At 43.3% G+C, this 67318-nt stretch overlaps 2 protein-coding genes across 3 annotated transcripts; both read right to left on the bottom strand.

Moving 5' to 3' along the window:
• Positions 1 to 37735: 37735 nt before the first annotated feature.
• Positions 37736 to 49343, bottom strand: LOC118386582 (zinc finger protein 501-like). The gene is made up of 2 exons (XM_035774274.2): positions 48802 to 49343; positions 37736 to 39392 (listed from the first exon to the last, which is right to left on the bottom strand). The coding sequence occupies exons 1-2, from the start codon at positions 49094 to 49096 to the stop codon at positions 38269 to 38271; spliced, it is 1419 nt and encodes a 472-aa protein (XP_035630167.2). The 5' UTR covers positions 49097 to 49343; the 3' UTR covers positions 37736 to 38268.
• Positions 49344 to 55969: 6626 nt separating this feature from the next.
• On the bottom strand, positions 55970 to 66813 carry LOC118386729 (zinc finger protein 568-like). Of its 2 annotated transcripts, XM_052523402.1 has the most exons (3): positions 66218 to 66813; positions 62756 to 62817; positions 55970 to 57237 (listed from the first exon to the last, which is right to left on the bottom strand). In XM_052523402.1, the coding sequence occupies exons 1-3, from the start codon at positions 66579 to 66581 to the stop codon at positions 57139 to 57141; spliced, it is 525 nt and encodes a 174-aa protein (XP_052379362.1). In that variant the 5' UTR covers positions 66582 to 66813; the 3' UTR covers positions 55970 to 57138. The 2 variants fall into 2 exon arrangements, with proteins under 2 accessions (XP_052379362.1, XP_035630386.1); XM_035774493.2 differs by lacking the exon at positions 55970 to 57237 and having other exon boundaries at positions 60510 to 62817.
• Positions 66814 to 67318: the final 505 nt, after the last annotated feature.

The following is a 67318-nucleotide window of genomic DNA, read 5'->3' as shown; positions in this document are numbered from 1 at the left end:
AAGAGGAAGATGGAGCGGTCTTGTGGTCAGACTGTAGAGGTGCGCACATCACCCACCGCTTCTGAGTATATTACTCGCTGACATCCAGTCCCGAGATAAGAAGGTTGACGAAATTAGGGCAAGGGTTGCTTTCCAGAGAGACATCAGGGATTGTAACATACTCTGTTTCACGGAAATATGTCTCTCTCAGAATACGCTATCAGAGTCGATAAAGCCACCTTGATTCTCGGTGCTGATCGTGGACTTCAGGAGACAGAAGAGGGAGCACGCCCCCTTTCACATTGATGGGGCCGCAGTGGGGACTGTGGATAGCTTCAAGTTCCTCGACGTACACATCACTGACAATCTAAAATGGTCCACCCACAGAGTTAGTGTGGTGAAGAATGCGTGACAGTGCCTGTTCAAACTCAGGAGACTGAATAAATTTGTCTTGGCCCCTAAGACCCTCACAAACTTTTACAGATGCACCATCCTGTCAGGCTGTATCACCGCCTGGTAACGCCACTGCGCCATCCGCAACTGCAGGGCTCTCCAGAGGGTGGTGCAGTCAGCCAAACGCATCACCAGGAGCACACTGCCTGCCCTTCAGGACATCTACAGCACACGGTGTCAAAGGAAAGCCAAGAAGTTCATCAAGGATCTTCGTCACCCGAGGCACGGGCTGTTAACCCCGCTCTCATCCAAAAGACAAGGTCAGTGATTCAAAGCTGAGACTGAGACAAGATGGCGCCGAAGAACATGGCTGATCTTTTACATTCTCCCAACCAATTGAGCTATTTTGTTAGTTTTATTGCAACTTATTTTTTTACTTATTGTGTACATAATGTTGCTGCTACCATCTCTTATGACCAAAAATTACTTCTGGACATCAGAACAGTGATTACTCACAGTGGACAGGAAGAAACATTTTCCTTTAACGAGTCCGATGAGAACGATATCCTGCTTTCACTGGAACAGGACCAGATCCACGCCTTTTGCGTGAAGAAAAGACACAGGAAATTGGGCTGACGATCGGGCAGCCTTCTGGGAATCTGTAGGCGAGCGCGTACACTCCCACTGCCATCCATTTTGCTTGCTAATGTGCAATCATTGGAAAATAAAACTGATGACGTACGATTAAGATTATCCTACCAACGGGACATCAAAAACTGTAACATCTTATGTTTCACCGAGACGTGGCTGAACGACGAAACGGGCAATATAGGGCTAGCGGGGTTTTTCCATGCACCGGCAGGACAAAGACGCTACCTCTTGTAAGACGAGGGGTGGGGGTGTGTGTCTATTTTGTCAATAACAGCTGGTGCGTGATGTCTAATATTAAAGAAGTCTTGAGGTATAGCTCGCCTGAGGTGGATTACCGTATGAAAAGCTGTAGACCACACTATCTACCAAGAGAGTTCTCATCTATATTATTCGTAGCTGTCTATTTACCACCACAGAACGAATCTGGCACTAAGACCACTCTCATCCAACTCTATAAGGCCATAGGCAAAGAAGAAAATGCTCACCCAGAAGCGGCGCTCCTAGTGGCCAGGGACATTAATGCAGGCAAACTTAAATCAGTTTTACCTCATTTTTACCAGCATGTCACATGTGCAACCAGAGAAAAAAATCCTAGACCACCTTTACTCCACACACAGAGATGCATACAAAGCTCTCCTCCGCCCTCCATTTGGCAAATCTGACCATAATTCTATCCTCCTGCTTACAAGCAAAATGTAAAGCAGGAAGTACCAGTGAGTCACTCAATATGGAAGTGGTCAGATGACACAGATGCTACACTACATGTCTGTTTTGCTAGGACAGACTGGAATATGTTCCGCGATTCATCCAATGGCATTGAGGAGTACACCACCTCAGTCATCGGCTTCATCAAAAAGTGCATCGACGACGTCATCTCCACAGTGATTGTTTGTACATATCCCAACCAGAAGCCATGGATTACAGGCAACATCCGCATCAAGCTAAAGGCTCGAGCTGCCGCTTTCAAGGAGCGTGAGACGAATCCAGACGCTTATAAGAAATCCCGCTATGCCCTCAGACGAACCATCAAACAAGCAAAGCATCAATACAGGACTTAATAATAAGGGCAATGAACCACATGATTGGGCTTCTATCTGAATCCACGTTGACTCTTGTCTGTTTGTGATCCATGTCAGCATGTTGCGGATTTGAGCAGGCCAGTAATACAATTGAAGGGAGGGAAGGGCAAGACCACCCTTAGATTCAGGTTTTGATAAAGTGGAAAACTTGATCCTAGGTTTTTTTTTGCCCCATATAAATTTGGTGATGCTTTGGTTAGTTGTTTTGAAAAAGGAGACTGGGAGATAGCATGGGAGCATCTGAAACAAGTAGTTCAGTCTTTTTTTATTTTTATTTTTTATTTCACCTTTATTTAACCAGGTAGGCTAGTTGAGAACAAGTTCTCATTTGCAACTGCGACCTGGCCAAGATAAAGCATAGCAGTGTGAACAGACAACACAGAGTTACACATGGAGTAAACAATTAGCAAGTCAATAACACAGTAGAAAAAAATGGGCAGTCTATATACAATGTGTGCAAAAGGCATGAGGAGGTAGGCGAATAATACAATTTTGCAGATTAACACTGGAGTGATAAATGATCAGATGGGCATGTACAGGTAGAGATATTGGTGTGCAAAAGAGCAGAAAAGTAAATAAATAAAAACAGTATAAAAACAGTATGGGAATGAGGTAGGTGAAAAAGGGTGAGCTATTTACCTATAGACTATGTACAGCTGCAGCGATCGGTTAGCTGCTCGGATAGCTGATGTTTGAAGTTGGAGAGGGAGATAAAAGTCTCCAACTTCAGCGATTTTTGCAATTGTTCCAGTCACAGGCAGCAGAGTACTGGAACGAAAGGCGGCCAAATGAGGTGTTGGCTTTAGGGATGATCAGTGAGATACACCTGCTGGAGCGCGTGCTACGGATGGGTGTTGCCATCGTGACCAGTGAACTGAGATAAGGCGGAGCTTTACCTAGCATGGACTTGTAGATGACCTGGAGCCAGTGGGTCTGGCGACGAATATGTAGTGAGGGCCAGCCGACTAGAGCATACAAGTCGCAGTGGTGGGTGGTATAAGGTGCTTTAGTGACAAAACGGATGGCACTGTGATAGACTGCATCCAGTTTGCTGAGTAGAATGTTGGAAGCCATTTTGTAGATGACATCGCCGAAGTCGAGGATCGGTAGGATAGTCAGTTTTACTAGGGTAAGCTTGGCAGCGTGAGTGAAGGAGGCTTTGTTGCGGAATAGAAAGCCGACTCTGGATTTGATTTTTGATTGGAGATGTTTGATGTGAGTCTGGAAGGAGAGTTTGCAGTCTAGCCAGACACCTAGGTACTTATAGATGTCCACATATTCAAGGTTGGAACCATCCAGGGTGGTGATGCTAGTCGGGCATGCGGGTGCAGGCAGCGATCGGTTGAAAAGCATGCATTTGGTTTTACTCGCGTTTAAGAGCAGTTGGAGGCCACGGAAGGAGTGCTGTATGGCATTGAAGCTCGTTTGGAGGTTGGATAGCACAGTGTCCAATGACGGGCCGAAAGTATATAGAATGGTGTCGTCTGCGTAGAGGTGGATCAGGGAATCGCCCGCAGCAAGAGCAACATCATTGATATATACAGAGAAAAGAGTCGGCCCGAGAAAGGGAGGACATTCATACGGATGACATTAATTCTTCCTACTAAGCTAATTGGGAGGGAGATCCAGGTTTGGAGATCATTCTTGATTCAATCCTGGAGTGGAAGATCATTTTCCTTGAAAAGGCCATTCAGATCTGGTGTTATGAAGATCCCGAGGTATTGAAACCCCTGTGTTTTCCATTGGAAAGGACATAGTGTCTTCATGGAGCTGGTGAGTGTAATATTGAGAGGGCAGACAGTGGAGTTGTTAAAATTGATCTTATAACCTGAAAACTTGCCATACTGAGCAATTGTGTCTAAAATGAGAGGGAGGGATTTCTCAGGGTTGGAAATGTAGAACAAGACATCATCCGCATAAAGCGAAATCTTGTGCTGCAGGCCGCCTGCAGAAAAACCCATAATACTTGGATTGCTCCTTATCAGCTCTGCCAGAGGCTCCGCCCCTAACAAGTAGAGCAGGGGGGACCGCGAGCACCCTTGTCTTGTGATTTGATCCATTTAATAAAATTTGGGCCCAAAAATAACTTTTCTAAGACTGAAAACAGAAAGCTCCACTCCATCGTGTCAAACGCCTTCTCAGCATCCAGTGAAGCCAGCAGGACAGGGGTCTTCTGTGCGTTTACTTGATCAATAATATCAAAAAGACAGCGAATGTTATCAGAAGAGTATCTGTCTCTAATAAGTCCAGTTTGGTCCGCTTTTATTATTTTGGGAAGAAGAGTGTTTAGTCTTTTGGCGAGCAATTTGGTAATTATTTTATAGTCGAAATCCAACAAGCTTATGGTCCGGAAGGACGAGCAGGATAGGGGGTCCTTGTCCTTTTTGAGCAACACTGTAATGCGAGCTGTGTGCATTGAGTCTGGGAGAACTCTGTTTTTGCAAAAATCCTCCATTATTGGCATGAAGATAGGGCTGAGCTGGGGCCAAAAAGCTTTGTGGAACTCTGGGGAATCCATCTGGGCCTGGGGACTTATTAGCTGGCATGGAGGTAATTGCCAGGATCTCCTCAGGAGTGAAGGGGGAGTTGAGATCTTCTTGGTCGGTCTCTGATAGTTTAGGTAGCAAGATTCCCTCTAGGAAAGAGTGGAGTTCTGCCTCTGTGTGTTTTCTCTAAGAGGTATATAGTTTGCAGTAAAAATCATGAAAAGTTCATTGATACTACCCATCGGGTCCGGGAGCGTAATCATCAACGGACACTAATTAGCATAACGCAACGGACATAAATATTACTAGAAAATATTCCTATTCATGAAATCACAAGTTAAATATATTGAAACACAGCTTAGCCTTTTGTTAATCACCCTGTCATCTCAGATTTATGCTTTATAGCCAAAGCAAGACAAGCATTTGTGTAAGTTTATGGATAGCCTAGCATAGCATTATGACTAGCTAGCAGCAGGCAACCTGGTCACGAAAATCAGAAAAGCAATCAAATTAGATCGTTTACCTTTGATGAGCTTCGGATGTTTTTACTCACGAGACTCCCAGTTAGATAGCAAATGTTCCTTTTTTCCAAAAATATTATTTTTGTAGGCGAAATAGCTCCGTTTGTTCTTCACGTTTGGCTGAGAAATCGACCGGAAATTGCACTACAACGCCGAAAAATATTCAAAATTAGCTCCATAATATCGACAGAAACATGGCAAACGTGGTTTATAATCAACCCTCAAGGTGTTTTTCAAATATCTATTCGATAATATATCAACCGGGACTGGTGGCTTCTTAGTAGGATAGAGAGAAACAATGGCCGCATTTGTCCTTTACGCACCAAACACTCTGAGAGACTTCAGCTGACCACTGACGCAATGTTCATGTTCAGGCTCATTTTTCAAAATAAAAGCCTGAAACTATGTATTGTGACACGAGACACATTAGGGAAGCCATAGAAAAAAAGGAATCTGGTTGATATCTCATTCACTGCTCAATGGGGACGCATAGGAACGCAGAGCTTTCTAAATAAGAGTCCCTTCCTGATCGTATTTTTCTCAGGCTTTCGCCTGCAATATCAGTTCTGTTATACTCACAGACAATATCCTATCCTAAGCTGTCAATTATATGCATATTCTAGCATCTTGTCCTGACAAAATAGCCGTTTACTTTGGGGACGTTATTTTTCCAAAAATGAAAATAGTGCCCCCTAGATTCAAGAGGTTAAATTGATCTTTTTGGGGTCATATGTGACCTCGTCCTCTGCTGTTCTGATAGCCAAGATTGTACGCTCTGACTGCTCCTTTTTAAATTGGTAAGCAAGCAATCTACTGGGCCTATTGCTATACTCATGGTATTTCTGTTTAGTAAAGAAAACTTTTTTTTTTATCTCCCGAGTATAGTCCAAATTCTGTTTAGCTTTGGCTGCTTTAAGGTGACTCCAGGAGGTGCTGTCTGGGGATTGTTTATGTATTTTTTCACAGCATTCCAGCTCCCGTTCAAGATCTAGCCTGTGTGCTTCAATAGCTTTTTTCTTAGAGGAAGCATATGCAATTAGATGACCTCTTAGTGTGGCTTTAGCAGCGTCCCACATTGTGGCCGGAGAAACAGAAGAATCTTTGTTTTCTTGTGTGTAGTTGTCTATCCATGTAGTTACCAATGTATGGAACGCTTCATTTGATAGCATGGAGGTGTTGAATTTCCAGCTCTTTGACCTGTTTTTGCAGAGGTCAAAGCGGAGGTGGACAAAGGCGTGATCTGAAAGTGTTATGGGTCCGATTGTACATGTGGCTGAATTTATGAAGCTCTTTGGGATAAAAATGTAATCTATACGGGAGTAGGTGTTGTGGACATTATAATAGTATGTATAGTCAATAGATGAGCTATTAGTCTCTCTCCAGATATCTATCAGTCCCATATCTTTAGTAAGAGAGTTCAACATCTTTTCAGATCTAGGATTTGTGGTGAGGACTTGAGATGATTTGTCTAGGGTTGGGTTAAGGGTGCAATTAAAATCTCCGGCCACAGCGCCAAAGGTTATCATTTTTGACATGAAGGCAGGAGTATCTGTGTTAGGGGCGTATATGTTTAAGATAGTAATTGGTTGACCATATAGTGACCCAGTTATCAAAATAAATCTCCCCTCCGGATCAATTATCAATTATGAATGGAACATTTTTATGGATAAGTATGGCTGTGCCTCTTCTGTTTGATTTGAAAGATGAGAAATACACCTGTCCCACCCAAGCTCTGCGGAGTTTGGCATGTTCAGCGTCACAGCGGTGTGTCTCTTGTAATAGCGCAATGTCTGCTTTTTCCTTTTTTAGAGCACATAGTATATTTTTCCGTTGTATTGCATGCCCTAGACCATGGCAGTTCCATGTCAATAGATTTAAGGTACTAGTCATCGTCATCGAACAGTAATCAAACTTTAGTGCAAGTCATCGCTGTGTAGAAGTGGATAGTAATTACAGCTGCGTTCACATAAAAGGAAAATAAATGGTGTACATAAAATAACCATCTCTGAACACCCCAGCCGACGTCAAACTCTCGGCGTATTCCAGCTGACTGGTCCTGGTGTAAAGTGAGTTTGGCGTTTCCCACTGTGATGGTGTTGTTTTTCACCGCCTGTAGGACTCGTTCCTTGTCGGTGAATCTCAGGAAACGTATGGTGTTTGGGCGCGGTGGTTGTCTGGTTGCTGGTGGGGGCCTCAGTGCTCGGTTCTCTCTCTCTCTCTCTCTCTCTCTCTCTCTCTCTCTCTCTCTCTCTCTCTCTCTCTCTCTCTCTCTCTCTCTCTCTCTCTCTCTCTCTCTCTCTCTGGTTCTATGGGCCTGTCGGTGGACAGGTGGAGCCACTCGGGAGGTTTGTCTTGCAGGTAGCGGATCAGTGGCATGTTTCCCTCTTCTTTTTCGCCCAGATTGAATAGAACACAATTATTCCTTCGCTCCCTGTTTTCCAGGTCCTCTGTTTTCTCTTCCAGATGCTCTATGTTCTTTTTCACATATGCTATTGTTTCCATGGCATCTGTCAATAAGTTTTCCATGGATAGGATTCGCCCCTCTGCCTCATCCAAGCATCCCGCGTTTATGGTTATCTTGTTGTTGATGTCAGGCAAAGCATTTTCCAGGATTATCACCTTTTTAATTTATTTTTACCTTTATTTTACTAGGCAAGTCAGTTAAGAACAAATTCTTATTTTCAATGACGGCCTAGGAACAGTGGGTTAACTGCCTGTTCAGGGACAGAACGACAGATTTGTACCTTGTCAGCTCAGTGATTCGAACTTGCAACCTTTCGGTTACTAGTCCAACGCTCTAACCACTAGGCTACCCTGCCGCCTATCGCACTGAGCTGAGAATTAATGGAATCTAATTTAATGTTTAGTTCTGTATGTTGGGATCTCAACTCAGAAAGGATGTCTTCGACAGAGTGCGAGGTTGGCATTCATTGGGCCTCGGGGGGGAGCGGGTCCTCTTGCTCCTGGCTAATGGCCACTAGCTTTTTCTGAAGCTAACTTCTTCTTGGAGGCTTTTTCCATCGCTAATGCTTGAGTCCGGGGAAAAATGTCACCTGCAGTGTTGCCTTTTGTAGCCGCCATGACTTTTTTTACTAAAGCTAAATGAGTTTGAACTTGGAGTGGAGGTAAGATTAGGAATTGGATTTCTGAAGAATGTTGACATCTAGTGGAAGCCATAGGAACTGCAATCTAGGAGGTATTCCTTTGAATATCCCATAAACAAGCATTTGAATGGGCTGTGACCTCAACAAAAGAAATGCTGGATGGATTCTCCTCATGTTTTCGTCTGCCATATCAGTTCTGTTATACTCATAGGCATTATCTTAACAGTTTTAGAAACTTCAGCGTGTTTTCTATTCAATGCTTCCAATTATATGCATATCCTAGCTTCTGGGCCTGAGTAACAGACAGTTTACTTTGGGCACGTCAGTCATCCGAACTTCAGAATACTGCCCCCTAGCCTTAAGAAGCCAGTTAAGGCTAAATCGTTAGCTACTTTTTGTCATCAGCTCAATTAGCTAGCTATCTGTTGAAAAACTTAGCTGGATAGCCGAGCTACATTTTCTTCCAATTTATAGAAGATGGACATTTCTTCATGAGAAAGAGAGCGAAAGATACAACTCAGAAAACACAGTGACGGTTGTTTTATTTGCAGGAGCAATTTAATAGATTTTGTATGTGTGTCTACAGTACAATTACTTAGCATCTACAGTAGCTATATAGATGGATTGGCTGACAACGTCATGAGAATAATGTGCGGGCTTCCATGGGGCAGAAGTCAGCCTGTTGTGATTCTGGATGGCCAGACTGCTAGCAAGAATGACACTGCCATGTAGGGAATCATAAGTGGCTTATTTCAGCATGTTTCATCATGTTATTGATACCATGTCTTGTTTTGAGGTGTTTTGACTGATTTCATGTCAATGCAAATATGTGACTCGTTTCAGGAATCTTAGGCATTTGTTGCTGGTCATTACTTCGTATGAGAGCCATTTAAATTGAACCTTTTAAAAAAATAAAATGCGTTTCGGGGAAGAAATGCCTTTGGGAACATGTGAACTTTCATGTGCCTTAATAACAGACTTATATGCCATCTATAAATATGAATAAAATGGTTATATTACGAGCCTTGTTGGTTTAGTCACGAAAAAAAGTGAGCAACCTTCCCGCTAGCCATGATTGCCTGAGATAATGAGTGGGCTGGACCTGCTGAGAGATGAGTTTGGATTGGTCTGCCATATAGCAGGGTTCTGTCTATTTGAGCTGGTCAGTATGTGTTGGTAATCCTGTCTAATGCAGCTTTATTTTAAATGTATCGCATAGTAGGACTGCATCAGTGTTGCTCTCCACTTTCTGGAGGACCGAGTTTTGAAATCAGTGGAATTAGAGTATGAAAGCTAAGGAGATTGAGAAAACACCTGTCTCCAGATTACATCTTCAAACTAAGGGCAACCATGGCATCCATGACAAGGAGCTCTGTGTCTCAGCTTTTATCCAATGCAAAAAAACACCATTTCAAATTTTGTTACATAAGACCGAATCAAGGAGGTCGGTCCCATACGGCAAGTATTTGCTAGCTAGCTAACCAACAACTGTAAATGTATTTGAAACAACAATTGGTCATTGTGCAAATGTATTTGTTTTCAATACACATTGGAGAAAAAATATAGCTTACATGTTGTCAACAATCTAAGCCAACCTCATCGGTTTTTCACCATGGTTGCACGCATGTCGATTTTACATTTACATTTAAGTCATTTAGCAGACGCTCTTATCCAGAGCGACTTACAAATTGGTGATTGATTTTGTTGCTAAAGTGACAGAGCGAGAGAGAACACAGGTATTGAGGTTAGTGAAGGATAAGAAAGTTGAATGTTAATCAGGTTTAAGATTGAGTGAACTGCTAATATTATTATGGAACAGAAATTATCCCAGATTTTACCTTTAGCTCAATTCAGGTAAACATGATTTGCCTGTTGTTCATATTTTCCGTGTGTGTGTGTGTGTGTGTGTGTGTGTGTGTGTGTGTGTGTGTGTGTGTGTGTGTGTGTGTGTGTGTGTGTGTGTGTGTGCGTGTGTGCGTGCGTGCGTGCGTGCGTGCGTGCGTGCGTGCGTGCGTGCGTGCGTGCGTGCGTTCGTGCGTATGTTGCTTCTGTGTGTTTGACTGTTCAGAATACTCCATATTGCTATGGTACTGATACTATGCCATCTCTGTAATAATATAGGAGATCCAGGAAAGCAGAACTTCAGACAAGGAAGAGAGGGGAGCAGACAGGACAGAGAGAGAACACAGAGAGAGGGGAGGCCCACACAAGACAAACATGTCATATTCCTCTCAAGCCAGAGAAAGTAGTTATTGCTCTCAAAAAAAGAAAGATGCCACTTCTGACACGTCCTGTGTGTATAAACTGTTAGACCCTGTAATGTTTCCATCGCTGAAGGCAATCATACAGGCCGCGCTGACCATCCCAGTTAGCAGCTGTGAGAGGTCTTTCAGTGCATTAAGACGTCTACATATCTGGTTGTGGAGCCCAATGACCCAAAATAGAATGCATCATGACAACTGACAAAGATATAGATAATAACACGCTTGGGGAAGAGTGAAGTCATAAACAGGTTTGCATCTACAGATTCATTTAGTTTTATTTCTAATCTTTACTGATGGACTAACGTCCTAGTACTGTGTAATATAACTCGCAAACGTGAATATTTAGTTGGAGAATGGATTGTCTGCTGGTATGTACATGTGTGTAAAATTGTGAAGTGTTGTTACTACAGCGGGTTGGAGGTGGTGTTTTTGTGTAATTAAATACTCTACAGTTGTAATACAAGCCTACTGCTAATGTGATTTTAAGCAGTTCCAACATAATCCAAAGGATGGTAGCCTAAATTCTCAATCCTGCTACATTGCGTGTAACTAAAACATAATTTCATGGAAAACCTTCATTTGTGGTTTAGGCTGCTACCATTTGGATTGTTTTGGAACTGCGCAGCATGACAAACTCAAATTATTTAGCAGTAATGTGACCAACATCAACACATTTTTTATTGCCAATCAAATATTGGACATGATTTATAAAAACATTGCAACAAAATGATAAATACTTTTTCCAACTATTTTTCTTCATGACAAATTACGATATATTTATGCGCTTGTACTCGTAATTTGTATTTTGCTAATAGAGTTGTATAAATATTATTAACACCATATTCCATGGTTTTACTGAACATAATCCCTTTCATTAATATTGACAAGTGTTAATATTAGGCATGAGGAGAGCACAGAGTATGGAACAAAGTAGTGAGATATGTAACATAGTGTTATGTTTCTGCTAAATGCAAGGCCAAGAGTGCGAGGCGCTTAATTTCTGTCAGGCAGGGATCAAATTTTCCCCCATTCAGAGAGTGTGAATGTGGAAATGGATCAGCAAAGTGTTGACTGGGTGAGTGTGCAGGAGTGCTGGCAGCTGGGGAATGTTCCTATCGGCCAAGCTCACTTGGTACTGAAAGAAGATATGAGTGCGTCCCAACATAGTGCACTACTTTTGACCACTATTCCCTACATAGTGCGCCAATTTTTGCTAGGGCTAAAGTTTAAAAAAGCACTATAAAGGGATTAGGGTGCCATTTGGGATGCGCAGATCAAATTTCCATGATACGTTTCCCATGACCCAATAATTTGTACAGATTGAAAGACAGGCTATGGACCGTTGCTATACAATCTTGTTGAAAAGTTTTTAATTATTTGTTTAAAAGTATTTCATTTTGAGTATATGTTTATGTAAAATAGGCCTAGGTTTCTGAATTGTGGTTGAGAGGAAAAATGCCAGCAAACACCTTGTTCTGTAGAAGTGCCAATTGCAGGGATTTGAAGTGGTGTTTGTGTTGTTGATGCTTTCAGCTTTAGAGACTTTGTATCCACTGAAAGTGGTTGCCAGACCAGCAACTCACCAGTAAACATGGTACATTTTATAAATAGAGTGGAGAGACATGACTGCTCCTCAACCTACTTACTTTATTTTGCTACTACTCAGTGGTGTGAAGTACTTAAGTAAAAATACTTTAAAGTACTGCTTAAGTAGTTTTTTTCAGTATCTGTACTTTACTTTTTCTATTTTTGTCAACTTTTACATTTACTCCACTACATTACTAAAGAAAATAATGTACTTTCCATACATTTTGCCTGACACCCAAAAGTACTCGTTACATTTTGAATGCATAGCAGGACAGGAAATGGTGTAATTCATTCACTAAAAAATAAAATCCCTGGTCATCCCTACTGCATCTGATCTGGCGGACTCATTAAACACAAATGCTTTGTTTGTAAATTATGTCTGAGTGTTGAAGTGTGCCCCTGGCTATCCTTAAATAAAAAAAAACAAGAAAATTGTGCCGTCTGGTTTGCTTAATATAAGGAATTTGAAAGTATATATATACTTTAACTTTTGATGCCTAAGTATATTTAAAAGCAAATACTTTTTTACTTTTACTCAAGTAAGATTTTACTGGGTGATTTTCACTTTTACTTGAGTGATTTTTTATTAATTCATCTTCACTTTTACTCAAGTATGAAAACTGCAGTGCTAATTCCAAAAAGTTTGGGCAGACAGTAAAGGGACACTGTAAAGTCCATGGAGAATAAGAGTACCTCCTCTCAGCTGCCCACTGCACTGACACTAGGAAACACTGTCACCACTGATAAATCTATGATAATCGAGATTTTCAATAAGCATTTCTCTATGGCTGGCCATGCTTCCACCTGGCTACCCCAAGCCCGGCCAACAGCTCTGCACCACCGCAGCAACCGGCCGCCATTGTTGCAACCGCTATGCTACTACTACTCTGTTCAACCTCTCTTTCGTATCATCTGAGATTCCTAAAGATCGGAAAGCGGCCGTGGTCAACCCCTCTTCAAAGGGGGAGACACTCTAGACCTAAACTGTTACAGACCTATGTCCATCCTGCCCTGCCTTTCTAAAGTCTTTGAAAGCCAAGTGAACTAACAGATCACCGACAATTTCGAATGCCACCATACCTTCTCCGCAATGCAATCTGGTTTCCGAGCTGGTCACGGGTGCACCTCAGCCACACTCAAGGTCATAAATGATATCATAACCGCCATCGATAAGAGACAGTACTGTGCAGCCGTCTTCATCGACCTGGCCAAGGCTTTCGACTCTGTCAATCACCTTATTCTCATCGGCAGACTCAACAGCCTTGGTTTCTCTAATGACTGCCTCGCCTGGTTCAATAACTACTTCTCAGATAGAGTTCAGTGTGTCAAATCAGAGGGCCTGTTGTCCGGACCTCTGGCAGTCTCTATGAGGGAGCCACAGGGTTCAATTCTCGGGCCGACTCTCGTCTCTGTATATATCAATGACGTCACTCTTGTTGCGGGTGATTCTTTGATCCACCTCTACGCAGATGACACCATTCTGTATACATCTGGCCCGTCTTTGGACACTGTGTTAACAAACCTTAACAAACACTCCTTCTGTGGCCTCCAACTGCTCTTAAATGCTAGTAAAACTAAATGCATGCTCTTCAATCGATCGCTGCCCGCACCCGCCCGCCCGACTAGCATCACTAACCTGGACGGTTCTAATTTAGAATATGTGGAGAACTCGCTGCACCTGTACACAGCCCATCTGTAAATAGCCCATCCAACCTACTACCTACCTCATCCCCATATTTTTTTTGTTTTTCTGCTCTTTTGCACACCAGTATTTCTACTTGGACATCCTCATCTGCACATATATCACTCCAGTGTAAATTTCTAAATTGTAATTACTTCGCCACTATCGGCCTATTTATTGCCTTACCGCCTTACTTCATTTGCACACACTGTGTACACATTTGTAGATTGTATTATTGACTACGTTTGTTTATCCCATGTGTCTGTGTTGTTGTTTTTTGTCGCACTGCTTTGCTTTATCTTGGCCAGGTCGCAGTTGTAAATGAGAACTTGTTCTCAACTGGCCTACCTGGTTAAATAAAGGTGAAATATATATATATATATATATATATATATATATATATATATATATATACAGTGCCTTGCGAAAGTATTCGGCCCCTTTGAACTTTGCGACCTTTTGCCACATTTCAGGCTTCAAACATAAAGATATAAAACTGTAATTTTTTGTGAAGAATCAACAACAAGTGGGACACAATCATGAAGTGGAACGACATTTATTGGATATTTCAAACTTTTTTTAACAAATCAAAAACTGAAAAATTATTCAGCCCCTTTACTTTGTGCAGCAAACTCTCTCCAGAAGTTCAGTGAGGATCTCTGAATGATCCAATGTTGACCTAAATGACTAATGATGATAAATACAATCCACCTGTGTGTAATCAAGTCTCTGTATAAATGCACCTGCACTGTGATAGTCTCAGAGGTCCGTTAAAAGCGCAGAGAGCATCATGAAGAACAAGGAACACACCAGGCAGGTCCGAGATACTGTTGTGAAGAAGTTTAAAGCCGGATTTGGATACAAAAAGATTTCCCAAGCTTTAAACATCCCAAGGAGCACTGTGCAAGCGATAATATTGAAATGGAAGGAGTATCAGACCACTGCAAATCTACCAAGACCTGGCCGTCCCTCTAAACTTTCAGCTCATACAAGGAGAAGACTGATCAGAGATGCAGCCAAGAGGCCCATAATCACTCTGGATGAACTGCAGAGATCTACAGCTGAGGTGGGACACTCTGTCCATAGGACAACAATCAGTTGTATATTGCACAAATCTGGCCTTTATGGAAGAGTGGCAAGAAGAAAGCCATTTCTTAAAGATATCCATAAAAAGTGTTGTTTAAAGTTTGCCACAAGCCACCTGGGAGACACACCAAACATGTGGAAGAAGGTGCTCTGGTCAGATGAAACCAAAATTGAACTTTTTGGCAACAATGCAAAACGTTATGTTTGGCGTAAAAGCAACACAGCTCATCACCCTGAACACACCATCCCCACTGTCAAACATGGTGGTGGCAGCATCATGGTTTGGGCCTGCTTTTCTTCAGCAGGGACAGGGAAGATGGTTAAAATTGATGGGAAGATGGATAGAGCCAAATACAGGACCATTCTGGAAGAAAACCTGATGGAGTCTGCAAAAGACCTGAGACTGGGACGGAGATTTGTCTTCCAACAAGACAATGATCCAAAACATAAAGCAAAATCTACAATGGAATGGTTCAAAAATAAACATATCCAGGTGTTAGAATGGCCAAGTCAAAGTCCAGACCTGAATCCAATCGAGAATCTGTGGAAAGAACTGAAAACTTCTGTTCACAAATGCTCTCCATCCAACCTCACTGAGCTCGGGCTGTTTTGCAAGGAGGATGGGGAAAAATGTCAGTCTCTCGATGTGCAAAACTGATAGAGACATAACCCAAGCGACTTACAGCTGTAATCGCAGCACATCGATGGGACAGTAGTGGAGAGGTTAGTAAGTTTTTATTTCCTCGCCGTACACATCACAGACAAACTGAATTGGTCCACCCACACAGACAGCATTGTGATGAAGGCGCAGCAGCGCCTCTTCAAATTCAGGAGGCTGAAGAAATTTGTCACCAAAAACACTCACAAACTTTTACAGATGCACAATCGAGAGCATCCTGTCTGGCTGTATCACCGCCTGGTATGGCACCTGCTCCGCCCACAACCGTACGACTCTCCAGAGGGTAGGGAGGTTTGCACAACGCATCACCGGGGGCAAACTACCTGCCCTCCAGGACACCTACACCACCCGATGTCACAAGAAGGCCAAAAGGTCATCAAGGACATTAACCACCCGAGCCACTGCCTGTTCCCCCCACTGTCATCCAGAAGGCGAGATCAGTACAGGTGCATCAAAGCTGGGACCGAGAGACTGAAAAACAGCTTCTATCTCAAGGCCATCAGACTGTTAAACAGACAGCCACCACTAACATTGAGTGCCTGCTGCCAACACACTGACTCACTGAGCCACTTTAATAATGGGAATTGATGGAAATTGATGGAAAATATATCACTAGCCACTTTAAACAATACTATTTAATATAATGTTTATATACCCTACATTATCCATCTCATATGTATATGTATATACTGTACTCTATCATCTACTGCATCTTTATGTAATACATGTATCACTAGCCACTTTAACTATGCCACTTTGTTTACATACCCTACACTACTCATCTCATATGTATATACTGTACTCGATACCATCTACTGCATCTTGCCTATGCCGCTCTGTACAATCACTCATTCATATATCTTTATGTACATATTCTTTATCCCCCTACACTTGTGTGTATAAGACAGTAGTTTTGGAATTCTTAGTTAGATTACTTGTTGGTTATTACTGCATTGTCGGAACTAGAAGCACAAGCATTTCGCTACACTCGCATTAACATCTGCTAACCATGTGTATGTGACAAATAAAATCTGATTTGATTTGATTTGTTTCTTCAAATCCGTTTCTTTCAGTCAATACATCCCGCGAAATGACCCATCAGGTTTGATTGTGTTACAAACAAACCAGTTGATTGCAGTGAAACCAAACATGACTGGAAAAGTCACATTCTGTGTAGGTTATTTACCTGGAATGTGTCGTCGAAAATGGAATGAGACGGAATTCACGACACGAGCGGTTCACAAAATGTTTCCTGTTAGGCTATAAAAACGGATTTTAAACAACCAAAAATTTCAGTCTCTCGATGTGCAAAACTGATAGAGACATACCCCAAGCGACTTACAGCTGTAATCGCAGCAAAAGGTGGCGCTACAAAGTATTAACTTAAGGGGGCTGAATAATTTTGCACGCCCAATTTTTCAGTTTTTGATTTGTTAAAAAAGTTTGAAATATCCAATAAATGTCGTTCCACTTCATGATTGTGTCCCACTTGTTGTTGATTCTTCACAAAAAAATACAGTTTTATATCTTTATGTTTGAAGCCTGAAATGTGGCAAAAGGTCGCAAAGTTCAAGGGGGCCGAATACTTTCGCAAGGCACTGTAGTTTCAGGCTTTTATTTTGAAAAATGAGCGTGAGCGACAACATTGCGTCAGTGGTCAGCTGGTGGCTCTCAGAGTGATATGTGCGTAATAGACAAATGCGGCCATTGTTTCTCTCGCTCCTACTAAGAAGCCAACTGACCCGGTTGATAAATTATCAAATAGATATTTGAAAAGCACCTTGAGGGTTGATTATAAAAAACGTTTGCCATGTTTCTGTCGATATTATGGATCTAATTTGGAGTATTTTTCAGGTTGTCGTGACAGCAATTTCCGGTCGATTTCTCAGCCAAACGTGAAGAACAAACGGAGCTATTTCGCCTACAAAAATAATCTTTATGGAAAAAAGGAACATTTGCTATCTAACTGCGAGTCTCGTGAGTGAAAACATCCGAAGCTCATCAAAGGTAAACAATTTAATTTGATTGCTTTTCTGATTTTCGTGACCAAGCTGCCTGCTGCTAGCTAGGCATAATGCTATGCTAGGCTATCGATAAACTTACACAAATGTTTGTCTTGCTTTGGCTGTAAAACCTAATTTCAAAATCTGAGATGACAGGGTGATTAACAAAAGGCTAAGCTGTGTTTCAATATATTTCACTTGTGATTTCATGAATATGAATATTTTCTAGTAATATTTTTTTGTCCGTTGCGTTATGCCAGTGTCTGTTGATGACAATTCTCCCGGATCCGGGAGCGGTAGTTCCAAGAAGTTTTAATTAATTAAGATCAAATTCACTGAAAGTAGACCTGAGAATACACACGGGAGAGAAACCTCACTGCTGCTCTGACTGTGGGAAGAGATTCACCTCTTCAGTGGACCTTAAAATACATCAGAGAATTCATACTGGAGACAAACCTTATGGCTGTGATCAATGTGGGAAAGTTTTACTCAGTCAAGCAGCCTGATAGTGCACCAGAGAACACACACAGGAGAGAAGCCATTTAGCTGTACTCAATGTGGGAAGAGTTTGATTACATCTGGCTGTCTGAAGACACACCAGAGAACACACACAGAAGAGAAACCTTATAGTTGTGATCAATGTGGGAAGAGTTTTACTCAGCCAAACAGCCTGATAGTACATCTGAGAACACACACTGGTGAGAAACCTCATAGCTGTGATCAATGTGACAAGAGATTCTCTGATAAAAGATTTCTGATCAAACATCAGAAAATACATGGAGTTGTTTTATAATGTCAATGAATTAATGTCACAATGTAGAATGTTTTAACATTGTAGTAGGAGTATTTTAATGATGTCAGAATGTAGTTTCATTACATAGTTGAATGTGCTGACAAACAAAATCACGCAAAAATGATCAATGGAAATCAAATTTTTCAACCCATGGAGGTCTGGATTTGGAGTCACACTCAAAATGAAAGTGGAAAACCACACTACAGGCTGATCCATCTTTGATGTAATGTCCTTAAAACAAGTCAAAATGAGGCTCAGTAGTGTGTGTGGCCTCCACGTGCCTGTATGACCTCCCTACAACGCCTGGGCATGCTCCTGATGAGGTGGTGGATGGTCTCCTGAGGGTTCTCCTCCCAGACCTGGACTAAAGCTTCCAACAACTCATGGACAGTCTGTGGTGCAACGTGGCGTTGGTGGATGGAGCGAGACATGATGTCCCAGATGTGCTCAATTGGATTCAGGTCTGGGGAACGGGCGGGCCAGTCCATAGCATCAATGCCTTCCTCTTGCAGGAACTGCTGACACACTCCAGCCACATGAGGTCTTGCATTAGGAGGAACCCAGGGCCAACCGCACCAGCATATTGTCTCACAAGGGGTCTGAGGATCTCATCTCGGTACCTAATGGCAGTCAGGCTACCTCTGGCGAGCACATGGAGGGCTGTGCGGCCCCCCAAAGAAATGCCACCACGCACCATGACTGACCCACCACCAAACCGGTCACGCTGGAGGATGTTGCAGACAGCAGAACATTCTCCACGGCGTCTCCAGACTCTGTCACGTCTGTCACATGTGCTCAGTGTGAACCTGCTTTCATCTGTGAAGAGCACAGGGCGCCAGTGGCGAATTTGCCAATCTTGGTGTTCTCTGGCAAATGCCAAACGGCCTGCACGGTGTTGAGCTGTAAGCACAACCCCCACCTGTGGACGTCGGGCCCTCATACCACCCTCATGGAGTCTGTTTCTGACCGTTTGAGCAGACACATGCACATTTGTGGCCTGCTGGAGGTCATTTTACAGGGCTCTGGCAGTGCTCCTCCTGCTCCTCCTTGCACAAAGGCGGAGGTAGCGGTCCTGCTGCTGGGTTGTTGCCCTCCTACGGCCTCCTCCATGTCTCCTGATGTACTGGCCTGTCTCCTGGTAGCGCCTCCATGCTCTGGACACTACGCTGACAGATACAGCAAACCTTCTTGCCACAGCTCGCATTGATGTGCCATCCTGGATGAGCTGCACTACCTGAGCCACTTGTGTGGGTTGTAGACTCGGTCTCATGCTACCACTAGAGTGAAAGCAACGCCAGCATTCAAAACTGACCAAAACATCAGCCAGGAAGCATAGGAACAGAAAAGTGGTCTGGTCACCACCTGCAGAACCATTGCTTTATTGGGGGTGTCTTGCTAAATGCCTATAATTTCCACCTGTTGTCTATTCCATTTGCACAACAGCATGTGCAATTTATTGTCAATCAGTGTTGCTTCCTAAGTGGACTGTTTGATTTCACAGAAGTGTGATTGACTTGGAGTTACATTGTGTTGTTTAAGTGTTCCCTTTATTTTTTTGAGCAGCGTATATATATCTATATCTCCTCATCAGGGGACAAATCCAGGCTTTGAAATGGATGAGTACTATTTTTGTGATTTAACAAAACGTGACTAACAAAAAAAGAGTTGTGTAACACTTACCACGTTGGTGACCCACTTGATTCAAAATGTACACTTCAAAATGTAGCTGTCTGTCTTCTTCAGGTTGTCCTCTAGCCAGTGAGGTAAAAGATATCTCCCATTTCCATGTGTTTTTTTAGTTGTGTTAGTTTCAACAGCAAGTGCAACCTGATTTTCCCCCTTAATCGATATCAGTGATTCATTGCTACTTGTCAAAACAACAGCATTTCTGGTGTTTGTGCAGTTTATAAGGAACTTCTATGATCATTGTGGATAAAATATTAGGAACACCTTAATATTGAGTTGCACCTCCTTTTGCCCTAAGAACAGCCTCAATTTGTCAGGACACGGACTCTTACAAGGTGTTGAAAGCGTTCCACAGGCAGAGAGAAAGAAAAGGACGAAGGCCAGTGGCCCGGAACCAGGCAAGGTAGTACTAGGTCCTTAATAGAACTGAAGACACTTGTTCTAACCTCCACTCTCTCTCTTCCTCTTTTTTTTGTCTCTCTCTCTCTTCCTCTCTCCCCCCTCTGCTTTGATTCTTGGAGGTCCCTTGCTCCCATATGTTTATGGTCCCTTGCTCCCATAAAATTATGATTAAATGACTGAACAAATCATTTTAAAGGGAACTGTAACTAAGTAAACTTATACTCTGTTTTATTATATCTGATTAACAATATGAGTTCATAAGAAGGGATTGTGTGACACGGACAAGGAGTAATTAAAGTTAATGAACACCATTCCAACTAGGAAGAAAGGAATGGTTTGTGGATTAAGTAAACAGATAAGGTAGTTAACCTATGGTTGAACCGACGAAACTGAGCTCTGGGGTGTTTTAGATAAGGCAGTGAGTGCATTCTGTGAGCGTACCAAGTAATTAGGCGTCACTCTAAAGCGGGAAGGTGGAATAAACGAGTCAGGAGTAGGTTTTTCTGATTGAACACGGTTCTCTATTGAGGGTATTTTGCCAACCAAAAACATTCTAACATAATCAATGAAAAATCTTCCAAGGAAAAACACACATCTTCTTCTCGAGATGAAACAAGAACACAATAGGATAATCTTTAAACTACAACAAACATAAATCACGGGTTTGTCACCATCTTCGTGGTTCTTTCAGCACAGCTTCTCTCTCTCGGTGGCCATCTTCCAGAGATAGTTTTTCCTCTCTGCTGGTTCCATTCTCTCTTTTATAGGGGAAGGAGAGTATCTCATTAGTACCGTCAGCTGTGCTTAATTGACTCTGGTTACCTTGTCTCCCATGCTTTGTTGGGCTACTATCCATGAGCCCAGCCTGCCCTCTAGTGGTCCTTCCACATACCTTCCCCCCAGGACCGAACCGGAGGATCGGGCGCCAGACGCACCGTCTTGGTCGCGTCGGGACAGCGCGTCTGCATTCCCGTTCTCGATCCGGCCCTGTGGATGACATGGAAAGAGAACGGTTGTAAAGACAAAAACCATCTGGTTATTCTGTTGTTATTGTTTCTCTTACCAGCCATCCACGTGAGGGGCGCATGGTCAGTAACTAATGCAAACCTCCGACCCAGTAGGTAGTACCGGAGATAATCGAGGGCCCACTTGATGGCTAAGGCCTCTTTCTCTACGGTCGCATACCTCTGTTCCCGATCGCTGAGTTTCCTACTAATGAAGAGAATCGGCTTCTCTGCTTCACCTTCACCCTGAGCTAGTACGGCCCGAGCCCTGTATCCGAGGCGTCGACCTGCACAATGAACTCTTGTGAGAAGTCCGGAGCCTGTAGAACGGGATCGGAACACAGGCCATCTTTTAACAATTGAAAGGCCTCTTCCGTCTCGTCTTTCCACTCTACCTGGTTTGGCAGGTTTTTCCTGATGAGGTTTGTGAGGGGTTGGCAATGGTTGCATATCCCGGGATAAAACGGCGATAATATCCTGTTATCCCTAAGAAGGCCCGAACGCCTCGCTTGGTCCGGGGTCGAGGCCAGTCACGAATTGCCCTGGTCTTCTCTGCCTGCGGGCGTATTTTCCCATTCCCCACGGTATACCCCAGGTATTCCGCTTCGGACAGGCCCAGGCAGCATTTATTTGGATTGGCTGTCAACCCTGTGGCTTCCAAACTCACGAGCACCGCCCGTAATCGCAGGAGGTGACTATCCCAGTCCTCGCTGTGGATGACCACATCGTCTATGTACGCCGCTGCATACTCTTGATGGGGCCGTAGAATGGCATCCATGAGGCGTTGGAAGGTTGCAGCAGCTCCGTGCAGTCCGAAGGGCATCCTCACATACTGGAAAAGCCCCTCTGGGGTGGCGAAGGCAGTCTTTGGGCGATCCTCCGGAGCCACCGGCACTTGCCAATATCCCTTCGTCAAATCCAGGGTAGTGATGAACTTGGCCTTTCCTAAGCGCTCCAAGAGTTCATCCACGCGGGGCATGGGGTACGCATCGAATGTAGAGATGGCATTCACGCCCCTAAAGTCATTGCAGAGTCTCATACTACCATCGGCTTTGGGGTCCAGGACTATGGGACTGGACCACTCGCTCGTCGAGGGCTCGATCACGCCCATCCTCAACATCTCCCTCACCTCTTTCTTAGCGATGACTCGGCGAGTCTCAGGAATCCTGTAAGGGCGGATATGCACTTTCTTGCCGGGTTCAGTGTGGATATGGTGGAACAGGACATCTGTTTGTCCTGGGAATGGAGAGAATATTCGACCAAAGTTCATAATCAGCTTGTCTAGCTGTCTTGACTGCTCCGGTAGGAGAGTTTGGCCACGGCGCACCTGTGGTAGAGCCTCTTTTTTTTCTTTGCCCTCCAGGGCCATCAAAGCCACCTCCTCCTCTCGTCCATGGTACGTCTTCAGCAGGTTTATGTGATAGAGTTGGACCTTCTTCCTCCTGTCAGGTTGCTTGATGAGGTAATTGACCGGTGAGACCCTTTTCATTACCTCGTAGGGCCCCCTCCACTGCGCCAGCAAGCGATGTTCGGCCGTGGGCACAAGCACCATCACTTTCTCTCCCACGGTGAACTCACGGGGGGTCGCAGATTTATCATAGGCCCGGCCTTGGGTCCTTTGGGCCTTCTCCATATGCTCCTTGACTATGGGCCACACTGCTGACAGGCGGTCTCTCATCAGGGTAACGTGTTCTATTGTAGATCGAAAGGGGCATGGTTGGGTCGAGGATTCCTCGACAGGGTCTGCCATAGAGCAATTCAAACGGAGAGAATCCAGTGGATGCCTGGGGTACTTCTCGCAGGGCAAACATTAAGTGTGGGAGAAGCATGTCCCAGTTTTTCCCATCTCGTGACACCACTCTTCTCAACATGCTTTTAATTGTTTTGTTCAAGCGTTCACACAACCCATCTGTTTGAGGGTGGAATATGCTTGTACGTATCTGTTGAACCTGATATAACCGACACAAGTCCTTCATCAACCGGGACATGAACGGGGTTCCTTGATCGGTTAAGATAGTCTTGGGAAGGCCCACACGAGAGAACATCAGGAATAACTCCTTGGCAATTCCCTTTGACGACATGTTACGTAGGGGTATGGCCTCCGGGAACTTGGTAGCATAATCTATAACCACTAGGATGTACTCGTGTCCTCTGGCGGATTTTGGGAGGGGTCCTACGAGGTCCATAGCTATGCGTTCAAAGGAGTCTCTATGATGGGGAGAGGAATCAAAGGGTTACGTAGGTGTGGCCGTGGGGCTGTACGTTGACATTGATCACACGTCTTACAATACCTGGCCACATCTCGGGTGACACGGGCCAATAGAATCTCTGCATGATTCTGTCAATCGTCTTGTCTCGTGCCAGGTGTCCTCCTAGGACGTGGGAATGGGCTAACTGTAGAACTGTATCCCTGTATGGTCTAGGCACCATTAGTAATTCCTGGTTTTCCCCTTCGTCACGACCCAGTATAAGAGACCCCGCCTGATTGCATAGTAAGGAAGAGGGGGCTCACCTGATCCGTCGACGTTCCTTCCGTCGATCACCTTCACCTTCCTCATGGCCTCCCTTAGGTCTGGGTCTCTATGCTGCGAGGTGCCGAACTGTCCCTTTAATTCCTGGGGCAGGTCAACCTCAGTAGAGGGATGTGGAGGTTGTTCCACATCCCCATCAGGGGAGACCGAGGAGAATCCCTTCCAGGTTCCCTCCTCGGATGGAGCTTCAAATATATCCCTTAGTGCCTGGTTGCTCCTTCCTTCCTGCGTTGTGTATAACCCTTCACAGGTGTCTTCATCGGTGGTTTCCTGGAATATCTGTCGTAAACGTTGGTTCGCTATTTCTTCCTCTGCTGTAGAGGACGAGGACGCGGCTACGTCTCCTTGTAGTACTACTACCTCGGGCTTGGAGATTCTCTTCTTTCCTGTCCCCCTTCTTCCCGTGCATAACGTCATCTGCCGAAGCTCCTTATATAGGGGACAGTCTCTCCCGATCAATAATGGCACCTTCAGCTGGGGCACTTTCCCTGCCCTGACTGTACACCTTCCTTTTGGAGTGAGAATAGGCAGATTCACAGTGGGGTAATAGTGGGTGTCTCCATGGATACAGGATACGGCTACTTTGTCTGGTAGCAGTGTGGCGGAGGTCACCATCCGCTCCTCTACTAACGTAACCATACTTCCCGAGTCGAGAATAGCTACCACATCTTGTCCTTCAACTCGCATCGGAATCTCTGAGGCTGGGGCTATCTCTGCTAACCAACAATGTTGATCCTGCCCCCTCAAAACGGGATGTGTGGGGGTAGGCAGTGACGACTCCGTGACCATGGGCTCATCCTTGCTAGGACATTGTGGGGCATAATGGTTGGGAGACTGACACTTATAACACCGACCCGGCTGTGTGGTGGCTGACTTCTCCCACCTCCTGGAGGGGCTTGGACGTTTCGGTGGCGGGCGCGCCGGGGTGAGTCGTGGTACGGGATTGGAAGACTCCTTCCGTTCCTCCTTGTCACTTTTTAACAACTCCCCTGTAGACCGATATGTTTCCACCGCCTGGGCTATGTCGTCGGCTGACAACGGGTTGGCTTGCCCCACAACCCTTTTTAAGTCACTGGGTAATTCTCTCAATATCTTGTCCACTACGAGAGTCTCTATCACATGTCCTACTCCCTTTCCAGGTTCTAGCCACTGTTTCGTCAGTCGTATTAAGGCGAAGATCTGGGCACGGACGGGTTGATCAGCTGTATAGGTCCATTGATGGAACTTTACAGCCCTATCTCTGGCAGTCAGCTGGTACCGGGACAGGATCTCGGTTTTTAGTCGCCCATAGTCCGCCGCTTCGCGGGAATCCAGGTCAAAATAGGCTTCCTGAGCCACCCCGGTCAAAAGAGGAGCTAATGCGCTAGCCCATTCTGTGGGCGGCCACTCTTCCAAGGTGGCCGTCCTTTCGAAGGTCATGAGAAAGGCCTCAATATCATCCTCCTTGGAGAGACGAGGTAAGATGGCGTGAGCAGCCGCTCTTGGCCTAACTGTAGGTTCTTCTCGTCGACTCAGCTGTTGTTGCAGGAGTTCTATGGTTGTCTGCTGTGCCGTGATCAATTGTTGTAGTAGGGCGTTATCCATCGTTCTTGAATGGTTCCTCCGGGTCTTCTGGAAGAATATTAATTTACTCACTTATCCTTGTGTCACTCGTCCACCTAATACCCGCATCCTCCACCAATGTGAGCGTACCAAGTAATTAGGCGTCACTCTAAAGCGGGAAGGTGGAATAAACGAGTCAGGAGTAGGTTTTTCTGATTGAACACGGTTCTCTATTGAGGGTATTTTGCCAACCAAAAACATTCTAACATAATCAATGAAAAATCTTCCAAGGAAAAACACACATCTTCTTCTCGAGATGAAACAAGAACACAATAGGATAATCTTTAAACTACAACAAACATAAATCACGGGTTTGTCACCATCTTCGTGGTTCTTTCAGCACAGCTTCTCTCTCTCGGTGGCCATCTTCCAGAGATAGTTTTTCCTCTCTCTGCTGGTTCCATTCTCTCTTTTATAGGGGAAGGAGAGTATCTCATTAGTACCGTCAGCTGTGCTTAATTGACTCTGGTTACCTTGTCTCCCATGCTTTGTTGGGCTACTATCCATGAGCCCAGCCTGCCCTCTAGTGGTCCTTCCACAATTCCTAGGTTTTCTGTTAATTAGAACTGTCAGCTAAGTGGTGATCGATAATGGTGAGTCAAAAGTTAATTCCGTTGTGTTGTGTGTCCTGTGTATGTGCTAGGGGGTCAGAATGAACCTTTAAAGTTCACTTTGACCCAGTCTGGAGGAGGAGATTCATTTTAGGAGCAATGAAATGACGTCATGTTATTGTATATAAACGGTTGCTCGTGGTAACGTGGGAGCGCGCTCCGAGAATAAATGATGTTACCTATTATTGATAAGACTGGTCTCTGTCTATTTTATGCAAACAAGAATCTTACAAATTCTCAAAATAGATTAAGGGAATTCAATTAATGAAAACACATTGGTATAATTAAATTACAGTAACACATGTCAGTTCAAGCCCTAAGAGGAGAGAGTGACCACTCCACAAGACCTCAGTATTCACAGGCCACTGTCACGTGCCCTGCCTCTCCTTCCCTTTCAGTCCCTCTCTGCTTTGTGTCCTGACCCAGGGGTCAGCAGGAGTCAGAGCGACAGAGGGAACATTAAAAGAAAGAAAGAGCCTATTTCCTGATTCCTTCTCTTCCTAGCTTCACGCTTTTAGATCTATGGTGGAACTGGAAGGCAAGTGTCGTGGAAATTTCCTCTATTTACCAAATCATGAGCGCAAACCACAACACAAGTCAGAGTTAGTTATCAAAGTCCATCTTTAATTATATGAGCTTTATCATAACCCTGTGACTCTCAGATCAGTTCAGTGTCTATCGTTTACTTATGCAATGTCTTTCAATTACTTTACTACATCACATTAATCACGCAATGATAATTAGTTTGATGGAAAACCTTAGGCTTTGTACGACATTATAAATTACATCGAGAATCGCTCGAATTCTCTTTAACTTTATGGAAAACAGTTTATTCAAATAAATCCTGCAACTTCTCTCATACTGGGAAGAAAAAAAAAATTCTAACATGTTCAGACATTAAGGGCAGTTTAATTTAAAATGTTTCACCCAGATGGAGATAATCCAATATGCGTTCTATAGTTACATCATTAGGGTAAGATAACCAAAAGTGGACACACTCTAATCAGTTTCTAGAGCTCAATTTCCCAGATTTTGTAGATTATTTTAATAGTGCATAGTCATCTTTATCAAATTATCCATTTAAGATATCAACTCAAAACCTACGTACGTATACGAATGGGTGGTTTAAATTGTATCTAATCATTCTCAGCATTACTTTATCAAATCTCTAGTAATTGATTATACACACATACAATTCATCATAATTTCAAATAATTCACAGAATCCATATAAAACTTAAGAAATCTTAGGTACTCACACAGAACTTTAAGGATCACCCACACAGGATTGGTCAGATGTTCACATAGAACTGGTCAGATGTCCACACAGAACATCAGAAAAAAGGTCTGCCCACACAGAGTCAACCCTACCCCGCTCACACAGAACGGTCCGACAACTATTACCTTGTGATCCCATAACAAAATACTCACACAGAGTAACCCAGGGCATACCTGGCTAGCACATTTAAAATAATTGGAATTCACCACATCTGAGGGTCACTTAGACAAATCGCACAAATACACAGAATGAGGTCCTTCTTCCAATAGGGCTTCACCAAGTGCCGTGTTTCACCTAGAACACACAGTCCCCCTGGCCCCTCACCCCGACAGACGACCTCACCAAATCCCCACTGTGATCAATTCAGTGTCAGGAGGGCTCTTGGTCACTGACAACCGGACAGTGCAGAGTATCTTTTGAGTCCACAAAACCCCCAGATTATTCTCCTCTGACTCGGCCCTGCTTACGCCAACAAGGTGCCTTCCTTACAAAGGAATTCACGCTCAGAGTATACGTAACAGGCATCATTTAAAAACTTTACTTCAAATCTGTGTGTGGTTCGCTCACCTTTTTCTTTAAAAAAAACTCAGTTTGAGATGTGGTATCCACTCGGTTCGCTTCCTCTTAGATCAAAGGTTGGTCTATCTGCTTCGTTCCCGAAGTGTGGTTCTCCCTGAGATCCCAAGGTTAGGGGATCCCTCGTGCACGATTTATTTACCTAGATCGTAGGAACGGTCACCGAGTGAAGATTCACATCCCCTCCTCGTCGCCAACTCATAAGCATATCATGAAAATAAAACATCTTACCTATGTTACCAATCAATTCTGATTATTCCACAACACAAGTAACTATTAAAGAGGCAGGTGAAGATTTAGGAAGATTTAGGACTTCAATGACAAGAGCTCACTGTTTATTAATCAGTAGGAAATACACCTTCTATGATCATTGTGGCAGATGTTTGTGTAGATGGCACATTTTATATTTAGGTTTTCTATATATCACAAACTGTTTCTGCATATTGGTTATTGATTTGGAGACTTTAAAAATGTTTTGACATTGGGGCTATCCCACCTAGCAAAATGTAATTGAAAAGAAGACCAGGCCTGACGTTCAATATACCTGTTGGTGGTAAACAAACTTGTCCAACAAATATATAGTATATATGTGTTGTCTTAAGGTGGAAGGTGTGGAAGGCTTTGGTTTTTCCATTTATGTTTTGAGGTTGGACTTTAGCACGTAGCACGCACTGATTGGTGTCACCTCGTTAGTCAGTATGTGTTACACCTGTGCTGGCTTGTCTATCTCGTTAGTGGGAAGGTGTTTCACCTGAGCTGGTCCAGGTTCTATTTAAGAGTGTCTGGCCCAGTGCTCCACTTGTTTTGATAGATGTGGAGAGTCAGCACCTTTAGTTGCTCCACCTTTTCCTATTAAAGATGTTTTTCATTTCAGGTTGAAGCTTCTTTCTGAAGAGAGCTTATTTTTTTAAATGAATCAATACAAGCAAACAAGATCGTTTCCGGGGATTGGTATGGCAAATACCTTACGATTTGCCTGGACTGAAATGGAGATGGAGCCGTGGAGTAGAGAGACATTTGGAAGGACCATTTTGATGGGATGCCTCAGGATAGAGGTGAAGGAAGTGCTCTGCCTTCAAGGGAACCCGAATGAGAAGGCTTTCGATGTGACGTTTCACAAAGAAGAAAAACATGACGAAGTAATGAAGATGGCAAAGGAAGCGGAGAAAACGGGACCCCTGTGCCATTATGCGGTGACCAGCCTGGCGAAGAACAACTTCAGGGTGGTCACCGTAACCATGTACAATCCGCATGTGAAAGATGAAGAGGTGAGGGCCTTTCTGGGGAGGTACATGGACAATGTCTCCTCAGCGAGGTACCTCAGGGACTCCCTGGGTTTCTGGAACGGAAAGAGAGGTTTCCAGGCGTTACTCAGGGAGTCCCCGAAGAGTGTGGATGGCTACCTCCATCCTCCGGCGATGTTCTCCCTGGGGACTGACAGGGGAACACTATACTATGCACGTCAGCCCCCGTTCTGCAGGCGTTGTATGGCCTATGGCCATAAACTGGCCTCGTGCAGCGCCAAGAGGTGTCGATTTTGTGGGTCGGAAGAGCACGAGGCCAAGGAATGTGACGAGCCCAAGGCTTGCCACGGGTGTGGCTCAAGAGCACACCTGTGGCTTGATTGCCCGGCTCGTCACAGGTCATACGCGTCTGCAGCTGGGGGGGGGAGCGGGGGATGGGTGGAGGAAAGAGAGGACGCATGCGGATTGTACGGATGGCACAGGGGAAAGGACGGAGAAGGACGAAGAAGGGAAGAAGGAAGAGGCGAAAAGAAAGAGGAGAGAAGATGGAAAGAAGGAAAAATAAGGAGAGATTAAAAAGAAGGTGGAAGAACGTGGAGGAGCAGAGAAGAGGGAGAAGGGGACAGTGGTACAAGAAGGAGTGGAAGAGGGAACGGGGACAGTGACGGAGAAGGAGGGAGGAGTGGTGGTGGGAGGGGAGGGGGTGGGAGGGGGAAGATAGGGGGAAGGAGTGGGGGGACAGCCTGCCAGGCTTCCTCGAGTGTGTAGATTTAGGAGGGAGTGGGATAAGGGGGAATCTTTTTGGGGCATAGGAGGGGTGCACTCAACAGGAGTAGGGATTCTGTGTGGGAACAGAGAGGTTAAGGTAGAGAGCACTTTTGTTATAATGCAGGGTAGAGTATTGGGGATAGATGTCAAGTATAGAGAAGCTAGATATAGGTTAATTGGGGTGTATGGGCCACAGGTGGCGGCAGACAGGAGGGAGATGGTGGACTGTCTGGCGCACCTGTGTGTTACAAACAGGCACTTGGTGATAGGAGGGGATTTTAATATAGATTTAGGGGTAGGTGGTGATAGCAGTGCAGGCGCCATCACTGGGCTAATGGCTTGCCATGGTCTGGTTGATGGTGGCATGCACACTACTCCGGCAATGGTCGGTCCTACATGGCGCAACTCCAGGGGGGTTGCGCGGAGGCTCGACTACATTTTTGTATCCAGGTCTTTGGGTCAGTTGTCTGGGCGGCTGGTGCCTGTTTTCTTCACGGATCACGACGGGGTGTTCCTGCAGGTAGGGTCACCAGTCTGCCTCTTCGGTAGGGGGTACTGGAAGTTAGATCGGGATATACTGGAGGAGCAGGCTTTCGTTGATGCATTTTTTTGTTTCTTTCGGAGGCTTGACGGCCTCCGGTCCATGTGCGAGGGGGTGTTAGAGTGGTGGGATTTAGTTAAGGTGAGGATTAGGGCTTTTATAATAGGATATTGTAGAAGGAAAAAAAGGGAGGAAAGGAGGCAGGTGGATCGTATCCAAAGGTTAATTGAACTCGAATACGAGGCAGGCAACCTCGGTGGGTCGATTGACTGGGAGAGATTCACAGCCCTAAAGGCACAGCTCAGGGAGCTGCAGGAGCAGAAGGCTCAAGCTTTCCTGGAGCGTGCGCATAGTGGCTTTCTAGAACATAATGAGACTTGTTCCGCTATGTTCTTTAAGTCGGTTAGGGCCAGGCAGAGTAGGAAGGTAATGCATGGCGTTAGGGAAGAAAATGGTAGTATAGTAAGTAAACCAGAGGAAATGGTCAGGGTGACAACTGATCATTTCCAAGGTTTATTTAAGGAAAGGGAAATAGATGTAGAGCAGGGAAACGTGTTTTTAGAACACTTGTCCCGGCGGTTGCCAGAGGACATTAGAGACGTGATGGAGGCCCAGATCTCACTAGAAGAGGTTGAGAGCGCTCTTAGGAGGATGGGAAAAGGGAAGGTGCCTGGGATGGATGGGCTGCCGGCTGAGTTTTACCTCAAGTTTTGGGGTATACTTGGACCAGTGGTTCTCGAAGTCTTGAAGGCCATCCTTGAGACGGGGGTCCCGGGGGGATCAATGGCTGTTGGTGTGCTGTCACTTCTTTATAAGAAGGGGGAAGCAACTGACCTTGGCAACTGGCGGCCATTGACCATGCTGTGCGTAAATTACAAGATTCTTGCAAAGGTTTTAGCAGACCGGTTGCGCACAGCCCTTCCCTGCGTCGTCCACGAGGATCAGACGTGCGGGGTAGAGGGCCGCTCTATAAGATGGAACCTACAGTTGATCAGGGATTCCATCGCTTGGGTTGAAGATAGAGGGCTGCCTTTAATGGTAGCAGCGCTAGATCAGGCGAAAGCTTTTGATCGCGTGAATAGATATTTTCTATTCAGGGTGTTAGGTAGATTAGGATTTGGGGAGAAGTTTATAGGATGGATTCGTACATTATATGTCGGAGCGGGGTGTCGAGTTAGTGTAAATAGTCACTTAGGTGACGTTTTTGACCTCTCGTCTGGGGTCAGGCAGGGATGCCCACTCTCGGCTCTCCTCTTAGTTCTGTACATGGAGCCTCTGGGGGCTGCCATTAGGGCAGACACAGGGGTGGAAGGCTTGTTGATCCCTGAAAGTGGTGGGCTGCGTGTTAAGATGACACAGTACGCCGACGACACTTCCTTGCTGTTGTGCAAGGACTCGTGCCTGACAAGGTCCCTTGCCATCTTTGGGGATTTCACCCGAGCGTCGGGAGCAGTTCTGAACCATGCAAAGTCTTCCGTCAAGTTTTTCGGAAGATGGCGCGGTAGAACGGATGTGCCTGGGGGTTTATCTCTCTGCGAAGGGGTCCTGAGGATTCTCGGGGTTCATTTTGAGGCCTCCGGCTCAGCAACGCTAAACTGGAACATGTGTATCGCAGTGGTACAGAGGAAGCTAGCAATGTGGAAGGCTAGGTATTTGTCTTTTATGGGCAAAGTCCTGGTCCTAAAGGTGGATGTGTTGCCGTCTCTTTTGTATTTGGCATACATCTACCCATTGCCGGCTTGTCTGAGGAGGCCTCTAGTGAGGCTTGTGTTTCAGTTTATGTGGAGTGGCAGGTGCGAGTGGGTCGCCAGGGCACGCATGATCTGTCCCATCGGGGAGGGAGGTAGGGGGGTACCACATTTCCCCCTCAAGCTGGACTCAATTTTTGTTTCTTTCTTGTTAGCGGAGCTTGCTCAGCCAGTGATACACCCGTCCGGTTACCTCCTGCAGGTGTTCTTCTCGTACCAGGCGAGAAGCGTAATGGTGTGGTCTAACGCGGGTCCTCGGGCGGAACAGCTGCCGTGGCACTTTGGCCATGCGGCAAAGTGGCTGCGTGCGCACCCCGAGGTTGAAGTTAGCGGGCATCTCGTCAGTGGTCTGGGAGGGAGTGCAGGCGCGGGGCCTGGACAACAGGCTCAATGACCTGAATTGGTTGGGCCTCCATAAGTGCTTGCAGGTACTTTCCATCTTGTACCGGTATAGTGTGGTGCGATCCCCCACCTGTCCAAGATCTGCTTGTGGCAGGGAGGAGACTGTGCGCCATGCCTTCTGGGACTGTGCCTGTGCCGGACTAGTATGGGCTAGGGCACGGGTGATGCTAGGTGTGGTTAGGAGGGATTTTGTTTTGACATGGGCTAGGCTAGAGAGAGGCGTAGGGAGAGCAAAGGGAACGGATAGGGACAGGTTTCTGCTCTGGCTTGTCATGAGTCTCTTTAAAAAGGGACTGTGGGAAGCCAGGCAGAATTTACGAGACAGGGAGAGATTGGGGGGTGGAAGGGATAGTGAGAAGGGTGGAAGGTGATTTGAGGGGGAGGATGAAGAGGGAGGAGAGGAAGTGGGGGAAGCATGCGGCACGGGAGAGGTGGAAAGGGGGTTTAGGGCTGGGAGTGTTAGAGTGAGTTTGGTAAGGGGATAGATTAGGGAAGGGGAGATAGGGAAAGGGTTAGGTATTGGTTAGGTATGACGGGGAGGGACGATGCTCCCCTGAGGTTTGTTTTTGTTTGATGTTTTTGTAAATAGAATTAATTAAGAATGAATGAGAATTATGATTTTGTAATAGTATGAATGGTATTGATTGTAATAAATTATTTTAACCACCTTTTTGGTTTACTTCCTGTCTAAGTTTTGTGTGGGTTTTTCTTTTGTTTGCCTCTTCTTGGGCAGATTTAGTGGGTCTCATGGGGTGTGTCTTTTATGTCCCAGTTGTTGTTTACTAGTCAACTTTCAGTGGACACCCCCATAGTGTTTTTCAGAACCCCTACTAAAACCCCACCTGTTTAGTTGTGGTTGTCGTCAGTGACTTTTTGTTAGTTCCCCCTTCTATTTAAGGGAAATTTCTGGTTGGGGAACGTAACAACAATGTAACAACAATGTAGTAAAACAAGTTTATATTTGGGGTTGGATATTGCGTTCAATTGTTAATATTTTAATCAATGTCATTTCCTTAGAATGCTCATTAGTCTTTCAGTTGTTAATCTTCTGTGTTTGATTGGTAAATAATTGTTTATTTATGTTTTTTCCTGTGCAGCCATTGCATTGCATCAATGGCTGAAAAGTGCTGTATAAATAAAGCTTGTTTTGATTTGAACATATTGTAAAATAAATTAACCCAATGACTGACCAATCAACAGACTCTTGCTAAAGCTATTTACAAATATGTGCAAAAGCAACACACATCTTGGTCCATCTTAGTATGGAAAACAGTATCTCCCACTGTCAAAATAGTGCATGTTACGTACGTTTAGTATCACTTTTCAACCAACCCAGTGCATTTGTTGAAAAAAGTTTAAATCAACAATGCGTCAAAGGATTCAACTACTGAAAACAAACAAACAAATGGATCAATCTAACTTTTCAAGCCTGCTGAAGGCATGGTGGAGTGGTAAACACCACCCCCGGCTCTACGAGGGGCTTGAGGTGGTCTCCCACAACTCTGCTTATGTCATGTACTGTGGCCTTGCCATTCCATTTCTTGACTGCAACACAGAAATAAACACATTTAGTCATATTAGATAAAACACTTCAAGTAATGGATATGGAGCATCTATGGCCTCAGTTACACCTGGCACCTAAATGTGACTTCTGTCATCCGATCACTCAAGCTGCATTAGGTTCAGATCTACCAGGATGGGCCTTTGACGCAGTCAGGCTACTGAATATGCATAAGCAATATAAAGAGATGGTGTGAATGAGTGGGGAAAAGTACATTTGACACGAATTACCTTCATAATAAGAAAGAACAAATGTGTGCCTGAGGGGAAATGTCTTTATATAGCCAAAAGGGTGAGAAATTACACCAATATCTAGACAATGTGCTCTAATGTAGATTAACATAGATGAAGGAAAGTATTCTCTTTTGCTTATGTGATGAACAGCTAAATATTTACCATCTAAACCATGTGTGACCTCTGTCGTGTCTCTGACTATGATTCAATTATATGACATGCTATTTTATAAAAATAGATGACCTAACGTTTAATTGATTGTGTCATTGAATTAAACCATGCAACAATTAAACCATTAATAACCTGGGGCACCACGGATATAGAGCGGTTACCTCCCGAATCCACTCTCTTAAAAGATCTTTAATATCAATCGCACTCAATTATTAATCGTCACCTTATTCAGTCTCATTCTGATTGTCGTAATGTACTTGGTTATGTGCACGAACCCTGGCTAACAAGTTGAATCAGCAATACACAAATTGGCTTAATTACTTATTTACTAAATACCTAAATAATCACACACAATATACAGTTGAAGTCAGAAGTTTACATTCACTTAGGTTGGAGTCATTAAAACTTGTTTTTCAACCACTCCACAAATTTCTTAACAACAAACTATAGGTTTGGCAAGTCGATTAGACATCTACTTTGTGCATGATACAAGTAATTTTTCCAACAATTAATTTACATAATTTGAGTCAATTGGAGGTGTACCTGTGGATCTATTTCAAGGCCTACCTTCAAGCTCAGTGCCTCTTTGAAAGTTTTTACCAAGTTGCCATAATCAGCTCATGCTGTATTCTGGCTGATCTAGTCGAAATTCACCATTCCAGCATGGTGATCGTCAAATCCACGTGATCGTCAAATCCACGTGATCTGGTCTCATGTCAATTTTGTTAGAGTAGTTGTTCAACCATTCGCATCCATAGCTCACACCTCGATTTGCTTCGTCTAACGTGAATTGGGTCACGGGGGCTTTATACTGGGGAAGAGAAGGGCGTTTTTCATCCCTCCCCAACCAATGTCTGTTCTCTTGGGTGTGGCCATTGATTGAGTGATTATAAAATGGCTTAAAAAATCTCTCATTTAGGAGCTAAAATCACATTTAATCTTCTCAAAAATTGTTTCATATTTAAATTGCACAACATTTCCAAGATAACCTGATACCTAGAATGATTATATTTTCCAAGATACAGTTTATGTCATCCTGTCAGCAGATATAATGTCCCAGACAAAAACTGATCTGACATCATATTCTTTAAGTACCAATGGACACTTTCAACTGGTTGAGAAAGGGAATTATTGTTCCATTCCCCAACCTTTTGATGTTACCATACTTTCTCTGTGGGAAAAAAGGGCTTTCCAAGAGACCATTCTGTAGAGTGGAGAGAAAAGGGGGGAAGGTATTTATGGGGTGGTCATAAACATCACCCAACAGGGCAATGTCATGACAATACTAACCCATCATGTCTGCATTGGACATGCCTATGAGCCCAATACTAACCCATCATGTCTGCATTGGACATGCATGCCATAAATAAATCCACTGTAACCAAAAGGGTAGAGCACTGATAGTGGAGACGAGAGAAAAATCCCCTGGAGAGTGACCACAGTGAAGGATAACTTTTGCATGGGCTGCAAAGTAGCTATGTAGTGTATAAGTTCCATCCCTGTATGGCTGATTGGGCCAGGACACCAATTAAATTACACTTGTAGCTAGCATGCCAACCACTGGAGGACAGCGAGTGTAGCAGAATGAAGCTGATCTGTGCAAATTACCAGAGATCCTCCCGCAGCAGAGATGCTTCCAGTATTAAAATAGATCCATTCATGACAGATAGGAGACTACTTCAAGTCTCAGTGGGATGACATCACATCAATGGCAACTAGAGCTCACGTCTGCTAGTCACACCGCTTTCACCTCCTCCTATGCCACAGACAGTATAACGCAAACACCGACTGATCTGAGGCAGTATAGCAGAATTAAATACTGATCTGTGTCAATGAAGCAGAATTAAATACTGACCTGAGTCAATGTAACAGATTTAAATACTGCTCTGAATCAATGAAACATAATTAAATACTGATTTGAGTCAGTGTAGCATAATTAAATACTGATGAGGCAGTGTAGCATAATTAAATACTGATGAGGCAGTGTAGCATAATTAAATACTGATGAGGCAGTGTAGCATAATTAAATACTGATGAGGCAGTGTAGCATAATTAAATACTGATGAGGCAGTGTAGCATAATTAAATACTGATGAGGCAGTGTAGCATAATTAAATACTGATGAGGCAGTGTAGCATAATTAAATACTGATGAGGCAGTGTAGCATAATTAAATAATGATTTGAGTCAATGTAGGTAGCCTCGTGCTTAGAGCGTTGGGCCAGAAACCGAAAGGTTGCTGGATTGAATCCCCAAGCTGGTAAAAATCTGTCAATCTGACCCTGAACAAGGCAGTTAACCCACTGTTCCCCGGTAGGCCGTCATTGTAAATAAGAATGTGTTCTGAACTGACTTGCCTAGTAAAATAAAGTTTAAGTAAAAAAAATAAAAAAACATGTTTAAATGGAGCAGAATGAAATACACACAACATTCATTCTATGGGTACTAGATTGACTCAGTTCCGCTGGCTGCTGAGGTTTAGGAGGAGGAGGTCAGTGAGTGTAACAGAGGGGTGAGTGAGTTGAGGTTGAGGAGGTCAGTGAGTGTGTACATGAGTTAGTTGACAGGTGAGTGCTAGGGTATTTCTCAATTCATCCTTCCTCAATTACTCTCCTCGTATCCTTCTAAAAACCCATTGGAGAAGAAGGTCAGAGGGGAGGGACCTTGTACCTTCTCCTCCAATACAGTTTTGACACAATACAGGTAAGGAGATGTGAATAATCAAGGAAAGACAAAGTGAGAAAGCCCTAGTAGCCATCGATAACACTACTGTTATCCTAGCCCCACCCAGATCGTGGTATTGGTAGGATAATGGCTGCTGCTTCGTGGGTATGAAGTGCTGTTGTGAACAGAGGCTGCATCACAGGTCAGACAGGGACTGTTCCAGCCACACCAATGATCAAGGACATCAGCTGTTCCACCCACACCAATGATCAAGGACATCAGCTGTTCCACCCACACCAATGACCAAGGACATCAGCTGCAAATCTGTGCAATGTCAGACTAAATTAGAGTAACAACCAAATAAAACAGGCAAACAGGGAATGTTCAATTACCCAAAAATACACTTTACTTCATTCAAAGAATCAATACTTTATTTCATATCATAAAGAACACCTGTGGAAATGGGCAGTGGATTTAGACATCCATCTGACTCCAAAACAAGACATGATTGAATAGTTGAATAGTGTCTAATCCAAATAATCAGCACAATGGCAGGTGTTAGTGCAGGGCTAGAACAGAAACCTGCATACCCAGTAGCTAGATCTCTAGCAGCAAGGTTGGCCATCCATTTTCTAGGTCGATGCATTGTTGCTTTAACTGTATTGCTGTAGTCAAACAACTTATTCTAACAGTAAACCAATATCATATTCAGAGCATTCAGAAAGTATTCAGACCCCTTGACTTTTTCCTAATTTTGTTACGTTAACAGCCTTATTCTAAAATGTATTAAATAATATTGTTTTCCAAATCAATCTACACACAATACCCCATAATGTCAACGTTTATGGTTGTACATTGTGATATCACTAAAACACTCCTACTACAATGTTTAAAACATTCTACATTGTGACATAATGTCATTGATATCATGAAACAACTCCTTTATATATGTATTTTCTGATGTTTATTTAGAGCTCTTTTATCATAGAATCTCTTCCCACATTGATCACAGCTATAAGATTTCTCTCCTGTGTGTGTTCTCTGGTGTATAGTCAGATGGCTAGATGTAGTAAAACTCTTCCCACATTGATCACAGCTATAAGGTTTCAATCCTGTGTGTGTTCTCTGGTGTGATACCAGGTTGCTTGACCGAGTACAACTCTTCCCACATTGCTTACAGCTATAAGGCTTCTCTCCTGTGTGTGTTCTCTGGTGTAAAATCAAATGGCTAGATGTAACAAAACTCTTCCCACATTGAGTACAGCTATAAGGCTTCTCTCCTGTGTGTGTTCTCTGGTGTATAGTCAGATGGCTAGATGTAGTAAAACTCTTCCCACATTGATCACAGCTATAAGGTTTCTCTCCTGTGTGTGTTCTCTGGTGTGATACCAGGCTGCTTGACTGAGTAAAACTCTTCCCACATTGATCACAGCTATAGGGTTTCTCTCCTGTGTGTGTTCTCTGGTGTGATACCAGGTTGCTTGACTGAGTAAAACTCATCCAACATTGACTACAGCTATAAGGTTTATCTCCTGTGTGTTTTCTCTGGTGTGATACCAGGCTGCTTGACCGAGTAAAACTCTTCTCACATTGATTACAGCTATAATGTTTCTCTCCTGTGTGTGCTCTCAGATGTACTATCAGGCAGCTTGAGCTAGTAAAACTCTTCCCACATTGAATACAGATATAAGGTTTCTCTCCTGTGTGTGCTCTCAGATGTACCATCAGGCCGTTTGAGCGAGTAAAACTCTTCCCACATTGATCACAGCTATAAGGTTTCTCTCCAGTGTGAATTCTCATGTGTACTTTTAGTGAATTTGATCTTAAGTAACTCTTCCCACAATCAAAACAGTGGTGAGATTTCTCTCCTGTGTGTGTTCGCAGGTGTACTTTAAGTTCTGATGAAGATTTGCAACCTTTCCCACAGTCAGAGCAGCGGTGAGATTTCTTCCCTGTGGGTCTCCGCTGGTGTTTCTTGAGGTGCCCTGAGGTGTCCTTCTCTGCCTTGTCAGCTTCATGATGTTGCAGAGACTCGCCAGAGGATCCACGGTAGTCACGTCTCTCTCCTAAAGTCAGACAGATGGTTAAGGCCACAACAGCAGAAATCCACTGTAAAAGGTGATACCAACATGATAGATGATGTTGAACAACAATTGACATCTGTAATGAATGTTACAATTATCTTAAGACAGTCAAGTGAGCAACAAGTAATATTTTTTCTTGTTTTCACATTAGTAGTAACATCAATGATTGTAGGCTAGAAATAAGTTATTAAAGTTGTTGAAATCCTAAGCGCTGTGCCAGACGACTTTTGGTCTCCAATATAGGCCCCTTTCTGTGTTTGCTAAAATTGGCACGAGGGCAATGTAGACTCAATTTGGTTGTAGAAACTCATCCATGCTAATGCAGAAACCACTAGTTATACCAATAACATAGACCTACTGTAGGACCCATAACCTTACCTAATAATAACAACATAGACCTCGGACTATACATCATTTAATATTTCAGGTGAAACATGGAAAAAACCCAGATAATTTTGTGAATAATCCCACTAGGCTACTCTGTAATGTGTTGTCATTCTAAATGTCCTGAATAAAGGACAATAGCTCTGTGTGTTGTACAATAGCCTATCCATCATGCAAAACAGTTCTTTACACATTATGAGCTAAGTATCTCCGTTTGCAGACAGACTACCTAGAATCCGGCGCCGACAGAGATCGCCACCTCGCTTCGCGTTCCTAGGAAACTATGCAGTTTTTTGTTTTTTACGTGTTATTTCTTACATTAGTACCCCAGGTCATCTTAGGTTTCATTGCATACAGTCGAGAAGAACTACTGAATATAAGATCAGCGTCAACTCACCATCAGTACGACCAAGAATATGATTTTTGTGAAGCAGATCCTGTGTTCTGCCTTTCAACCAGTACAACGGAATGGATCCCAGCCGGCGACCCAAAAAAATGACTCCGCAAAAGAGGGAAACGAGACGGTCTTTTGATCAGACTCTGGAGACGGGCACATCGTGCACCACTCCCTAGCATTCTTCTCGCCAATGTCCAGTCTCTTGACAACAAGGTTGATGAAATCCGAGCAAGGGTAGCATTCCAGAGGGACATCAGAGACTGTAACATTCTTTGCTTCACGGAAACATGGCTCACTGGAGAGACGCTATCGGAGGCGGTGCAGCCAGCGGGTTTCTCCACGCATCGCGCCGACAGAAACAAACATCTTTCTGGTAAGAAGAGGGGCGGGGGCGTATGCCTTATGGCTAATGAGACGTGGTGTGATCACAGAAACATACAGGAACTCAAATCCTTCTGTTCACCTGATTTAGAATTCCTCACAATCAAATGTCGACCGCATTATCTACCAAGATAATTCTCTTTGATTATAATCACAGCCGTATATATCCCCCCCCCCCAAGCAGACACATCGATGGCTCTGAACGAACTTTATTTGACTCTTTGCAAACTGGAATCCATACATCCTGAGGCTGTATTCATTGTAGCTGGGGATTTTAACAAGGCTAATCTGAAAACAAGACTCCCTAAATTGTATCAGCATATCGATTGCGCAACCAGGGCTGGAAAAACCTTGGATCATTGTTATTCTAACTTCCGCGACGCATATAAGGCCCCCCCTCCGCCCTCCTTTCGGAAAAGCTGACCACGACTCCATTTTGCTGTTCCCTGCCTACAGACAGAAACTAAAACAAGAAGCTCCCACGCTGAGGTCTGTCCAACGCTGGTCCGACCAAGCTGATTCCACACTCCAAGACTGCTTCCATCACGTGGACTGGGATATGTTTTGTATTGCGTCAGATAACAACATTGACAAATACGCTGATTCGGTGTGCGAGTTCATTAAAACGTGCAGAAACCGTGGATTGATGGCAGCATTCGCGTGAAACTGAAAGCGCGAACCACTGCTTTTAATCAGGGCAAGGTGACTGGTAACATGACCGAATACAAACAGTGCAGCTATTCCCTCCGCAAGGCTATCAAACAAGCTTAGCGTCAGTATAGAGACAAAGTATAATCTCAATTCAACGGCTCAAACACAAGAGGTATGTGGCAGGGTCTACAGTCAATCACGGACTACAAGAAGAAAACCAGCCCAGTCACGGACCAGGATGCCTTGCTCCCAGGCAGACTAAATTACTTTTTTGCCCGCTTTGAGGACAATACAGTGCCACTGACACGGCCTGCAACGAAAACATGCGGACTCTCCTACACTGCAGCCGAGGTGAGTAAAACATTTAAACGTGTTAACCCTCGCAAGGCTGCAGGCCCAGACGGCATCCCCAGCCGCGCCCTCAGAACATGCGCAGACCAGCTGGCCGGTGTGTTTACGGACATATTCAATCAATCCCTATACCAGTCTGCTGTTCCCACATGCTTCAAGAGGGCCACCATTGTTCCTGTTCCCAAGAAAGCTAAGGTAACTGAGCTAAACGACTACCGCCCCGTAGCACTCACTTCCGTCATCATGAAGTGTTTTGAGAGCCTAGTCAAGGACCATATCACCTCCACCCTACCTGACACCCTAGACCCACTCCAATTTGCTTTACCGCCCAAATAGGTCCACAGACGATGCAATCTCAACCACACTGCACACTGCCCTAACCCATCTGGACAAGAGGAATACCTATGTGAGAATGCTGTTCATCGACTACAGCTCGGCATTCAACACCATAGTACCCTCCAAGCTCGTCATCAAGCTGGGTCTCGACCCCGCCCTGTGCAACTGGGTACTGGACTTCCTGACGGGCCGCCCCCAGGTGGTGAGGGTAGGCAACAACATCTCCACCCCGCTGATCCTCAACACTGGGGCCCCACAAGGGTGTGTTCTGAGCCCTCTCCTGTACTCCCTGTTCACCCACGACTGCGTGGCCACGCACGCCTCCAACTCAATCATCAAGTTTGCGGATGACACAACAGTGGTAGGCTTGATTACCAACAACGACGAGACGGCCTACAGGGAGGAGGTGAGGGCCATCGGAGTGTGGTGTCAGGAAAATAACCTCACACTCAACGTCAACAAAACTAAGGAGATGATTGTGGACTTCAGGAAACAGCAGAGGGAACACCACCCTATCCACATTGATGGAACAGTAGTGGAGAGGGTAGTAAGTTTTAAGTTCCTCGGCGTACACATCACAGACAAACTGAATTGGTCCACTCACACAGACAGCATCGTGAAGAAGGGGCAGCAGCACCCTCTTCACCCTCAGGAGGCTGAAGAAATTCGGCTTGTCACCAAAAGCACTCACTAACTTCTACAGATGCACAATCGAGAGCATCCTGGCGGGCTGTATCACCGCCTGGTACGGCAACTGCTCCGCCCACAACCGTAAGGCTCTCCAGAGGGTAGTGAGGTCTGCACAACGCATCAACAAAATACTTCTTCACTGAAGTCCGATCAACGGCTGTATGTCTGATATGCCAAGAAGCTGTTGCGGTTTTCAAAGAGTACAATATCAGCCGTCACTTTGCCACGAAGCATGCAAACTATGCTAGCAAGCAGTCAACACAAGAACGGGCGGCTACTGCTCAGAGGTTGGCAGCTAATTTACAGAGTCAACAGAACTTTTTTCACCGACAAACTGCAATTCAAGAGTGACGTTTAGCGTCATGAAAATCAACAAAGCCCATCACAGATCCAAGTTAACTGACCAACACCTCAGATCTGTCCTGAGAATTGCCACAACAAAACTAACTCCAGACTTTGATGCACTGGCAAAAAAGGGAGACCAACAACACTGTTCCCACTGAAATGGTGAGTTTTTCTGCTGTGTTATGAAAAAATGCATATGGAAAGTTTGGAAGTGCGTCTTTTAATTAAGAGCAATGCGCATTTACGCACAGCAGCGGTACAGTAGCTTAATTAACACGCCGCACATCGCTCTTAATTTAAATTTAAATTTTCAGCTGCAGGTAGGATATTTAATACAGCCTATGTCTGTGTGCTTGGCAACGATACACGTGTACTGTTTGCGCGTGAAGGCGAGGGCGTCCGTGGCGAGTTTGTAGAGCGCGCGGTCAGGACAATCCATCCATGATTTTGCGGAGTTTAACACAAGTAGATATTATTGAGCTTGAGTATTTCGTTGTGTAATAATATGTTTTGAATGTTGAAAGTGATTCCATTTTTCAATAAATGTTGATTTCTTTAACTTTGCACCTTCGATTGAAACTTATTAAAAACAGACGCAATCTTGATAAATCACAGTGCGTATGTTATTTTAATCTATTTACATTTCCTCCTCCCAGTATCTGCGAAATAGTATGTAAATGCCATATCTTGCATATTCCTTGAGACAAATTTATTAACTGATAAGGGCTATTTTTCACATTTGAAAGACAGTTAATAAATTGGGTTGTAGTGTTCTTACTGTGCTATGAGGTTTGCACACACTACATTTAATGCTTTAGTATATCCGGCCCAAACACTCCCTCCAAATGCTCCTGGCCCGGCCCCTCTGTCAAATTTTAGAACCCATTGTGGCCCGCGAGTCAAAAAGTTTGCCCACCTCTGCTCTACATTATTCATCTCATATGTATACGTGTATATACTGTACTCTATATCATCTACTACATCCTTATGTAATACATGTATCACTAGCCACTTTAACTATGCCACTTTGTTTACATACTCATCTCATATGTATATACTGTACTCGATACCATCTACTGTATCTTGCCTATGCTGCTCTGTACCATCACTCATTCATATATCTTTATGTACATATTCTTTATCCCCTTACACTGTGTATAAGACAGTAGTTTTGGAATTGTTAGTTAGATTACTTGTTGGTTATTACTGCATTGTCGGAACTAGAAGCACAAGCATTTCGCTACACTCGCATTAACATCTGCTAACCATGTGTATGTGACAAATGAAATTTGATTTGATTTGACTAACAAGACCCTACTGTAAATCGAGCAGACAATAACGTCAATTTGTAAGGGATGTTGGATCCAACATGGAGCACAGCATAACTGTCTTTACCAGAGTAATGAATGAAGAATCACTTTGGTTGTTGTTGCATGTTGTGATGTTTGTCATTTGACTGGCATTCAGAAAATTATTTCCTGGATCCGCATATGATAGTTGAACATGCGACTAACAAAACAGCTACAGTATTAAGTATTATGTGTAATTATTGAATGACCGCGTTAATGACAGTATCCATTTGGGTGTTGTGAATCAACTTAAGGTGACTCAGAACCATTGGATTTAGCAAACTGAAATGATTTAGAATTGCTGTGCCCATGAAAACTGTTTTCCCAGCATAACATAAGGAGCCACTAAATGTTACTTAGTTAGAGAGCATTTCAGAGATCTGAAATCAAAACACTGTCCGACAGCAAGATCCAATATTTAAGTTGAAGTTCATCATATGTCAAGCTTAACGTTATGACCATAACTACTCTTCCCAGAAGGAGGGAAACTAGGTACAACATACTCGTTAAATCCGCAACTCGCTGGAAGCCCCGCCTTCCACAGGTGATGAGTGTTAGGCTCGGATTTATTCCTTAAATTTAATACCGCCCTTCACCGACCAGGAAGGGACGGGGACAAACAGGTGTTGTACATCTTTCCCTCCTTTAGAGAAGAACACCTGTTTAGGAGAGGTGCTGGCTAGCGGAGTAGAACTCAGGAAACTTCCTTCAGGGAACAGTAGTTATTGCCATAACGTGTGGATTTAATAGTATGCTGTACCGCTCTTCTCTGACCCAGGGGGGCAAGCAGGTGTGTACCTCGTTTCCCTCCTTCAGGGAACAGTAATTATAGTCATAAAGTTACACTCCCTTACAGTCGGTCAACTTCGGTATAACATACTACGGGGAAATACTATCCTTCCCCAACCGAACCAAACGGATACTAAATGAAACAGCCCATGGCAGACCACACAGACCTGACCCCGCAAGATATGTCAATTTAGTCCATTTATTCATTGTCTTTTGTTTGAAACACTCCTGTCAATGTTGATTAAGAACGCACACCTGATTACGCATAGAAGTAGGACTAGTCTACCTGGTTACACATATAGAAGTAGGACTAGTCTACCTGGCCTGCGCACAAATGTAGACCTATAAATGTGCCCATTTGGGGATGTCTGATAGTATGTCTGATTGTCTTAACACACCACCACTAATGAGCTGTGGAGCTTCAAGGTAATTTTTTCTTCACCTCAAACAGTAGGGAAACAGTCTTATTAAAATCAATTAAAAATTAACAATAGTTCCTCAAAATATTTTCAGCTCTCGCCCTTTTGATAACCACTCAGAATAAAACGGAAAAATGTAATGCTCTGATCCAGTGGAAATGTCATAAAATACCTGATTACTTCTTATCCCTTGAACAAATAGAGAACTCACTGGCGCAGGAAACTGAGGGCCCAGAATATTTCATACAATGTTGCAAGTTTGCTATCTCGAGTTTTGGGCTGACCCAGTTGATAGTTGATACAATGTTTAAAGTTTGGCCATGTGCAGCCAATGTGATTTATAGGATATTTATTACTATTAGGATATTTTCTAGCTGCAGAATGCAATGTTTTTATTTGTTGGCAAAGATAATAGTTTCAGAATAATGTTTGTTTTTCGAACAGGTTTGCTATTTTATTTCAGTTTACTAAATAGTTTTTCCCTAAACTATTTTTCTATAATAAGCATGGAGGTTTCCCCTATCAACCAGTCACAAGTACTGGCGACAAAGCGCCTTGTAACCTAGCTGGGAATGGGACAGACTTGGAACCCTTCTGTGGTAACAGACAGGGGCGATTTGTAATCAAATCTAATTCCCAGGAATGGGGTTCATTTGAACCACAGAGACTGTGTGTGCGATAATAACATAGCCGTGTCCAACCCTGCAAGTTCCCTCGACTCCGCAACCAACCACTGATCTCCAACAGGGCCCTTAACCTGTATCACTTGACACCTCATAGTGAGCTACAGGTAGGAATCAGCAATGAATCACAAAAATGAGACACCTCTGGGGAAGGGTGTAAGCAACATTAAAAAATATATATATACAGTGGGGAGAACAAGTATTTGATACACTGCCAATTTTGCAGGTTTTCCTACTTACAAAGCATGTAGAGGTCTGTAATTTTTATCATAGGTACACTTCAACTGTGAGAGACGGAATCTAAAACAAAAATCCAGAAAATCACATTTTATGATTTTTAAGTAGTTAACTTGCATTTTATTGCATGAAATAAGTATTCGATCACCTACCAACCAGTAAGAATTCCGGCTCTCACAGACCTGTTAGTTTTTCTTTAAGAAAGCCCTCCTGTTCTCCACTCATTACCTGTATTAACTGCACCTGTTTGAACTCGTTACCTGTATAAAAGACTCCTGTCCACACACTCAATCAAACAGACTCCAACCTCTCCACAATGGCCAAGACCAGAGAGCTGTGTAAGAACATCAGGGATAAAATTGTATACCTGCACAAGGCTGGGATGGGCTACAGGACAATAGGCAAGCAGCTTGGTGAGAAGGCAACAACTGTTGGCGCAATTATTAGAAAATGAGGGAAGTTCTAGATGACGGTCAATCACCCTCGGTCTGGGGCTCCATGCAAGATCTCACCTCGTGGGGCATCAATGATCATGAGGAAGGTAAGGGATCAGCCCAGAACTACACGGCAGGACCTGGTCAATGACCTGAAGAGAGCTGGGACCACAGTCTCAAAGAAAACCAATAGTAACACACTACGCCGTCATGGATTAAAATCCTACAGCGCATGCAAGGTCCCCCTGCTCAAGCCAGCGCATGTCCAGGCCCGTCTGAAGTTTGCCAATGACCATCTTGATGATCCAGAAGAGGAATGGGAGAAGGTCATGTGGTCTGATGAGACAAAAATAGAGCTTTTTAGTCTAAACTCCACTCGCCGTGTTTGGAGGAAGAAGAAGGACGAGTACAACCCCAAGAACACCATCCCAACTGTGAAGCATGGAGGTAGAAGCATCATTCTTTGGGGATGCTTTTCTGCAAAGGGGACAGGACGACTGCACCGTATTGAGGGGAGGATGGATGGGGTAATGTATCGCAAGATCTTGGCCAACGACCTCCTTCCCTCAGTAAGAGCATTGAAGATGGGTCATGGCTGGGTGTTCCAGCATGACAACGACCCGAAACACACAACCAGGGCAACTAAGGAGTGGCTCCGTAAGAAGCATCTCAAGGTCCTGGAGTGGCCTAGCCAGTCTCCAGACCTGAACCCAATAGAACATCTTTGGTGGGAGCTGAAAGTCCATATTGCCCAGCGACAGCCCCGAAACCTGAAGGATCTGGAGAAGGTCTGTATGGAGGAGTGGGCCAAAATCCCTGCTGCAGTGTATGCAAAACTGGTCAAGAACTACAGGAAACGTATGATCTCTAATTGCAAACAATGTAAATTGTTCGGTGGCGATTTTATGAATTGTTCAGCAGTCGTATTGCTTGGGGATAGAAGCTGTTGAGGAGGCTTTTGGTCCTAGACTTGACGCTCAGGTACCGCTTGCCGTGCTGTAGCAGAGAAAATAGTCTATAACTTGGGTGACTGGAGTCTCTGACAATTTTATGGGCTTTCCTCTGACACTGCCTATTCCATAGATCCTGGATGGCAGGAAGCTTGGCCCCAGTGATGTACTGGGCCGTTCGCACTACCCTTTGTAGCGCCTTAGGGTCAGATGCCGAGCAGTTGCCATACCAGGCGGTGATGCAACTGGTCAGGATGCTCTCGATGGTGCAGCTGTATTACCTTTTGAGGATCTGGGGACCCATGCCAAATCTTTTCAGTCTCCTGAGTGGGAAGAGGTTTTGTTGTGCCATCTTCACAACTGTCTTGGTATATACCCACGTGGGTGATTGAAATATGAACTGAGGTCCACACTCCAGTCCAGTTGATGGTGGTAATGCACCTTAAAGTTGGTTGCCAACCGCCATAAAAAGGCCAAAGAAGAAAAAGAAGCCTGAAGGAAGGAGAAAAGACTAGAAACTAATTTGGTTTACCGTTTGGGGCATCGCAACTGGTTACCTATTTTGATGTGATATGAAAGTATTGTGTGAAATTATTGATGTGAGAAAAAAAAGCTTATATTTAAAATTTTGATTTTCAAAATCTGGGTTCTGATGGGGTATGACAGTTGAACTAAGCTCATGAGGCATTTCTACGTGATTTCTTCAAGAAACAATGGGTACATGTCATTAATGTATTAGTCCCAAAATGGATGTAACAACTGCTGATTTCCCCTTTAAGAGTATATCTTGGGATAAGCTAATAGGAGATATTGAGGACTATAGTATTTCAGGCATTGTCATTGGATGCATTTGATCAATTGTTAACGTTTTGTTGATGGTCCACTCTTGATGTTCTACAGTTCCAGTGTAGCTTCAGCCATTCCTACAGAACAACATTAAAGTGTAGAACCCCTTTACTGCATATTGGTTCAACAACTGCAGAGACGGTACTTACTGGTGTTAAACAGATCTCCAACCTCCTCTTCTTCCTCCAATGTGACAGTAATCTCTCCCTGGTCTTCTTTCAATCCAAACACTGCAACCTCCTCTTTCTCCTCTTCTTTTACTGTAACATCTTCCTCATCTTTCACTCTGAACGCGTCTTCTTCTTTCACGGTAACAGCCTCACCCTCTACTTGTTTTTGTATTGTAACAGCCTCCTCTTCCACCTCCTCTTTCACGATAGCTTCTTTCTCCGCCCAGCAGATCTTCTCTTCTTTAGCAGAAGGAGAGTAGCTTAGTGAACTCATGGTTGGAGATGTTAGCTAGCTAGCATTAGCGCCTCGCCTAGTTCTAATCTAATTTAGCAAACCAGCCAGCTGACAAAAAACGTAAATATATAATTAAATGGGCCAACAAGTACATACGACAGAAGTGTGTTTTATACACATCGACAAATATACACCAAAACAGTGTACAGAGCATTAATGTTGTAGCTATGTTTGCTAGAAAGCTACCGAGGTGTCTGAACTAGCTGTTGTTGTTGAAGCAGCGTCCCGTCCACTAGATTATACGTCACACTGGCAGCATCGCCTGAACCTAAAAGACGCACATTGCCATCTGCTGACTGGAGTGGGCAGTGCAGTTGAGGAACCAAACGTTTATTTTTCATTTATTTCATAAAAGTTTAATGTTATATTAAGTCGTTCAAAGAGAAGCATGTGTTGATTGATTCGTTTTCAATGAGTGAGAATTTAAAACAAATTTTACACCCACTACATATTTGCATTGAACCATACTTCTGACATAGATCATTTTGACCCCAGAGGCATATCTCTCTTCTCTGTATACATCAATGATGTCGCTCTTGCTGCTGGTGAGTCTCTGATCCACCTCTACGCAGACGACACCATTCTGTATACTTCTGGCCCTTCTTTGGACACTGTGTTAACAACCCTCCAGGCAAGCTACAATGACATACAAGTAAAACTAAATGCATGGTCTTCAACCAATCGCTGCCTGCACCTGCCCCCCTGTCCAACATCACTACTCTGGACGGTTCTGACTTAGAATACGTGGACAACTACAAATACCTCAGGGTGGCGTTGGACTCGTAACCTGAAGGTAGCAAATTCAAATCCCGAACAGACAAGGTACAAATCTGCCGTTCTGCCCCTGAACAGGCAGTTAACCCACAGTTCCTAGGCTGTCATTGAAAATAAGAATTTGTTCTTAACTGACTTGCCTAGTTAAATGAAGGTAAAATTAAAATACATTTTTTAAAAACCTAGGTGTCTGGTTAGACTGTAAACTCTCATTCCAGACCCACATCAAACATCTCCAATTCAAAGTTAAATCTAGAATTGGCTTCCTATTTTGCAACAAAGCATCCTTCACTCATGCTGCCAAACATACCCTTGTAAAACTGACCATCCTACCAATCCTCGACTTCGGCGATGTCATTTACAAAATAGCCTCCAATACCCTACTCAACTAATTGGATGCAGTCTATCACAGTGCAATCTGTTTTGTCACCAAAGCCCCATATAGTACCCACCATTGCGACCTGTACGCTCTCGTTGGCTGGCCCTCGCTTCATACTCGTCGCCAAACCCACTGGCTCCATGTCATCTACAAGACCCTGCTAGGTAAAGTCCCCCCTTATCTCACCTCGCTGGTCACCATAGCATCACCCACCTGTAGCACGCGCTGCAGCAGGTATATCTCTCTGTTTACCCCTAAAACCAATTCTTACTTTGGCCGCCTCTCCTTCCAGTTCTCTGCTGCCAATGACTGGAACGAACTACAAAAATCTCTGAAACTGGAAACACTTATCTCCCTCACTAGCTTTAAGCACCAACTGTCAGAGCAGCTCACAGATTACTGCACCTGTACATAGCCCACCTATAATTTAGCCCAAACAACTACCTCTTTCCCTACTTATTTTATTTATTTCTTTTGCTCCTTTGCACCCCATTATTTTTATTTCTACTTTGCACATTCTTCCACTGCAAATCTACCATTCCAGTGTTTTACTTGCTATATTGTATTTACTTTGCCACCATGGCCTTTTTTTGCCTTTACCTCCCTTATCTCACCTCATTTGCTCACATCGTATATAGACTTGTTTATACTGTATTATTGACTGTATGTTTGTTTTACTCCATGTGTAACTCTGTCGTTGTATGTGTTGAACTGCATTGCTTTATCTTGGCCAAGGTCGCAATTGTAAATGAGAACTTGTTCTCAACTTGCCTACCTGGTTAAATAAAGGTGAAATAAAATAAAATAAATAAATATCAAGATGTGATTTATTCAATTCTTCAAATTTTTCATGACTTTGTCAATCAACTTGTTCTTAATAAATCTAAATCATGGTTTAGTGTTTCTGTATCAAAATGGACTTTTAACAATTTCAAATCCTTTGGAGTAATTTTGACCCCAGCCAAAAGCACCTTGATAAATAGGACATTTATTTAAAATCCAAATCAAATCACATTTTATTGGTCACATACACATGTTTAGCAGATATTATTGCAGGTGTATCAAAATGCTTGTGTTTCTATCTCTGGCAGTGCAGTACTATCTAAGTAATATCTAACAGCACCCCACCAATCAGGCCTTTATGGTAGAGAGGCCAGACGGAAGTCACTCCTCAGTAAAAGGTACATGACAGCCCGCTTGGAGTTTGCCAAAAGGCACCTGAAGGACTCTCAGACCATGAGAAACAAGATTCTCTGGTCTGATTAAGCAAAAATTGAACTCTTTGGCCTGAATGCCAAGTGTCACGTCTGGAGGAAAATTGGCACCATCCCTAAGTTGAAGCATGGTGGTGGCAACATCATACTGTGGAGATGCTTTTCAACAGCAGTGCAAATTGTCCACTGATATTGGTGTAATTTCTCACCCATTTTGTCTGTATGAAAGTTAATTTCCCCTCAGGCACACACATTAGTTATTTGTTAATATGAAGGTCATTTGTGTAGAATGTACTTTTCCCCACTACTCTTTACATTGCTTATTTATATTCAGTGGCCTGACTGCATCCAGACTATGTCAAAGGCCCATCCTGATAGATCTGAACCTAATGCAGCTTGGTGTGATTGGATGACAGAAGTAACATTTAGGTACCAGATTCCAAGAACACAGGATGAGATGTCACTATCCTTTGTGCAAGCAATTCCAAGAGTTAATGAACAGTGAGCCTGGTGAAATTTGGGGAGCGCATTGTAAGTAGTGTACCTTTGGTTCCTAGGGTGTTTCGGCCTTTCACACTATACACCCTCCCCAAAGGCGGCTAGCGACAGGGTGATCAATCCTACGCTTGCGTCCCATTCTCAATTAATCAAAGGAGTTGCCTTGTTGTTGATAGCCAACATCCCATGGGACTATGCATGGCAGGGGCGTCCTCCTCCCTGAGTCAAGCATTGTTGACCGCATACCTCCTGGCCCTCTCACTTCGGGGCCCTGCTGGGGTCTTTCCTCTTCATCCAGAGCCACTGACTGCTGCCTTCTGCCGCCTCCGACACAGCTTTGATTGCCGAACGCTGGCTCTGGTCCTTAATTCCCAGGTCTCTAAGCAGTCGGGTTGTAGATGTTGCCACAAAACCTCTGCAGCCCACCTCCACTGGTCGGACTTCTGTGTTCCAGCCATGATGCCGTGCTTCGGCAGCTAGATCGGCATAGCGCAGATGTTTTCGCTCATAAGCCTCATCTACTGAGTCCTCCCAGGGTACTGTGAGCTCAATGATGAAGACCTTCTTGAGCGAACGGGACCAGAGCACCATGTCAGGTCTTAGGGTGGTGGTTGCGATCTCCGGAGGAAACACAAGTTGCCGGCCAATGTCAACTAGCATTTTCCAGTCGCGGGCCAAGCGCAGCTGGTCTCGCTCTAATGGTGTCGAGCCGCTCTTCGGTGGTTTAGCCCCTTCGTGGACAAAGTTAGTCCGTAAAGGGTGTGACGCTGCTGGGGGTGGTAGGGAGTTGGTGGTAGCTCGCTTGTCCTCCAGGGCGGACGCAAGGTTTTTAAGGACTTGGTTGTGACGCCAAGTGTAGCGTCCTTGGGTGAGGCTTGTTTTACACCCTGTGAGAATGTGCCTGGGGTTGGCTGGCATGGAACAGAGGGCACAGTCCAGATCTTCACCATACCATTGGTGAAGTGTAACTGAGGCCATAGATGCTCCATATCCATTACTTTGAGTGTTTATTATAATATGACTAAATGTGTTTCTGTGTTGCAGGGTGGATTTATCATTTTCAACAAATGTACTGGGTTCGTTGAAAAGTGATACTAAATTTACATACCATGCACTATTTTGACAGTGGAAGATATACTGAATTTATGGACGAAGATAAATGCTGATTTTGCACAGATTTGTTCATTGGTTTTGCAAGAGGCTGTTGATTGGTCAGTCATTGGGTTCATTTGTTTTACAATATGTTCAAATCAAGCTTTATTTATACAGCACCTTTCAGACATGGATGCAACACAATGGCTTCAGAGAAAAAAATCTAAAACAATGAAAATAAACATTTACACTCTAACCAGGCTACCTGCCGCCCCAAATATGTGTTGCTTATGCCAAAGTCTGTTGATTGGTCGGTCATTGGTTTTGCAATATGTTCAAATCAAACTTTATTAATATAGCAAATTTCCGACATGGCTTCACATAAAGAAAACAATGAAAAACTCACATTTACTACACAACAAACATAAGAGGATAAAAAACTGAAGATTAACAACTGAAAGACTAATGAGCATTTTAAGGAAAATTATATTGAAATGTCATTGATTCAAATATGAACAATTGGATGCAATATCCAACCCAAAATATAAGCTTGTTTTACTACATTGTTTCTTGTTACGTTCCCCAGCAGGAAAACGAGAAATGTCCCTTAAATAGAAGACGGAACTAACAAAGAGTCACTGACAACAACTAAACAGGTGGGGTTTTAGGAGCAGTTCTGAAAGACACTATGGGAGTGTTCACTGAAAGTTGACTAGTAACAACAACTGCGACATAAAAGGCACCCCCCATGAGACCCACTAAATCTGCCCAAGAAGAGGCAAACAAAAGAAAAAACCAACACCAAACTTAAAGACAGAAGTAAACCAAAAAGGTGGAGCAACTAAAGGTGCTGACTCTCCACATCTATCACAGACTGGAACATGTTCTGGGATTCTTCCGATGACATTGAGGAATACACCACATCAGTCACTGGCTTTACCAATAAGTGCATTGAGGACGTTGTCTCCACAGTGACTGTACGTACATACCCCAACCAGAAGCCATGGATTACAGGCAACATTCGCACTGAGCTAAAGGGTAGAGCTGCCGCTTTCAACGGTACGGGACTCTAATCTGGAAGTTTACAAGAAATCCCGCTATGCCCTGCGATGAACCATCAAACAGGCAAAGTGTCAATACAGCGCTAAGATTGAATCATACTACACCGGCTCTGACGTTTGTCGGATGTGGCAGGGCTTGCAAACTATTACAGACTACAAAGGGAAGCACAGCCGCAAGCTGCCCAGTGACACGAGCCTACCAGATGAGCTAAATCACTTCTATGCTCGCTTCGAGGCAAGCAACACTGAGGCATGAGAGCATCAGCTGTTATGGACGACTGTGTGATCACGCTCTCCGTAGCCGACGTGAGTAAGACCTTTAAACAAGTCAACATACACAAGGCTGCGGGTCCAGACGGATGACCAGGATGTGTGCTCCGGGCATGTGCTGACCAACTGGCAGGTGTCTTCACTGACATTTTCAACATGTCCCTGATTGAGTCTGTAATACCAACATGCTTCAAGCAGACCACCATAGTCCCTGTGCCCAAGAACACAAAGGCAACCTGCCTAAATGACTACAGACCCGTAGCACGGGAACCCTAGACACCCTAGACACACTCCAATTTGGATACCGCCCAAACAGATCCACAGATGATGCAATCTCTATTGCACTCCACACTGCCCTTTCCCACATGGACAAAAGGAACACCTATGTGAGAATGCTGTTCATTGACTACAGCTCAGTGTTCAAATCCATAGTACCCTCAAAGCTCATCACCAAGCTAAGGATCCTGGGACTAAACACCTCCCTCTGCAACTGGATCCTGGACTTCCTGACAGGCCGCACCCAGGTGGTGAGGGTAGGTAGCAACACATCTGCCACGCTGATCCTCAACACTGGAGCTCCCCAGGAGTGCGTGCTCAGTCCCCTCCTTGTGGACTACAGGAAAAGGAGCACCGAGCACGTCCCCATTCTTATCGACAGGGCTGTAGTGGAGGAGGTTGAGAGATTAAAATTCCTTGTTGTCCAGGAATTTAGATTGGTCCAAACACACCAATACAGTTGTGAAGAGGGCACGACAAAGCCTATTCCCCCTCAAGAAAATAAAAAGATTTGGCATGGGTCCTGAGATCCTCAAAAGGTTCTACAGCTGCAACATCGAGAGCATCCTGACCTGTTGCATCACTGCCTGGTAGGCAATTGCTCGGCCTCCGACCGCAAGGCACTTCAGAGGTTGGTGCGTAAGGCCCAGTACATCACTGGGGCAAAGCTGCCTACCATCCAGGACTTCTACACCAGGCGGTGTCAGAGGAAGGCCCTAAAAATTGTCAAAGACCCCAGCCACCCCCAGTCATAGACTGTTCTCACTCACTACTACTGCATGGCAAGTGGTACCGGAGTGCCAAGCCTAGGACAAAAAGGCTTCTCAACAGTTTTTGCCCCCAAGCCATAAGACTCCTGAACAGGTAACCAAATGGTTACCCGGACTATTTGCATTGTGTTCCAACCCCCAACCCCTCTTTTACGCTGCTGCTACTCTCTGTTTATCTTATATGCATAGTCACTTTAACTATACATTAATGTACATACTACCTAAAGTGGCCCGACCAACCAGTGCTCCTGCACATTGGCTAACTGGGCTATCTGCATTGTGTCCCACCACCCACCAACCACTCTTCTTATGCTTCTGCTACTCTTTAAAACGATACCTACATGTACATACTACCTCAATAAGCCTGACTAACAGGTGTCTGTATATAGCCTTGCTACTCTTTTTTCAAATGTCTTTTTACTGTTGTTTTATTTCTTTACTTACCTACACACGCACCTTCTTTTCTTTCCTGCACCATTGGTTAGAGCCTGTAAGTAAGCATTTCACTGTACTCAGCGCACGTGACAAATAACATTTTATTTGAAATTAAGATCCATGGCAATGCATGTCGATTTGGGGGAAAACAGGTTGAACCTGCTCTTGAAACTAACACAACAAAACAAAAAACACATGGAAATGGGTGATATGTTTTACCTCAATGGTTAGAGGACAACCTGCGGAAGACAGTCAGCTACATTATGGATTACATTTAGGGGTCGCTAAACAAAGAGAAACAACACATTTGTCATCACTCATAAATATCACGTTGACATCAATTGAGCGAGAGAGGGGAGATGAGGTTACACGTCCTGTTAAAACCAACAGCTCAAAAAACACACTGAATCTGGGAAAAATGTGTACATCCCTGGTTAGAGGACAATTTGTAGAAAACAGCTAGCTACATTTTGAAGTGTTGCATTTTGATTCAAGTGTGTCACCAACGTGGTAGGTGTAACACAACTCTTTTTTTGTTCGTCAATTTTTGTTAAAACTCATAAATAGTACTATATCAATTCAGAGCCTGGATGTTTCCCCTGAGGCTAAAATCCATAGCTGAAATCAACAGAACAGGGGGGCAAACGTTTAGGCTTCTACATTGTGACATCATTAAAATACTCTACATTGTGACATTCTTTCATTGATATCATGAAACAACTCCATGTATTTTCTGATGTTTGATCAGAGATCTTTTACCAGTGTCTCCCTTCCCACATTGATTACAGCTATGAGATGTATCTCCTGTGTGTTCTGTGGTGTGACACCAGGCTGTTAATTAGAGTAAAACCTTTCCCACATTGATCACAGCTATAAGGTTTCTCTCCAGTGTGTGTTCTCTGGTGTAAAGTCAGCTGGCTAGATGGAGTAAAACCCTTCCCACATTGACTACAGCTATAAAGTTTCTCTCCTGTGTGTGTCCGCTTGTGTATATTCAGGCTGTCTGGCCGAGAAAAACTCTTCCCTCATTGATTACAGCTATAATGTTTCTCTCCAGTGTGTATTCTCTGCTGTGTTTTCAGGGTTTGTAGCCGGATAAAACTCTTCCCACAGTGATCATAGCCAAAAGGTTTCTCTCCAGTGTGAATTATTTTATTGTCTACTGAAGAATTGAATTTTTTCCCACAGTCAGGCCAGCAGTGAGATTTCCATCCAGTGTGAATTTTCAGGTGTACTTTTAGTGAATTGAATCTTATGAAACATATCCCACAGAGCAGCAGTTTGATTTTTTCCCTGTGGGTCTCTGCTGGTGTTTCTTGAGAAGTTCTGATCTGGAGAGACTCTTCTCTGCCTCGTCAGCATCATGTTGTTTAGGATCCACGATATTCCCGTCTCTCTCCTGTGTGAACGACAAAGTCAGAAAGATGGTTAAATGCCAACAACAGCAGAAATCCACTGTTTGAGGTAAAAGGTGATGCCCAGAGCGTACCCATGAAGTTGTACAACAATTGACATCTGTTAAATTTGACAATTAAGACAGTCAAGTTAGAAACAATAGTCATATTTAGTCTTGTTTTTCACATTAGTAGTAAGTTATTAAAGTTGTTGAAATCCTAACAGGCTGACTACACCGCTCACATCGCGTGCGTTGCAAAATCAATTTAGAAATCTATATTATTCAATTATTGCACCCACACCTCTCGCACGCGCCAACGAGCGTCTGTGTTGCTAAGGGCTAAAATAGAAGTCAGTTCTATTTGTGATGCAGATCGCACTGCAAGTCCTGCCTCTCCCATCTCCTTATTGGTTTATAGAAGCAGGTACCCACATGCCATCTCCTCATTGCTTATACCCACATGGGTGACTGAAAGAAAGAACAAGGTCAGTGGTGGTAATGAACCTAATTTATGAAAGTTGCCAATCGCAATATAAAGTCAAGAGAAGAACAAGCCTGGAAGGAAGAGAGATGACTAGAAACGATTCGGTTGACCGTTTATGTGTGGATTAATTGGTGGAGTAGAGGACCTTGTGCATTTCAGGTAAAATAACACCTCAATGTTTATATCTCAGGACAAATGAAATAGCTAAATTGGCATACATCTTTAATGCCTCTCAATGTGTCCCCAAAATAATATAATTGGTTCAGTTTGTTTTGATATTTTAACCTGCGTGTTGTGGTCGCATTTGGTTTGGGGGGACAAAATACATGTATGCACGATTGCGCACGCGCAAACTTTTGGTCTCCAATATAGGCCCCTTTCTGTGTTGGCTAAAATTGCCGCATGATGGCGATGCACATGCAATTTGGTTGTAGAAACTCCTCCCTGCTAATGAAGAAACCGCTAGTTATGGATGTAATATATCTGCCTGGAGCAAAAATGGTGAGCGAAGATTTTAGTTTTCACAATGTATTCTGAATATTACAGCGCACTATCAGCGCAAGATCAGGAGTGCTACTCAACGAAACTCACATTAAGCAATTCACCACCGTGGGGGAAACCTCAGGGGAGTTCTCTTAGGCTGACTGCAAAAATAGCCTTTTAACAAATTAACCCATAACTTTACCTAACAATAACATAGACCTACTGTAGGACACATAACTTCAACTAACAACAACATAGACCTACTGTAGGACCCATAACTTCACCTAACAACAACATAGACCTACTGTAGGACTCATAACTTCACCTAAGAATATAGACCTAGTGTAGGACCCATAACTTCACCTAACAATAACATATACCTAGGACTATAAATAATTTAATAATTTTGTGAATAATCCTACTAAGCTACTCTGTAATGTGTTGTCATTCTAAATGTCCTGAATAAAGGAAAATAGCTCTGTGTGTTGTACAATAGCCTACCCATCAAGGAACAGTTCTTTACACATTATGAGCTAAGTATCTCTGTGTCGAAACAGACTAATGAGACCCGACTGTAAATCAAGCAGACAATAACACATTATAAACATCACATTTGTTAGGGATGTTGGATCCAACATGGAGCACAGCCTAACTGTCTTTACCAGAGTAATGAATGAAGAAGCACTTTGGTTGTTGTTGCATGTTGTGATGCTTGTCATTCAACTGGCATTCAGAAAATGATTTCCTGGATCAGCTGATGATAGTTGAACATGTGACTGTAACTAAACAGCTACAATATTAAGAATTGTGTGTAATTATTGAAGAACCACGTTAATGACAGTATCGACTTGGGTGTTGTCAATAAAGTTAAAGTGACTCTCGGTTAAAACCATTGGATTGAGCAAACTCTGAAATTATTTAGGTTTTCTGTGCCCATAAAAACTGTTTTCCCAGCGTAATATAAGTAGACACTAAATGTTACGTAGGTAGAGTGCATTTCAGAGATCTGAATACAAAAAAACTGTAGGAACACAAGGCCACATCTACACTGAAGGAGCTTACCAAGATGACATTGAATGTCTTGAGTGGCCTAGATACAGTTTGGACTTAAAATGTCTTGAAAGTCTATGGCAAGACTTGAAAATTGCTTTCTAGTAATGATCAACAACCAACTTGACAGAACATGAAGGATTTAAAAAATAATTATGAATATTCACATGAAGATCTGTCGCCTATTGGATGACATCACGACTTCCCATCAAGCCAACTCCTTGAATGCCTTACTATGACATCACTCACTCCAAGTTTGCGGTTGTAAAAAAAAACACTATTTTGCTCAAAACATTTATCTGTTTCCCTTTAGTGTGTTTATACACATTAGTTCAACAACTGCAGAATTTGTGCCCCTGTTAAGATAGTACTCACTGTATTTACTGGTGTTAATCAGATCAATGTGCCTGTTTTATTAGACAGTACTCACTGTATTTACTGGTGATAATTAGATCAATGTCCCTGTTGTATTAGATAGTACTCACTGTATTTACTGGTGTTAATCAGATCAATGTGGGGTGGCAGCATAGCCTAGTGGTTAGAGTGTTGGACTAGTAACTGGAAGGTTGTGAGTTCAAACCCCCGAGCTGACAAGGTACAAATCTGTCGTTCTGCCACTGTTCCCAGGCCGTCATTGAAAATAAGAATGTGTTCTTAACTGACTTGCCTGGTTAAATAAAGGTGAAATAAAAAAAATGTCCCTGTTTTATTAGATAGCTTCTTTCTCCGTCCAGCAGACCTCCTCTTCTTTAGAATGAGGAGAGTAGCTTAATGAACTCATGTTCTGGGATGTTAGCCAGTTAGCATTAGCGACTAGACTTGTGCTAATTTAACCGGCCAGCTAGTTGACTTACAACGTAAATATTAAATTAAATGGGGTAGCCAGTTTTTTCCACGTACGTATGTTTAAATCAGTGGCAAACAAAGCACGAAATTGTCTAAAGAACTTGAATGTTCTGACTTTGTTGGCTAGCGAGCTACCGAGGTGGCTGCAGTTGTTGAAGAAGCGTTCCGTCCACTAGATAATACGTCACACTAGAAACATCTTCTGAAAGACATATATCGCAATCTGCTGTCTGGAGGGAGGAAACGCAGTTGAGGAGGGAACACTTTTCTCTTCTTCGTTGAATTGGAATAGTATAAAGCAGTTTATGGAAACGTCTTTTCCTCTCCATTAAATATGAATATTATATCAACACGTACAAAGAGCAACAAGTGTTGTTTTATTAGTTCAGATTTTTAATGAGAATTTAAAACCAACTCCACATCTACTCCACATCTGTATTTCTGACTCAAATAACTAGATATCAAAATAAGTACATGATTATTGATACCCTTGATAAAGATGAGCAAAAATTACTGTATAAAATAAATTAACTTTACCCACTACCAGGATATTTTAGCCCAAAACCTGGTTACCTCTCTGCTAGCAGAATGAAAGTTGGCCATAAGTGGATCTTCCAGCAAGACACATCAACATCCATGAAAAACTAGTTAATTGGGCACAAAATCAACATTTTTCTATGGGCATCTCAGTCTTCGGACTTCTGCTCCATTGAAAACCTGTGGTTTGAATTGAACAGGACAGTCCACAAGCGCATACTAAATAAATCAAGGACCTGGAGAGATTATGTTTGGAGGAATGGTCTAAGATCACACCCAATGTGTTCTCCAATCTCATAAAACATTTGAATGTCGTTATCCCCACAAGGGGAAGGTGCTGGAGAATTGAAAACATGGGTGGCAATAATTCAGACCCCTTCCTTTTGAGAATTACATGTTAAACTAAATCTCTTTCTCTGAGCAATTGTACTAGTATAAAATAATATAATTTCCCTTGTTTTTTTTTGCATACAATATAGCTTAGTATTTGAACTCTTTATTTTATAGAGTCGTTTATCTTATCTTTATCAAGGGTGTCAACAATTGTCCCCCACTGTACCTCCATACTGCTGCTACATGGCATAACAATATACAATGTAGATGTATATAATGAACAGACTAGGTCTATCCTGCTCCTACATGGTGTAACAACACATCATGTAAATGTATTTAATGAACAGACTAGATTATATCCTATTCTACTGTATCTTAGACTAATGCCGCTCTGACATTGCTCACCCAAATATTTATATATTCTTAATTCCATTCCTTTACATTGTGTGAATTGTTAGATATTACTTGTTAGATATTACTGGACTGTTGGAGCTAGAAACACAAGCATTTCGCTACACCCGCAATAACATCTGTTAAACAACTGTATGTGACAAATAAAATGTGATTTGATGTATATAGGTCTGGTGTTGGTCATTCCACAGTGTTCTACTACCCAGGTCTGGTGTTGGAGATCATTCCCAGGTCTGGTGTTGGAGATCATTCTACACTCTGTGGATCTCCTGCATGTATTTTCTGATGTTTAATCAGACCACTTGAATGAGAGTATCTCTTGCCACATTGATCACAGCTATAAGCCTTCTCTCCTGTGTGTATTCTCTGGTGCTCTTTAAGGCTTTCTCTCTGAGAAAAGTTTTTCCCACATTGCTCACAGCTAAATGACTGCTCTTCTGTGTGTGTTCTCTGGTGTGATACCAGGTTGCTTGACTGAGTAAAACTCTTGCCACACTGATCACAGCTGTAAGGCTTCTCTCCTGTGTGTGTTCTCTGGTGTGTTTTCAGATTACTTGAATGAGTAAAACTCTTCCCACATTGATTACAGCTATAAGGTTTCTCTCCTGTGTGTGTTCTCTGGTGTCCTTTAAGGTGTCCTATCCGAGAAAAGCTTTTCCCACATTGCTCACAGCTATATGACTGCCCTCCTGTGTGTGTTCTCTGGTGTGATAGCAGCTTGCTTGACTGAGTAAAACTCTTGCCACACTGATTACAGCTATAAGGCTTCTGTCCTGTGTGTGTTCTCTGGTGTCCTTTAAGGTATCCTATCCGAGAAAAGCTTTTCCCACATTGCTCACAGCTATATGGCTTCTCTCCTGTGTGTGTTCTCTGGTGTGTTACCAGGTTTCTTGAATTAATAAAACCCTTGCCACACTGATCACAGCTATAAGGCTGCTCTCCTGTGTGTGTTCTCTGGTGTGATACCAGGTTGGTTGACCGAGTAAAACCCTTGCCACACTGATCACAGCTATAAGGTTTCTCTCCTGTGTGTGTTCTCTGGTGTGATACCAGGTTGCATAACTGAGTAAAACTCTTGCCACACTGATCACAGCTGTAAGGCTGCTCTCTTGTGTGTGTTCTCTGGTGTGTTTTCAGATTACTTGAATTAGTAAAACTCTTCCCACATTGATCACAGCTATAAGGCTTCTCTCCTGTGTGTGTTCTCCGGTGTTTTTTAAGTTCTGATGAAGATTTGCAATGTTTCCCACAGTCAGAGCAGCAGTGAGGTTTCTTTCCTCTCTGCTGGTGTTTCTTGAGAAGTTCTGATCTGGAGAGACTCTTCTCTGCCTCGTCAGCATCATGATGTTGTTGAAGCTCCCCAGAGGATCCATGATAGTCCCGTCTCTCTCCTGTGTGAACGACAAAGTCAGACAGATGGTTAAAGACCCAGAACAGCAGAAATCCACTGTTTGAGGTAAAAGGTGATGCCCAGAGCGTACCCATGAAGTTGTACAACAATTGACGTCTGTTAAATTATTTGACAATTGTCTTAAGACAGTCAAGTGAGCAACAAGTCATATTTTGTCTTGTTTTCTCATTAGTAGTAACATTGATGATTGTAGGCTAAAAATAAGTTAAAGTTGCTGAACCCCTAAGCAGTGTGCCAGATGACTTTTGGTCTCCAATATCGACCCCTTTCTGTGTTTGTTAAAATTGCAACATGAGGGCAATTTGGTTATAGAAACTCCTGCTAATGAGGAAAGCTCCAGCTGCGTACCCCCTCTAGCACCAGGGTCAACACACTCAAATGTTGTTTTTTGCCATCATTGTAAGCCTGCCACACACACACACACTATACATACATTTATTAAACATAAGTTTGTCACAACCCGGCTTGTGGAAATTGACAGAGCTCTTATAGGGCACAAATAATAATATAATCAATAATTTTGCTCTTCATTTAACTATCTTACATATAAAACCTTTGTTCATTGAAATTTGTGAATAACTCACCACAGGTTAATGAGAAGGGTGTGCTTGAAAGGATGCACGTAACTCTGCAATGTTGGGTTGTATTGGAGAGAGTCTCAGTCTTAAATCATTTTCCACACACAGTCTGTGCCTGTATTTAGTTTGCATGCTAGTGAGGGCCGAGAATCCACTCTCACATAGGCACATGGTTGCAAAGGGCATCAATGTCTTAACAGCACGATTTTCCAAGGCAGGATACTCTGAGCGCAGCCCAATCCAGAAATCTGGCAGTGGCTTCTGATTAAATAACATTTTCACAGAACCGCTTGTTGCAATTTTGATGAGGTTATCTTGTTCAGATTTCAGTAAGTGGACTGGAGGCAGGGCATGAAAGGGATAACGAATCCAGTTTGCGTTATCCGTGTCGGGAAAGTAAATGCGTAATTGCGCACCCAACTCACTCAGGCGCTTCGCTATCACATTTGACATTGTCCGTAAGCTTGAGTTCATTTGCACACACAAAATCATACAATGATGAAAAGACCTGTGTGTTGTCCTTGTTAATGCAGACAGAGAAGAGCTCCTACTTCTTAATCATAGCCTCAATTCTGTCCCGCAGATTGAATATGGTTGCGGAGAGTAACTGTAATCCTAGATTAAGATCATTCAGGCGAGAAAAAAACATCACCCAGATAGGCCAGTCTTGTGAGAAACTCGTCATCATGCAAGAGGTCAGACAAGTGAAAATTATGGTCAGTAAAGAAAAACTGAGAGGCGAGGTTAAAGTTTTAAAAAACACGTCAATACTTTGCCCCTTGATAACCAGTATGTTGTAAAAGCGTTACATGGTCGCTGCCCACATCATTGCATATTGCAAAAAATACACGCAAATTCAGGGGCCTTGCTTTAACAAAGTTAACCATTTTCACTGTTGTGCCCAAAACGTCTTTCAAGCTGTCAGGCATTCCCTTGGCAGCAAGAGCCTCTCGGTGGATGTTGCAGTGTACCCAAGTGGCGTCGGGAGCAACTGCTTGCTCGCGCGTTACCACTCTACTATGTCTCCCTGCGCCATCAGTACAGATACCAACATGAGCAGCAGCTATGTTTCGCTACATACGGACCGTTAGTGGAATTCCCGCGAGAGACTAATGGCTAATGTGATTGGATGTTAATTATTTGACTGGGCTACCTGTATTTGACATTGTGTTGTTATTTCGCTGAACATGAGATGATTGAATTTCATTTTTGGAAGTGAAACGAGGCTACCTAGGTAAGAACAAAACATCACCCGGTTGGAAAATATAAACAGGCTGTTTGATAATGTGAATAAAATGTATTATTTGTTCATTTAAAAAAAAATGTGAATCACATTTTTATTTGGCAAACCCCTCACGGCATACTCCAGTTTGGGAATACCTGCCATACACCCACTGTAGGAACCATAAGTTAACCTAACAACAACATAGATCTACTGTAGGACCCACACCTTCACCTAACAACAACATAGATGAAGTTATGGGTGCAACAGTAGGTCTATGTTGTTGTTAGATTAAGTTATGGGTCCTACAGTAGGTCTAACAACATAGACCTACTGTAGGACCATAACTTCACCTAACAATAACATAGACCTGCTGTAGGTACCATAACTTCACCTAACAATACAGACCTGCTGACCCACAGACCTACAGTAGTAGGACCCATAACTTCACCTAACAACAACAAAGACCTACTGTAGGACCCATAACGTCACCTAACAACACAGACCTGCTGACCCACAGACCTACAGTAGTAGGACCCATAACTTCACCTAACAACAACAAAGACCTACTGTAGGACCCATAACGTCACCTAACAACAACAAAGACCTACTGTAGGACCCATAACTTCACCTAACAACACAGACCTGCTGTAGGACCCACCTAACAACAACAACATAGACCTCAGACTATAAATCATTTAATATTTCAGGTGAAACAAGGAAACTAAAATGTCTGTCATGACATTTCATAACCTGATCACCAGATAATTTTGAGAACAATCCTACTAGGCTACTCTGTAATGTGTTGTCATTCTAAATGTCCCGAATAAAGGAAAATAGCTCTGTGTGTTGTACAATAGCCTATCCATCAAGGAACAGTTCTCTACACATTATGAGCTAAGTATCTCTGTGTGCAAACAGACTAATGAGACCCGACTGTAAATCAAGGAGACAATAACACATTATAAACATCACATTTGTTAGGGATGTTGGATCCAACATGGAGCACAGCATTTACTAGAGTAATGAATGAAGAATCACTTTGGTTGTTGTTGCATGACGTGATGTTTGTCATTCAACTAGCATTCAGAAAATTATTTCCTGGATCAGCTGATGATAGTTGAACATGTGACTGTAACTAAACAGCTACAATATTAAGAATTGTGTGTAATTATTGAAGAACCACGTTAATGACAGTATCGACTTGGGTGTTGTCAATAAAGTTAAGGAGACTCTCGGTTAAAACCATTGGATTGAGCAAAGTCTGAAATTATTTAGGATTTCTGTGCCCATGAAAACTGTTTCCCAGCGTAATATAAGGCGACACTAAATGTTACATAGGTAGAGTGCATTTCAGAGATCTGAATACAAAAAAGAAAATTCACATGAAGATCTGTCGCCTATTGGATGACATCACGACTTCCCATCAAGCCAACTCCTTACTATGACATCACTCACTCCAAGTTTTCAGTTGTAAAAAAACACTATTTTGCTCAAAACACTTATCGGTTTCCCTTTGGTGTGTTTATACACATTACAGAACACATTACAGAATTTGTGCCTCTTAAGATAGTACTCACTGTATTTACTGGTGTTAATCAGTTCTCCAGTCCTCTCTTCTTCGTCCTCCTCTAATGTGACAGTGATCTCCCCCTCTTCAGCCTTCATTCCAAAAATGTCTTCATCTTCTTTCACTTCATCCTCCACTCCCAAAACTGCATCTTCCTCCTTTTCTTTCACAGTAACATCCTCCTCCTCTTTCACCCTGAAGGCGTCTTTGACTGTAACGTCTTGATCTTCTTCTTTCACGGTAACAGTCTCACCCTCTACTTGTTTTTGTATTGTAACTTCCTTCTCTTCCTCTTCTTCTTTCACGAGAGCTTCTTTCTCCGTCCAGCAGACCTCCTCTTCTTTAGAATGAGGAGAGTAGCTTAGTGAACTCATGTTCGGGGATGTTAGCCAGTTAGCATTAGCGACTACACTAGCGCTAACCTAACCGGCCAGCTAGTTGAGTTACAACGTAAATATTAAATTATACTGGGTAGCTAGTTGTTTCCACATATGTATGTTTAAATCAGTGGCAAATAAAGCACGAAATTGTCTAAAGAACTTGAATGTTCCGACTTCGTTGGCTAGCGAGCTACCGAGGTGGCTGCAGTTGTTGAAGAAGCGTTCCGTCCACTAGATAATACGTCACACTAGAAACATCTTCTGAAAGACATATATCGCCATCTGCTGTCTGGAGGGAGGAAACGCAGTTGAGGAGGGAACACTTTTTTTCTTCTTCATTGAATTAGAATAGTATAAAGCAGTTTATGGAAACGTTTTTTCCTCTCCATTAAATATGAATATTATATCAACACGTACAAAGAGCAACAAGTGTTGTTTTATTAGTTCAGATTTTTTATGAGAATTTAAAACAAACTCTACATCTACCCCACATCTGTATTTCCGATTCAGATAAATAAACTACATATCAAAATAAGCACCTAGTTATTGATACCCTTGATAAAGATGAGCAAAAATTACTGTATAAAATAAATAAATAAACTTTACCCACCCACTACCAGGATATTTTAGCACAAAATCTGGTTTCCTCTCTGCTAGGAGGCTGAAACTTGGCCATAAGTGGATCTTCTAGCAAGACACATCAACATCCACGAAAAAAATGTTAATTGGGC

Source organism: Oncorhynchus keta, chromosome 8 (genome assembly GCF_023373465.1).
Source record: "Oncorhynchus keta strain PuntledgeMale-10-30-2019 chromosome 8, Oket_V2, whole genome shotgun sequence".
Taxonomy (NCBI): domain Eukaryota; kingdom Metazoa; phylum Chordata; class Actinopteri; order Salmoniformes; family Salmonidae; genus Oncorhynchus; species Oncorhynchus keta.
This window is presented reverse-complemented; position numbering and strand designations above follow the sequence as displayed.

Bases quoted from the DNA above. Each gene is read 5' to 3' on its own strand.
- LOC118386582 (XM_035774274.2), bottom strand. From the start codon at position 49,096: ATGAGTTCACTAAGCTACTCTCCTTCTGCTAAAGAAGAGAAGATCTGC. The intron at 39,393-48,801 runs GTAAGTACCGTC...GTCTGACTTTAG, and splicing joins TGGAGATCTGTTTAACACCA to GAGAGAGACGTGACTACCGT.
- LOC118386729 (XM_035774493.2), bottom strand. From the start codon at position 66,581: ATGAGTTCACTAAGCTACTCTCCTCATTCTAAAGAAGAGGAGGTCTGC. The intron at 62,818-66,217 runs GTGAGTACTATC...TCGTTCACACAG, and splicing joins GATTAACACCAGTAAATACA to GAGAGAGACGGGACTATCAT.